Genomic DNA, 71791 nt, shown 5'->3' with positions numbered 1-71791 from the left:
CTCCCTGGATTTCGGCACCAGTGTAGAAGGAATAATGGAAAGGAGGCGGTGAGAACCGCCTTGAAAATATGAATAATATTTTAAGAAGAAACTTAAACAAAAAGACACACACACACAGGTGTCAGACAGCTGTCCATAAAACTCTCTCTCTGTCGCACAGCCATCTTCGGTCGGCCTTTATCCCTCTGGAGCTCTAATCAGCCTGATTAGGGGCCAGGGGTGCGGAATCACAACCTGGCCCCACCCTCTCCCCTGCCACAGTTATTTTTTACACTTTTATAGGGATTTGTTGCAGTTAATAGATGTATGCATTTAAATTTCATAACAAAATTCAATCAAATTGTATTGCATTATCTTTAAAAAAAAATTACAAATGTATTTATTAAATTATTCAGTTCAATTTGATGTAATTTTATCATGAAATTAAAATGTGTAAATCTTAAAAATAGGCAAAAATATTTTTTTTGAGTGTGTGTTAATTAAATTGAACATTGTTATAGATTTTAAATATAATATAATATTCCCCCTCAATGTCTATGTTGGTCGTGGCCCTGTTAGTAATGTTTTTTATTTATTTATTTATTCTATCGTCTTTCTCCCAATTTGGAATGCCCAATTCCCACTACTTAGTAGGTCCTCATGGTGGCGCGGATACTCATCTCAATCCAGGTGGTGGAGGACAAGATTCCGTTACCTCCGTTTCTAAAACCGTCAATCCACACATCTTATCACGTGGCTCTTTGACACCGTGGAAACTCACAGCACGTGGAGGCTCATCCTCCTGTCCGTGATCCACGCACATCTTTCCACACGCCCCATTGAGAGCGAGAACCACTAATCGTGACCATGAGGAGGTTACCCCATGTGAATGCCCTCCCTAGCAATCCTGCCAATTTGTTTGCTTAGGAGACCTGGCTGGAGTCACTCACCACACCCTGGATTCGAACTCACGATCACAGGGGTGTGTTAGTCAGCGTCAATACTCGCCGAGCTACCCAGACCCCTGGTAGTAATGTTTTTTTATTTATTTATTTATTCTATCTTCTTTTCTCCCAATTTGGAATGCCCATGTCCAACTACTTAGTAGGTCCTCATGGTGCCACGGTTACTCACCTCAATCCGGATGATGGAGGACAAGACTCAGTTAATATTACTCAGTAACATTGTGACAGCCTTGGTTAAATTCCTGTACCGGTCTTCATAAATCTTGTTGCCATGAATTAGGGATCTGATGGGGGATTTCACAATCAGTAACAAATCTCTTATGTCATGTACCATAGCATTCAAGACCTTTCAGGGATAGTTAGCCTGTCTCTTTCCACCTCAGCTTTTCGATTACATCCTATCTTGCTTACTTAGACTGACTGGGCAGATGAAGTCAGCTTTGCTAAGCTGTTCGAAGATCAGTTCATATGTGGCTCTGTCTCTTTCCCCTGGGCTGAAGTCTGCTAACTTCTTACCTCACAATCACAGAAACCTCATCGCATACACATACACAGTTACTAACCTCAGACTCTCACTGTGAGAACATAACCACAAACAGCATATTTGATACCACAATTGTGTCAAGATCTGGGCTCTTTTGTTAAATGCCTTGTTCGTACACTAAGTTCATTGGGGAAAATGTCATAGTATTTAATATATGTTTGAGTTGCCTAAATGACAAGTTGTTTTCGGAAAGAGACAAATGATCTCAGTTCCGTGTGAGATTTTTGAACAACTGTTTACTCGTGTATGTCTACATACGGAAGAGAAATATTGATGAAGACATTATTGACAAGTTGTAGTGTTATGGGAGGTAAGGGATTGTTTTATAATCGTCTGTTATATAGAGAGCTCCACATTCTGATGGTGCCCTTCTTTTCAGACTGAGAATATAATATGAGTACAATATGAAAGGAAGATCTGTCCCACTTTCTAATGATTCAATCCTGCATGAGAAGGAGAGATCTGTTCAGGTGTGGGGAGTAATTTGTTCAAGAAATGTTTTCTCAATGTAGAAAACAGTGATGCCGCCCTGCATAGCCACAGGCTTTAATGTATTGAAATATAAAATTCCTTATAAGGATTGCAAAAACACAAAGTTACACATTGTATAATTAAAGTATTGTAATAGAAATGTTTTACTCAATAATGTTACCTATTTGGATGTAGGGGTCTCTCTAGTGTCGCTTCTCTGACACAACGTCGAAGAGAGCGACAGACGGGGAACGTCTAGGTTACGAATGTAACCTCCGTTCCCTGATGGAGGGAACGAGACGTTGTGTCAACAAAAGCTAATTAAAGTCAGGAGTTGGCAAACCTGGTATCCAATGAATTGAAACGAGATTGGAGGTGTGGGTTAGAGCTACTTTGACTTCTATAAAGCCCTCAAACATTTTGGTTGTGAGAATATAACCATATATTCAGGATTGGGGGAACCAATAGTAATCATTTAAGAAACAACTGTTGAAACACTAATTTCGGCTGACTGCTAAAATGAACATTAGGAGGGGGCGAGTTGTCTGTAGTGATTATGGCCATGGATGGTGATGAATGATGAATAATGATGATGATGGTGGTTTCTACTCCATCAGGACTATGGTGAATGTTGCCTTCACGGAGATTCCTGAGGGAGCCTTTTCCCATATGCACCTTCTGCAGTTCTTGTAAGTACTACGCAAAATAATCTTCATCTTTATTACATTATGTCCTGTATATGTGTGTTTGAAGATGTGTATGCCTGAGCAGTGTGTAGTGTGATGTACTGTAGATTTACAGACTGCCTGCACTTACACAACAGTGAGCTGTCTGTCCTCCCTGTGTGTGAGAGAGAGACAGAGAGAAGTTTTCAAATGACAGCATGCCAGTTCTTTAGTCACTGAATCAATCAACAAATATACAGTATATATAGAAAACCCTCACAGCTTGTTCCGTTCCTTGCTAAAAAAAAATCATTTGCATTTTGCAGTCAGATGTCATGAAGCAGCACTGGTCTGCTCTGCTGTTTGTGTGTGTGTGTGTGTGTGTGCGTGTGTATGAGTGTGTAGTACCATTACCCTGAACTTTTCTGAGAATGTTGCTGACTGTTGCTGATATTGGAGCTCTCGGTTTTCTTCTTTTCTATCTCCTTTGTTTTAGTGAGGACTAACATTTAACTGCAGTAGCTACATTGGCCCCAACAAGTATTTGGCAATTGTCTGTGACATTCATAGATTTTTAAGTGTGGCTTTAAATGTCTGAATATCTCTTACCAGAGGTGGGACCAAGTGATTGTTTTCCAAGTCACAAGTCTCAAGTCATTGCATTAAAGTCCCGAGTCAAGTCCCAAGTCATGGCAGACAAGTCCAAGTCAATTTACAAGTCCTCAACTTTCAGCTTCAAGTCTTAAACAAGTCATTAGTGCACTTTGCCCAAATTAGTGTCAGAGCATTAATTACTATAGTACATTTATGCAAATTTTATCTAGAAGTTTCTAATTTATAATACAAAATTGTAATCGATATCTACCTGTAAAGACCAAAGAGTGTAATAAAGATGATACGTGGATCTTATCTTTGGACACACATTAAGGCAAACCAAACTTTTACTGTAAACACGCAGTGAAAGGACACTGAACTGGTGAATGAAATCTGAAATATTACCAGGCAGTGGCTAATTGCAGACATTTAAGTTGCAAATACGAGTTATATACTGTAAAGGGCTGCGAACAGAGTAAATGATCAGTTTTGTGATTTTTAGAACCATAACCAATATAATTAAATAAATATAGCTAAACGCATGACAGAGGATCAGCATGTCCGCAAAAGAATGAGTGTTTTTACATGCACGTTCTAACCAGTTATGCTCAAAAAGCACCAACATGTGTGGTCACAATAAATGGCGTTCCTTTATCGAGGTCATACAACAGCGTAATAAAACACAGTTTTTTTTGTCCATTACACCAATTGCTATAACACGTTAAATGCTACTGACCGCAGTAAAAAGTAGTTTGCGGTTCGATATGCAGACTTTGTTAGCCTGTTGGTGCCATGTGCTGCCATAGACATGTATGTTACTGAACCTTAGCTGACGTAAATTTGTTAACAACTTACCTCTGTCTGTGGATTTTCAGATGCCTCACAAAATTGGATGTTGTCGACGAGGTGTCTGTAATTTTGGAACCACAGGTTCTACATGTTGCAATCCTTTTGTTGCCTTTAACGCTGTATTTAATATATCCCAATTATATTACCTTTGATATAATTTTTGCTGTGTCCTTGTCCTTAAATGCACGCCGCGGTCTTCAAACTTGGTCCAGCTTTTGTGGAAGATGATTAGTTGAATATGGAGCGTTGAAATGCAGATTTGAAAATCAAATGAATCGTTTATTTGGGAAATTAATCGTTGATTTACTGCACATTTTTTAATTATACAACTGTTATCTTTGGTTTTAAAAAGTACAAGTATTTCCAAGTCAGATGGATGAAGTCCAAGTCAAGTTGCAAGTCATTGCTGTCAAAGTTTAATTCGAGTCGAAAGTCTTTTTTGATTCTATCGAGTCGAGTCGCGAGTCATCAAATTAGTGACTCGAGTCCGAGTCAAGTCCAAGTCACATGACTCGAGTCCACACCTCTGTCTCTTACCACTGTATGTGAATACAGCTCTGACAAAATGACTAAAATGTATATATAGAATGTATGTATACGTTATATTAATCTTTTGACATCCCTCAATCAAGCTTTTAATTCAAGTTAAACGATCCCTAATCTCTCTCTTTCCTTTCGGTACAGGCTGTTGAACTCAAACACATTCTATCTGATATCTGATGATGCATTTGCTGGTCTTGGACACCTGCAGTACCTGTAAGTATGCTTTCTCGTTGCTCTAAAATGAATGGATAGATGGAAGAATGACCACATATACACAATTGAGGGTACCAATATTAACTCCCTATATTAAATATTTTTTAATGCATATATTAATGAGAATTTAGCTGTTCTTGCATTTCCCGAATGCTGAATTCCATCACAAGCGATGCTGAATCAACAAATGTGGATGTGCCAAATTCAAATGGATTCCCCACAGATTTTGAGTACTTTCATTACATCATTTCCTATAAGAGAAACAGATGCCAAGCAGTAATTTCCTTGAAATATCATATTGCCATATTGATCATTCAGTCAAACCTTACTTTCTACTTTAGTGTTAATGAACCTTTGAACGATTCAGGGTGGAACGCTTTGAATAAATGCTTTGGTCAGTGTGACTGTGGGTGTGTGCATGCCTGCATCTCTCATCTTTATGCAGGCTATGCTGTTTTCTATGAATCCTTCTTAAGATTCAGGTGGCGTTGTCTTCCAGACCAAATCACTGCCAATGCAATGACTGCAGAAAAAGAGTGAATGGGATAAAAGAGCAAGGGGAAGGACCTGCTATTGCAGAAAGCTTTTAGCATTAATAAAAACGCCAACAACACCAGTGTCATTAAGCTAAAAGCTTTAATAAGAAAAATGCAGCATGGTTTGCAGAGGCAGGCAGGCACTAATTGTCTTCCTCAATGCTGTGACACATGAATCCATCAGGGAGCGAGCAGGGCAGAATGCTGCTACATCCATACTCTTTATTACAATAAAAAGGGAGGCCGAGAAGATGCCACTTGATCAAAACCCTAGGACTCTGTCTTAATATTGTATATATCTCTATACATCTTTTTAACGACTTTACCTGACTGTCTTATCTACAAATATTTCATTATGTGTCTGTCTGACAAATGGGTTGTTCGTTGAATTTGTTTGCAAGTCTTACATTTTTTGTTTCATTCCCACATTCTTATTCTTAAATTGTTTCTCACTCTTTCTTGCAGATTTATTGAGAACAACAACATCCAAGCCATGTCCAAACACACGTTCAGAGGACTGAAATCTCTGACACATCTGTATGTGTTGCTTCTCTCACCTGGCTTGCACGTCTAATGATGTATAACTTATACATATATATATATATATAAAATGAGCATTAAATGATAAAAGCACTTTATGAAACAGACAGCGCTGACCCTGAATTTTGATTGAATTAACTGTGTTTAAAGCTGTAGTACTTTAAGGATCAACTTTAACTTCATTTCATAGTGAAAGTGGAAACAGTAGGTTGACTTTTCTTTAGCTGAAATCGGTCTGTGCTTACTGAAATTTGAAACACTGCCCCCAGTGGCCACAGCGATAACTGTTCTTGGACATATGGATACGCTTGAGCTCCATTTTCCAGGTGAATACCATAAAATGTAATGTTAGAGGGAAAAATGCAATGTCTGAATCGTGCTAGTCACTGATAATACAAATACTTTCTCATTTTAATGCAGGATCTCAACTCGGGTAGCCCACACTATTGACACTTTGCACTTCCAGTTGCACTAAAGAGGACGATAAACATGCTGGTGCCGATGCAAAAATATCTGATAGGAGATGCTGCTTGTCAGTTAGTCAGCATAATAGTTTAAATGGCACCTTATTTCATCCTACTTTCATCCATCCTTATACCACCTCTGAAAGCAGCATTTTCCAGTTTGGACACAGCCTGTGTCATCAGGTTAAAGTTCAAGCTGGGCTCGCAAGTTGTACGTGCAGTGCTCCAGTGCAGCAGCCGAAGTGAGAGGAGAGATGAGGCAGTGACAATGCTGTTTAACCACATAGAAAACGCTGAACGCAGCAGACAACATCTTGAAAATGCACTATAAACCTATTTAACAACACAATCTTTTACAATAAAGGCTTTTATGACTCCACATTAATTACTGTACTTAAATACTCACTCATTGACTTAAAAAAGACGTCTACTGCGTGGTGCAAGTTAACCACGCAGTAACAGGCATGCAATACTTCCCTCATGTAAACTAGATTTAATGATGGTTTGGTGTACAATAAAGTTCAATTACCCTCTATCGATAAACATCAGATTATTTATATTGAAGCTAAAAGAGTTCCCTAAAACGGCTTCGAGGAACTATAGTTCCTTGGGTGTGAAAGCGACAAAAAGCACTTTCCCGGGGAAAAGTACCTAAAACTGGCTTTAGTACCGCCAGTGGGAAAGGCCCTAATGTAACCGATGGGTACTGGAACTCTCAGAAACATCATAGCGACTTCCCATGTGATCATGTGAACCTTTTGTTCTAAATAAGAACTATTATTTAGAGCATTTGTAAATCAATATGTTTTGAGTTTTTAGTCACAAATTCTTTACATTTTAAACTTGCTTACATCCATAAAATTCCATAATGAGCTATTTCTATACAAAAAGTTTTGTTGGTGTAATGTTAAATTATTATTTGTTCTACTTGAATCAAATTTAATTTTGATGTTACCATATGAAGCATATTTGTGGGTCAATTTAGTTTTTTCAGTGTAGTCCATCACTATAAATAGATGATGTTATATCGCTTTGATTGGCATTTTCTCCTCTCTTCCCTCTCCCTGTGTCAGATCTCTTTCCAACAACAATCTACAGGCTCTTCCCAGAAATCTCTTCAAACACCTGGAAATCCTCACAGACCTGTATGTACTCAACAATACCTCATAGCTCAGGGTCATTCTTTCAACAGGGAACGTATTTAGTATCTTTTCATGGCATTTTCTCTTCACTCTTTCCAGAGACCTGCGAGGGAACTCGTTCCATTGTGACTGTAAAATCAAATGGTTGGTTGACTGGATGGAGAAGATCAACACGTCAGTTCCAGCCTTATACTGCGCCAGCCCTTTTGAGTTCCAGGGCCGACGGATCCATGACCTCACCCCGCGTGACTTCAACTGCATCAGTGCCGGTGAGCTCACTCAGTCGATCTAGCATTTTATATTTAAGATCAGCTGAATCTGAAAGCTGTCTTAAACTGGTAACTTAAAAGAAATAGTGACCAGTTAAAGGAACTAAAATATAAATATTCCCTTACACATACATATACTGTATGAACAGTAGCCCCAAAAAGTATTTGGACACTTATGGCAATGGTTTTACATTATTTAAACAATCAGCTTGCCTTACAATGTAGCACAAACACTTTTTGAGCAACAGAAAATATATATATAATAATAATATGTTTGTTAGGTTTTAAATTATAAACCAAATAGATATAATGTTCAACATTAAGACAAACATATTGGGCACTTTCTGCTTGTCAAACTTATAATCCATTGTTATCCATTGTTAATTGTGATGAATTACACCTGTGGTTACTCTGCTAGGACACCACTTCATGCATCAATTAAAAATCATCTTCACAACAGTTTGCTAAAAAGGCAATTAAGCTTTGAGACTATGAAAAATGAAGATAGTTCTAATAAAAGCATAACATTGTTTACACATGCCACTTGGTGTGATCATTTTTTGGGGCACATTTTAACCTAAAATCATGACGTTGAATAAAAAAAAGTGAATGGACATATTTTGTTAACTAACCATTTCCAATACTCATCCTTAAAGGAATAGTCACCCAAAAATGAAAATTTGCTGATAATTTACTCAAACAATTGGATGAACCCAAACAATTGATTAATTTTAGAAACAATAACAATACTTATACACTTTGTTCTTATACTACAATGAGAGGGATGCGCTACAAATGCGCTCATGATAGGGATGACGTAAGCTTGTTGGTAAGGTCGCGCGTCACGTGGAGGAGAAGGCAGGAAGCTTGTCATTGTTTACAAGAGAAGCTCGTGGCACAGACCACAGACAAAGCAGCGTTCACAAACAAAAAAAACTTTACTGCAGTAAATAACCATCCTTTATCCCTCTCATGAGCGCACGCATCTCAGAGATGTACAGAAGAGAACATTTGTAGTTAAAAAGTGTATAAGTATTGTTTTGTTTCTAAAAATAATCAATCATTTGGGTTCAGAAGAACTTATTTTGATGCAATATGCATTTTGGACCGTCAAAAAATGGAGTACATCCACTTGCATTTTTAAAGGAGGAGGCCTGAAATTAAATCCTAAAAATCTTAAATTCTGTTTTGATGAAGAAAGAAACTCAGATACATCTTGGATGGCCTGAGTTTGAGTAAATTATCAGCACATTTGTATTTTTGGGTGACTATTCCTTTAAATCTTTGCATTGACTCTGATATGAAACCTTTTAAAAATCCAGATTTTTCCGTATATGAGACATACTCCTTCCAGTCTCTGTCTGTGGAGTCTTACCAGTATATCGATGACCAATACGTGGTTTTTGCTCAGCCCAACACTGGAGTCTGCACCGTGTTCGTTTGGGATCATGTGAACATGCTTTTCAAGACGCACTACAACATCACATGTAAGTCAAGAACTACAGGGCTTTAATTTGATTTCTTATTACTTGTTTTAAAGCATTTGATTAATTTTATTATTTGGTTATTTTGGTTTTAATTATGGTCCTTGAGATTTATTTGAAATGTATGATGCTTTTTAAATATTTATGATGTTTATGTATATAAATGATTATATAAATAATACATACAGATGTGTGTATATATATATATATATATATGCACACACACACATGTATGTGCTACTCTAGATGAGGTTTATTGAGGAATAAGGTTTATAATTTTTAAAAGATTTGAAGGAGACACAATTTATGTGCTGAAGTGGCATTTTTATTTGCATGTCCTCGCTTCAATTTAGAACACCAAGATGGACATTTTGGCAGAATTACCCACGCAGCCCTAACATACAGTATATATATTGTATATAAAACAAGATGAGGTTTACTGAGGAATAAGGTTTATTGTATATGTAGTCACATTTTTATTTGCATGTCCTTACTTCTATTTGAACACTTAATTATCTAATCAAACTAAAAAATATGCATTTAAGAGAGGATAAAAATATGGATGAATATTTATAATGAAGATTTAGATGCAGCAAATCCCAATGTTCCCAATGTCAGAGATTGTTTTTATTTCACTTCTAGAGGCCACAGTTTTTCTGTAGAACCATTCTAACTGTAGAATCCTCCAGCACCGCTACAGAAGAACAAACCTATCTGCAACTATCGGCATCGTTTTTTGCTAGATCAGTACCGATTCATCAGTAAAACCAGTATATTAATCTACCTCTAACCGAAATGCTCATTGAGGCATTAGTGATAAAAACAAGTTTTGGTGGCATTATGATGGTGTTTGGTTCAGTGAAATGGAAGTGATTTCACACTATAAGGTATGAGGGAAGCTACATAACTTATTTTACAGCTATAAAGCTATATGACGAATTCCTATCGAAAGTGAACATCACTATACCCTACTCATTCCGAAGGGCAGAACCCTTGAAGAGGGTACTCTGTAGGGAGCATGACATTGCATTATGAAAGTTCTCTTCATTCACGAATGTACCCAAAAATGCCATTTGGAATTTGCCCATAATATATAAGGCATATTTTCACACTATTTGGTGTAAATTTTCACAATGGAACCTGTCATTAAACTAGAGGTGTAGGTTCAATGTCAACATCACCACCAATACAAAAACAAAATCTACAACTTACACATTCTCCATAGTTGACCCTTGGCTGAATGTAAGCCAGTGTTCACTCTACCCAATAGCTCTTGGTTAAAAATACTGTCAAATTTAAATGTATGGTTTGAAAATACTGTATATACCCTATCTGACAAAGCTTTTGAAACACTTGACTAAAATGTTTCTCATGATCTTAAAAATAATTTGCTCTGAAGGTGTATGCATAAATGTTTGAAATTAGTTTTGTAGAAACTAATTACAAAGTGCTAGATAGCACTTTGTATGTTGTGTCTGATTGAAATGTTTGTAATTAAAAGTCTTCCGTGAACTGTCCACCCGGCTCCCACTTCCTCCTTGGTAGGGGAGGCAGAGATCTGCCACAAGCGGTAACTTCTGAGGATCATGAGTGATGTCCGGTTCATAAATGAATCGTTCCTTTAAACCGATTCTTGTAAAAATAATTGTTCCACCATATTAATTTATTTCATTATAAAACTAACATTTTATTAAAAAAAATATACGTTTTTGAAATTGATGACTTGGACCAAATAATAAAGAAAATCAGCCCAACATAGATGGGATCTCCTTCAGTACTCTTTAAAAAGCCTTTCTTTTAAAAAGACATTCTAGGCAAAGTGTGACTACTTTGAAGATGCTAAAATTATATATATATAAGTGTTTCAAAACTTTTGACTGGTAGTGTAAATATAAATATCTACGAGGGTTTCGAGCTAGAAAACCTACATGCAAATCCACCAATAGAGTTACTCAAAACATTATACCATAGTCAATGAGACATCACTTTGGTGACATCTTATTGATCTCCCCTACTGTTCAAAATGACTGTAATTACCACTCAAAGTGTCTCTGGATTCATTTGTATTATCTGCATTCTAGCTCGTTCGGCTGTCTATTGCAAACCTGTAATTATCAACAACAATCTCTACATGGTTGTCGCCCAGCTCTTTGGAGGATCCTATATCTACAAGTATGTATATTTACAATTCTTTTTATATTATAGCCTCTATTGGGGACACTCATATATTGTATGAATATACGCATTTAATATTGATCATTATAGTATAGCCCTACAGACATTTATTACGTAATGCAGTTTTGAGGTCACCATTCATTTATTAGTAAATGTTTTTAATACCTCAGGGAGTTGAGTTTATGTAATTTTCCCAACCTGGTCTCAAAGTAAAAATGTCACTATTACTACATATTAGTGTGCCTCATTCTATGTATTGTTGCAGTTTTCTGGTTAAATAAACACTAAATGCCCTACAAAAGCAATGAGGTTTATTCATTTTCACACAAATCACAAATAAAACAGCAGAGGCTTAACTGATAGATTGTTAAACTTTGAGCCCTGGAAGACCAGGGATCCAGACTAGCAAAGTCTGGAGTGATGGTGGTGTAGTGGTCTAAAGCACATAACTGGTAAACTGGTAATCAGAAGGTTGCTGGTTCGATCCCCACAGCCACCACCATTGTGTCCTTGAGCAAGGCACTTAACTCCAGGTTGCTCCGGGGGGATTGTCCCTGTAATAAGTGCACTGTAAGTCGCTTTGTATAAAAGTGTCTGCCAAATGCATAAATGTAAATGTAATGTAAATGTAAAGTGTGCAAGCTAACACGTTAGCCCAAAGTGTCTTAGAAGCACCACAAAATGACATGGCTGTTTCAGCTATTCAGTTTTGCATCTCACATTTGATTTTATGACATTATCAGTTAGGTTTAGGTGTTGGGTGTAGGTTAGGGATGTCTGTTTTGTTCATCTCCCATTTTAATCACATTATCAGTTAGGTTTAGATGTAGCATTCTGGGTGGGGTTGTTGGTTTTCTTAATTTCAAACTCCATAAGGCATTAACCTAAAACACTCCTTTTTGTGGGAGAACATTAAACTCACTTTTAGCGCCCCTCAGTGGACATTTCACCTTGAAACTGCAGCAATAAGTATAATGAACCATGTAAGATCAGGAATGTTTCTTTGTATGTCAATATTATCATGCAACCGATTCTGTCGTTGTTGTCAGATGGGAGGAGGGCCCATTGCGATTTGTCAAAATCCAGGACATTGACACCAACCGTGTCCGTAAACCCAACTGCATTGAGACTTTCCAGATTGAAGGAGACTGGTATTTCGCAGTAGTTGACAGCTCCAAAGCTGGTTCCACCAGCTTGTATCGCTGGAACAGTAACGGCTTCTACTCACACCAGTCTCTCCATCCCTGGCACCGAGACACTCATATTGACTTCTTAGAAGTGGGTGGCAAACCTTGCCTCATACTCTCTAGTGCCTCGCAGCCTCCGGTGGTCTATCAGTGGAACCGCAGCCAACGGCAATTTGTCTACCATTCCCAGATCACTGATTCTGGTGATGTGCAGATGGTGAAGCACTTCTGGGTACGAAAAGTGCTATATCTCTGCCTCGCACGCTTCATAGGAGACTCAAAGGTCTTGCGCTGGGATAACCAACGGTTTGTAGAGATTCAAACCCTGCCATCACGTGGGTCTATGGCTGTGTATCCATTCAAAGTTGGAGTGAGACAGTACCTTCTTCTGGGCAGTGATTATTCATTCTCTCAGATTTATCTGTGGGATGAACTCACTCAGAGGTTCCAGCCTTTCCAGGAGCTAAATATGCTAGCACCTCGAGGGTTTAGCCTGGTCTCTGTCGACAACAAGGATATTCTGTTAGCAGCCAGTTTTAAAGGAAAAACTATAGTGTACCAGCATCTAATGGTGGACCTCAGTGCCAAGTAGGCTGCTGTAGACATTTAATCTGGGGTCTAAGGGGCCGTTCTGACCGAATGCGTTCTTACGCTAAAAAACACAAGTTATGCAATTTAATACCAGAATGCAGGCATCTCAAGAAGCTCTTTAAAAAGGTCACCTTTTTTTTTTTTTTTACTTGACATGATGCTCCTGTGTGAGACTCTTAAAAACAGCTGGATTCGGCAGATTGGTCAAAGATGTCCAAAAACGTGTTCGAGGTGAATGGCCCCTAAGGCTGCAAAGGTCCTGCACATATGGAAAATTTGCTTGCACATATGAATTAATTCTGTCATTGCTTATTATCCTCACTGATACATTAATGACACATTAGTTCACATTAGAGCCATTACGTACAATAACAATGACCTAATCCATCATTCACACATTGGACCTCCCAAGGTAAACATTTACCATTTGCAATGTCTTACTTCAATAGGATGTACATTGTTCAGCAGTTTAATATAAAAAAAGTGAAATTATATATTTTTTTACAGATATAACACTCTGATCCATTTATAATATGAAAATATCAGCACATACTTGTAGAATAGTGTATCCAACAAAAACAGCATGCACATTTGCTTTGACCAATTGAGCTAGACTGTTAAAGAAATATGGCTTTATCTTTAAGGCTTTTTCTATGCACCGATTATTCCCTAAAATGTTGGATAATTGTAATTGGAACTCTGAATTACTAACTGGTACTGTAGGTATTTATAAACCCTCTGCTGTCATCAGCATGTATTGCAATAAACAATGATGGTTACCGTTTTATTTTGCACAGGAGTTTTTTTCCCCAGTTTGCACCATGCAATGATGTTTGTTTTTTTTTTTTTGTTTTTTTGAGATTATTTAATTAAATGTTGCTTTTAAAAACATTTTTGTTTTGACATCAACTCTTTTTTCCTGTTGTGTGTGAATTCTAAAACTGTCAAATGTTTTCAGTATTCATAAAACTGTAAGCAAGAAATACCCAGATGACCTACTATTGCTAGCAAGATTCTGAGATGCAGACTTTACTATCCCATAATCCCTAGGCAGCTTTGAAGACTTCACAAACAATCACTTGGGGTTGCGTTAACTGAAAATTCTGTTTACTGATTTTTAAAACATTGACAGATAATTCCAAACTCTGTCCATCATTTTGACAGATAAAAAAGAAATAATTTTATCCTAGTGCATCAGTTTTGACTTCACTCTCTCTCACACACACACTCCCACAATTAGACTAGCATTTAATATAAGCACAAACATTGCGATTAGAGCAGAACTGTCAGTTATTTTGGAGTGCCTGTATTAACTGAGCTTCAGAGATGTGTGTGCTTCTCATCTGTCACTTTGTTAAAGAGTGGTGTGATGAGGTATGTGTGGCTGGGCCGGATGGATGGATGGATGCCTGGTGCTCAGCTTCCCCAATCAGCAGGGAGAGGGAAAAGAGGAGCCCGAGAAGCCATTGAGGAAGAGAGAAGGTTGCACACAGCTCGCAAACATGTGCATTCAGTCAGCCAGAACCATCTGTGCCCTCGGTCTGTGGAACACCTTGAACTTAAAGGGCTGGAGAGCCAGATACCAACAGAGGGTGAAGGCCCGTCCCAGCAGTTAGTAGTGGATGGTTAGAACAGCCCACTTAATCGCAAGACACTCCTTCTTGATGGTACTACATTTTGTCTCCCTGAAGGAGAGCTTGCAACTAATAAATAGCACTGGCCAACCCCCCCCATCCTGCAAGAGCACCGCGCCCAGCCCCCTGTCAGATGCATCAGTCTGCAAAATAAAGGGGGGAGAGAAGTCAGGTGCATGTAAAAGCGGCTTTACCTTAAGGAAGGCCTGTTGGCACGCCTCTGTCTACTGGACCAGATCGGGAGCCCCGTTTTTAGTAAGGTCAGTCAGCGGGCTGGTGACATCAGAATACTAGGCACAAACCTTCAGTAGTAGCCAGCCAGCCCCAAAAACTGCCTTACCCCCTTTTTGGTCTTGGGCGCCGGGCAGGCTGCGATCACTGCGGTTTTGTCAACCTGTGGACTCACCTGACTGTGATCCAAGTGGAACCCTAGATACCTACTTCCACCCGCCCAATTGTACACTTCTTCGGGTTGGCAGTAAGCCCCGCCTATCTCAGTGCTCTCAGGACAGCCCTCAGGTGATACATATGCTGCCGCCAGTCATTACTGTAAATTATGATGTCGTCTAGACATGCTGTGTGCAGTCTGAGGATCTTTTCCATAAGGCGCTGAAATGTGGACGGGGCTCCAAACCAACCGAACGGAAGTGTCACAAATTGGTGTAATCCAAACGGTGTGGAAAAAGCCATCTTTACTCGGGACATTGAACTACCGTCACCAAGGCTACAGGTACCACCTCCCTCCATAGTTTGAGAAGGCTGAGGTGGTAGGTTTGACGTGCCCCTCCCCTATCTGTTCGCCTAACCTCATAATCGAGATCTCCGACTCGTTGTGTGACCTCAAAGGGTTCTTGCCACTTGGCGAGTCATTTGGAGCTCGAGGTGGGCAGTAACACAAGCACTTTATCTCCCTGTGCAAATTCCCGTGGTCGAGTCCCCCTGTCGTACAGTCGGTGTTGACGTTCTTGTGCTTGGAGCAAATTCTCCTGTGTTACCTGCCCCAAAGTGTTGAGTTTTGCTCTAAGGTCAAGAACGTATTGAATTCGATTTTTACTATTCAAAGGTCCTTCCACCCAAGCTTCCTGTATGACATCAATCACGCCGTGCGGCCGACGCCCATACAGCAGTTCAAATGGGGAAAACCCGGTGGTGGCTTATGGGACCTCTCATACTGCAAACAGCAGAGGTTCGAGCCACTTATCCCAGTTTTTAGCATCTTCGTGTACGAACTTGCGAATCATGTTTTTTTAAGGTCTTATTAAATCGTTCGACCAACCCGTCGGTTTGCGGTTGGTAAATACAGGTGTGAATCGACTTAATGCCTAATAATTAATATAGTTTGCAAAGTGTACGTGACATAAATGTTGTGCCTTGATTGGTGAGGATTTCTTTCAGAATCCCCACTCAGTTGATCATTTTGAAGAGTGCCTCTGCAACACTACGTGCTGAGATGTTGCGCAAAGGCACAGCTACCAGATATTGCATTGCATAATCCTCCAGAACTAATACAAAGCAATGCCCGCTTGCAGACTTCTCTAATGGCCTGACAAGATCCATACAGCTAGTACTGTTTGTACCGAAGAATGGCTCTTCGGTACTAACAACTGAGTTGTAGTCTCTTTGGTTTGAGTATCCTGCATCATTCAATACAACCGCTCTTTAATAATAGAAAAGTACGGGTATGTGAGTGCAACACCGGGCTGGAGCTGTTGACCATCAATTATTTTCACTTGATCAAAGGTGTGCTTGAGGGACTTGTCACGCGACTTCTCCAGAGGGAAACCCCTCGGGGAAGCCCCTGAGAATGGGAAGCCCCTGTGTGCATCATCCTGATGCGGAGCTGCCGTTGCCCTGGCACCGCCTCGCCAACCATAGTATCGCACATCACACCCCGCCCCACTACTTTACAGGAATCATCCACACACATTACCCACAATAGATTTTTAGAACCAGGCCAATTGGTTCCCAGAATTAGTGGATGAGTGAGGTGGGAATAAACCACAGCCTCGACTCTATGCTTTTTCCCCTGATTTGTATCTAAATGGTAACCACTGGATAGTTGTGAATGTCGCCATGGACACACCTCACCCTCACCAGTTTATTTTTATCCAATGTACTGCCTTGCACCAAGCATTGGTGGATCAAGGTTTGAGAACTACCTGTATCTGCCAAAGCTTGATGTGTATCCCCCTTTACTTTTACAAGTATACGATACGCCCCTGCCTGATCAGGGGCAGCCTGTGGAGCGTCAGGGTTCCGGACCATTGTCCCCACCTCCATTACTGGATACCGCTCCTGGCTGTGTCCAGTTTCCCTGCAGCTCCAAACTGGCCCAGGTCTTCTTTCCACACTCGTGGGGGCGGTCTTGCCAACCTGGGGGGGATGGAGAGATAGACAAGGGAGATGGGGGGGGGGTAGACAAGGGAAAGGGTCCTCTGGACCGGGGGCGGGGTCTGGGCGGGCCTCTCCACCTCCGAGGAGCCGGAACTGGGTGGGAGTGAGGTGAACAGGGGGGACAGGAGAGAGAGAGAGAGAGAGCGAGAGAGAGAGAGAGAGAGAGAGAGAGAGACTGCTTCTTCATCTCCTGGGAACGCTGCCACATAGTCCTCTGCCAGCTGGACAACTCCATCCAACGATGCAGGGAAGTGACAATGGACCCACTCGGACATGCCTCGGGGAAGTTGGGAGACGAACTTTTCCAGTACCACCAGATCGACCACTTCCACGATGCCACGGGTTCCCCCCACCAGCAGCCATTTCAAGCAGGCGTCACTGAGCTGCTGCACAAACGCGAACAGGCGACCATCCTTCCTGAATCTTAATGAGCGGAAGAGCTGCTGACTCAGCTGATATTCAGAAATTTTTGTTATCGGCATTGGCCGATAAATTTTCCCCTTTGGCCGATAAATTTTCCCCTTTGTCCGAATTGTTTCTTGAGGGCACTGAGAATCACCTGCTTGCATGTGATGCAACTGAGACATGTAAAAGACCAGTCACCGTTAATTTTGTTGTCATGTTCCATCGCGTTACTACAGTAATAGACCGGTGTGCAACACTATGTCATTGAAATGGTCCTCGTATCAGCGCTGCAGCAGACAAGTTTGAGCTCATAATGTCAACGTGCTCGCCTGTTTCTTTCTCATTCTCTCTCCTCAACAGTTCCCTGTAACTTTTAACTGTCTTTTCCAATGGTAAAAAGGCAAATATCAATAAAACTAATATCATATTCCATCTGCAAATATGTGCATATCTTGTTTAAACAGATGTAATAATCCAACCTCACACAGCTTCAGATCCAGCATCCTTTGGAGCACACATAAATCTTCATCTGAAGCGTATTCCAACAGTCTCTCCTCAACAGTTCGCTGTAAATTTGCTAATGATAAAAGGCAAATATCAATAAAACTTATATTATATACCATTTGCAAATATGCAGATATCTTGTGTAAACAGATGTAATTCACGAACCTCACGAAAACCCAGCGTTTTCTTCCCATCAAGTGCTCATCTAATATCTTCTTCTGAAGTACATATTCCATTAGCGAGAATAAAAAAAAGTTCCTCTGATTCACAAATCATGACTGTCACACCATGATAATCCAAGCAGGCGATCCAGGATGTTTAAACTGTCAGGAGATTGCTGCTCGCACTGGATCTGTATGTGACAGAAGCTTCCAGTGCATAAACATTACAGCAACAAGACAGAGATAATAATAAAAAAATTGAAACAAAACAAACAGAAGGCAACAGTTCAAAAAGGTAGTGGGCAGGGTGAGTGGGCTCCAGATTGACTTTTCTAGCCTTTTTCCTCACTCTGGAAGTATATAGTTCTTGAAGGGAGGGCAGGGGGCAATCAATAATCCTCTCAGCAGTTCAAACTGTCCTTTGTAGTCTTCTGATATCCGATTTCGTAGCTGAACCAAACCAGACATTTACTGAAGCTAGTCATTGGTCCACTACAGTGTTGGGGGCAGGAGTCCTGTAATTAGTAAGTTGGTTCAGGCCACTCCACACTGATGCAACAATGATGTCAGAATACCTTCTTTTAGCCACTTCCTGGCCTGATTGTACAAGACTTTATCCCCACCTCTGTAAGCATCCTCTTTTGCCTGATGAAGCTGCCTGAGCTCTAATGTAAACCACGGTTTGTCTGTGAGCTCATCCAGATTGGTGTCTGCAACGTCAAATACTTTCCAATCAGTACAGGCAAAGCAGGCATGTAGTTCCAGGTCTGCTTCATCAGTCCATTCTTTACAGTCTTTACTAAAGGTTTAGCTGATTTTAGTTTCTGCCTGTAGGTTGGAAGAAGATGAACCAGACAATGGTCAGAGAGTCCCAAAGCTGCTCTAGGGACAGAGCAATATGCATCCTTTATTGTTGGTAGCAATGATCCAGTATATTTCTGTCTCTGGTTGGACATGTAATGTGCTGTTTGTATTTGGGCAGTTCACGCGTGATGATTGCTTTGTTAAAATCCCCAAGAATAATAACAACTGAGTCCGGGTATTGTTGTTCTTTGTCTTTGATTTGATCAGCCAGCTGTTGCAGCACTGCATTCATGCATGCGTGTGGTGGAATAAAAACACTCACCAGAATAAATTAGGAAAACCCCCGCAGCCAGTAGAAAGGCTTACAGTTAATAAAAAGTGCTTCCAAATTTGGACAGCACATCTTCTTTAACACTGTACACCTTCTTTCATTGATATAAAAGCATGTTCCACCACCTCTCCTTTTCCTCGTTAAATCCGCAATGCGATCTGCTCTGAACAGCAGTATGCTCTGAACAGCAGTATGCCCAGCACATGTAACGCGCTGTCCGGAATGGCTTCACTCAGCCAGGTTTCTGTGAAGCACAATGCAGCAGAGTTTGAAAAGTCCTTCTTTGTACGGGTGAAGAGATGTAATTCGTCCATTTTGTTAGGAAGAGAGCGGAGATTCGCTAGATGAAAACTCGGCAGCACTGTTCAAAATCCGCGCTGACGAAGCCTGACCAGCATGCCAGCTCATATCCCTCACTTGCGTCTCTTAATCAACACAGCTGCACCTCACACTAAAATGTCCAGCAAAGCGTACAAGTAGTCAAAAACCAGGAAACAATTGTCTGGTATATGCTGGTATGTTCAGCTGTTCGTCACTGGTAAAACTGATTGGAATAAGATTATTATACCCAGGACAAACAAACAAAAACAACAAATCTACTAGAGAGCTCCACACCGAGGCTGCCATCTATGGCGCACCATCTTGATGGAAAAATAAAAACAACAAAACTTGCTAATGCAACTTGCTAATTAGTCGTAAAAAGTGTGCCGTGGCAGAAAAATTTTGTGAAACACTGCCTTAGAGTGTTCTGAACAGTATGCAATGGGTTTGGATGAATTGAAAGTCCTTGCATGAGGCTGTGGTGGGGTCACACAAGGTTAATACAGTGATTTTGTTGGTTAATACCTACTGTGTTTTAATGCACAGCCTGATAATCTTGTCACAGGTAATAGTCATGAGTTTTCCAATGTTCAGTGGATCAACATCCTTGCCAGTGCCCGAATTCAAGATCACGACATAATAATTCCTGGCATAGGTAGCTAGGGAGCGAGATTAGTCTCACCCTTCCTTTAATATAAAAGTTGATTTCACACATATAGCCTTTTCCAGAAAATTAACCTATACATTTTGCACTTGCTTTTTTACAGAACGAGATGTAAAATTAACTAAAAATCATTTTTGATGCTATGTGTAAACAAAGCTGTAAGATTTATGGTTTGAGAATGTACAAGGTAATAACATTTCTTAAAATTGGACAGTGACATTATTCCATTTAGTCAAAATACTTGATATTTTAAAACCTGGTCAAGAGTGCTCAGGACCTCAGACTGGGCCAATGGTTCACCTTCCAATAGGACAATGACCCTAAGCACACAGCTAAGACAACACAAGAGTGGCTTAGGGACAACTCTGTGAATGTCCTTGAGTGGCCCAGCCAGATCCCAGACTAGAACCCAATCAAACATCTCTGGAGAGTCCTGAAAATGGCTGTCCACTGACGGTCACCATCCAACCTGACAGAGCTTGAGAGGATCTGCAGAGAGGAATGACAGAAAATCCCCAAATCCAGGTTTGCAAAGCTTGTGACATCATACCCAAAAAGTTTTGTGGCTGTAATCGCTGCCAAAGGTGCTTCAACTAAGTATGGAGTTTAGGGTATGAATACTTATGTCAAGGTGATATTTAAGTTTTTTCTTTTTAATAAAGTTTTTTTTTTTTTTTTGCAAAGTTATAATAAATCTGCTTTGACATTATGGGGTATGGAGTGTAGACTGATGTGATCTTTTTTAAAAACATTTTAGCGTAAGACTGCAACATAACAAAATGTGAAAAAATGGGGTCTGAATACTTTCTGAATGCACTGTATTTGCCTGCCAATCATTACACTAGTTTGGCCCCAGCTTTCTGTGAATGTGTCACTTTAATAACCATCCCATCACTCAATATACACTGGTGGCCAAAAGTTTGGAATACTGAACAGATTTTGTTCTTATGGAAAGAAAATGGTACTTTTATTCACCAAAGTGGCATTCAACTGATCACAATGTATAGTCAGGACATTAATAATATGAAAAATTACTATTACAATTAGAAAAAATTCAGAACATCTTAAACTACTTCAAAGAGTTCTCATCAAAAATCCTCCATGTGCAGCAATGATAGCTTTGCAGATCTTTGGCATTCAAGCTGTCAGTTTGTCCAGATACTCAGGTGGCATTTCACCCCACACTTCCTGTAACACTTGCCATAGACGTGGCTGTCTTGTCAGGCACGTCTCACACACCTTAGCTGATCCCACATAAGCTCAAGGGCTTTAAGATCCATAACACTATTTTCCAATTATCTGTTGTCCAATGTCTGTGTTTCTTTGCCCAATCTAACCTTTTATTTTAGTTTTTCTGTTCTTTGCTATTCTTCCCATAAGGCTGCACCCCTGAATCTTCTCTTTACTGTTGTACATGAAACTGGTGTTGAGCGGGTAGAATTCAATGAAGCTGTCAGTTGAGGACATGTGAGTCATATATTTCTCAAACTAGAGTCTCTGATGTACTTATCCTCTTGTTTAGTATCTGGGCCTTCCACATCTCTTTCTGTGCTTGTGCAAGTTGTCCTTAGTCTTTGAAGATTGTAGTGTACACCATTGTATAAAATCTTTAGTTTTTTGGCAATTTCAAGCACTGTGTTGCCTTCCTTCCTCAAAGCAATAATTGACTGATGAGTTTCTATAGAAAGTATTTTTTTTTGCAATTTTTGACCTAATATCGACCTTAGGACATGCCAGTCTATTGCATACTGTAGCAACTCAAAGACAATTTTAAGCTTTATTTAATGAACCAAATAGCTTTCTGCTGTGTTTGATAATGGCAAGTGATTTTCTAGAACCAAATTAGCAATTTATCATGATTACTCAATGTAAAGGGATTTAGATGGGCAAGGAGGAGGCGATAACCGACTTGACACTATAAATAATAGTTTAATGAGAAACTTAAACAAAAGTTCCAATAAAATAAACAAACATGACGGACATGCCCATATCAATCTCTCTCTCCCGCACCATCTTCCGCAGTCGGCCTTTATCCCTCTCAGAGGTTTGATTAGCCTGATAAGGGACCGGGTGTGTAGAATCACCACCTGGCCCCGCCCTCCGCCCTGTCACACTCAAGGATAAGGTGTTGGAGTGATGGCTTCTGGAAATAGGGCCTGTCTAGATTTTATAAAAAATTACTTTTCAAATAGTGATGGTGCTGTTTTAACATCAGTAATGACCTGATTATACTTTGTGATCAGTTGAATGCCACTTGGGTGAATTAAAGTACCAATTTAGTTCCGAAACAGTAAAATCTGTACATTAGGGCTGTGTACTACCATCAAAAATAGTACAAAGGTGGGGCTGAGGACCAAGCGGAGCCGTAGGGATTGAGGTCTCTGGTGGAGCTGATGGACTGGAGGTACGAGGCGCAGTCAGAGGATCGGAGAGCAAAGGCAGAGCCAGGTGACGACAGACCAAGGAGGAGCTGGATGGACGAGGGACCCCGGTAAAGCCGACAGGCTGAAGGACCGCAGTGGAGCCGAGGGAACACAGAGCCGAAGCGATGCTGAGGAATCAACAGGCCAAGGCGGAGTCAAGGGCTCAGAGGGTCCAGGCCAGACTTCCACTTTCGACCCTCCATGTCCAATAGCTCAGCTGTGGCCATGACATGGTGTGAAGTAGACTCATGCGTGGATGTGCCGTGGCATGGAGCAGGCTCAGGCGTGGCTGTGACATGACATGGAGCAGGTTCAGGCGTGGCTGTGACATGGCAAGTAGCAGGCTCAGGCGTAGCTGTGACATAGCATGGAGCAGACTCAGGCATGGCTGTGACATGGCATGGAGCAGGCTCAGGCGTGGCTATGACATGGCATGGAGCAGACTCAGGCATGGCTGTGACATGGCATGAAGCAGGCTGAGGCATTGCTGTGACATGGCATGGAGCAGACACATGATCCGGAGCAAAAGATGGCACTAGCTCAGCGACCATGACTAGGAACTCTGGCTCATCGACCGTGATGTGGGACTCCGGCTCGTCAACCATGACGTGGGACTTCAGCTCATCGACCATGATGTGGGACTCCGGCTCGACATCCGCTTCCCCCACAGTGAACAAGTTAGAACCCATGTGCAGTTTATTTACATAAGTGAAATCCAACAACCGTAAATCCAAACGTGAAACAAAACATAAACATGAACTTGACTTGACTTGAAAAATCCAACAATGTTACTGTGCACTTCAAACATTACAGGGAGAGAGGACAGCCTTGCCAGTTTCCCCTACCAAGATAAAACAAATCTTAAATGAATCCATTAGTTTGCACTGCCGCTAACAGTTGTTTATAAAGTAACTTAATCCACCCAATAAAAGTGTTACAAAACCAGTATATTTCCAAAAAAGATTAGACTAGCAAGACTAGCATTCCAGCCTATCAAATGCTTTCTCGGCATCAAGTGAGATCAGGGTCTGATCATTCGCTACTGACCACATAATATTTATAAAATGGCTAATATTATCAGAAGAAGAATGAGACTGATCAGAGTCTGTGTCAAGGTTGGCGGTAGTTCACCTTTCATTAATGATTCTGTGTAAACTTCTAACATAAGTGGAGCCAGATCTGAGACATAAGATCAAAAAAAATTCTGTGGCAAAACCATCTGGCCTCAGTGCCTTACCCGTTGGAAAGGCTTTAATTACCTCAACAAGCTCCTCCAAATTAATATCTAAGCCAAGAATGTCTTTTTCATCACTTGTCAATTTAGGGAGTTCTAATGGCTCTATGAAGTTGCTAATATCCTTATCAGAAGAAATATACATATAAAGAATGAAATATAATTATTTAAAGGCTTTATTAATATCTGTGGAAGAAGTACTGTAAATATATTTCCTCCAGAAGATTTCACTGAAGGAAAGGTGGAAAAAAAACTCTCTCTGTTTTATGTAACAGGTAAGATTTTTCCCTGATTTGTCCCCCAACTCAAAGTATGTCTGTCATGCCATGAATAATCAAAACTTTAACTTCTGTGACAAAATGGTATTGTACCTATACTTCAGCTGAGTCACCTCTCTAAGACCATTGGATGACATTAGGCATTTCAGCTCTGTTTCAGCACTTTTAATATTCTTTTCCAATCTATGAATTCCTGTGCTTTAATCTTTTCAATAAATGAGACTGTGGCAGGGCGGAGGGCGGGGCCGGGTCGTGATTATACTCACCCGGTCCCTTATCAGGCTAATCAAGCCTCCGAGAGGGATAAAGGCCGACTGCGGAGGATTGTGCGGGAGAGAGAGATAGTTTACGGACATGTGTGTGTTTGTCTTTTAAGTTTCTCATTAAAATATTATTTATATTGAAAAGCCGGTTCTCGCCTCCTCCTTTCCATTGACTTCTTTACACTGGTGCCGAAATCCGGGAAGGAGGAGGGATACGCCATAGTAGAGTTCTCGCCACAACCGTCCACCCCAATGTAGCAGCCGCGGTCATCTGCTGGGGGACGAGCCGCCGACCACGAGGGGAGAAGGGGCCCCTAACTGACCGCCTGAAGCGGTCATGTCCGCTGCCAGGGGCGGAGGAGTCCCCTACCAGCCGCTGAAACGCGCCGGGGTCTGAGACGCGCCGACCGCGAGCGGGGAGGGGCTCGCTGCCGACCGCCTGGAGCGGGAGAACCACTGCCAGGGGCAGGCGAGACCCCTTCTGTTCACCAAGAACGCGGCGGGTCATTCCGTCCGCCAGGGGCTGGAGTTCTGCCTCCGATCCGCCTGGAGAGGCGGCTGTGGTCAGTTATAGGGTGGAGGAGTGGCCAAGGAACAAGCTACGGTGTATCGGAGAACTGGCGAGTAAGTGTTTTTTTTTTTATCTCTCTCTCCTCTCTCTCTCTCTCACTGCCGCTCCACGTTGGCCTTTTCCCTCTCATTAAACTTTTAGTGTTTTTTTTGGGGGGGGGGGGTACTATACTGTTACAGGAAGTACCCCCCCAATTTAATTATTTCTGTTTCCCTCCCCTTGTCCTCTCCCTCGTCCGGGTAGATGGGGATGACCTGCCGGCAGACGGGGCAAAAGGCACACCCCTCCCCAGGGAAAGGGGGGGGGTGCGTCATGCCGGGGGCTCCCCAGCCTGAGAGAACGAGGGAGGAATGTGGCAGGGTGGAGGGCGGGGCCGGGTCGTGCTTATACACATTCGGTCCCTTATCAGGCTAATCAAGCCTCCGAGAGGGATAAAGGCCGACTGCGGAGGATTGTGCGGGAGAGAGAGATAGTTTACGGACATGTCCGTCATGTGTCATGTGTGTGTTTGTCTTTTAAGTTTCTCATTAAAATATTATTTATATTGAAAAGCCGGTCCTCGCCTCCTCCTTTCCATTGACTTCATTAAAGAGACATATTGTATGATCCGCCCCTAAGAACTGCATTTAGCACCAATGCAAACCAGATATAGGCAAATCTTCAGAGGCTGTGCATATTATCTCACAAACTTGAATAAACAGCATAACAATACACATTTTTTTAGAGCAAAAAAGAACACATTTTCCAGAAGGTGTGACTTTAGCCATATTTTACCTTACTGTAAATGCACCATCTGATACCAGTTACTGCTCTTGCATTAGTGTTCTTGCAAAGGTACTGTATGACATCACAAAAGCTAGCTCTTTCTGATCCTAACCCAGAAATAAAAAATAAACAAATAAAATGTTAGAGTGCAGTGAATTTTTACAAAAGCCAATTAAAATCTGGTCAGTATAAAACACACGGCCACTATCCTGAAGTCTCCATTATTTAAGCTGTGTCACTGTACACTGTAAAAACTGGGAATGGCGTCAATTAATATTTAATAATCAAACATTAGTAACATATACATAATAAAAAAGACTATTTGTAGTTTGTAATCACACTGAGCTGAATTCAACAAATTCTACTTATTTATTAATAACATTTTACTCAGTTTTGTTTGAATAAAATCAGCTGTGAATCGTTAAGTAGAATTTAATTATATTTTTTCAGGAAAGTCAACGATGCAGAAAATTGGTAAATGTTACTCATTAGGAGGTCTTTGGATTTAATCACCTTACACTTCCGCTCCAGCAATTTTCGGATCGTCAACATTTCAGAGACTGCCATTTTCCCAAAGGTAAGACTTGTATAAGTTAATAATCATTTTACAAGGAGTTGCTGTAACAGTTAGCAGTTGAACATTGTTTTGCATTGCTGCAAGTTATCCAACATTCTAACTTTATTGGTTGAAAGTAAAAATAAAGATATGTTAGCCTAACTTAATGTAACGGAACAGTGATTCTGCCTACTGTTTCGACTAAAAGCGTGGTAATTAATGACTGAAAAAGTAACCTAGTCGTTTAAATATCACAATTTGTTTTCAAAGTACAACGTTATAGATAATGGCCTTTAAGATACCAGCTAACTTAATCGACTTTTGCCAATTTTCCTGGCATCGGCCTGCACCTCCACCCCTCCCTCACCCCCACCTAGCTAACGTTAGTCTGTTTTGCGCACGCCTGAATGGTGTGCAAGTTAACAGAGGCTCCATGTTAAGTAATGTTAGCCACGCAGTTTCAAGTCGCAATTCACGGTAACATACAATGAGGCACAACGGGAGATGGCAAAAAGTTTTTCTCTGTCGGAGTATGCATTGAAGCCGGTTTCAGCACGTGCTGACAGATTACACCGGCGAGCTACGTCTGAGGTCAGTAAATTAGAGCATGATGTGGACTTGCGCTGCCAGAGAGAGGCATCGTCCGTCTGTTTGCAACAACAGATTTAACACTATTGTTAGCATTTCATGCTCAGTATATCCTCATTCTGTCATGAACGTGTCTCCACAAAACAGAGTAAATAACTAATTTAGGCGATGGACCTTCTTGTAGAATATAACACCCTTGTAGGTTTAAAAGACAAATTATTAAAACGTCACATCACTGTATATTAGGAATTTTCTTTGTCAGGTTCACTCTTCATTCTTATTTGCATAGTACATGTTTCAGTGTTCTTAAGCTTTAATAGTTACTGTTGCAAACCATTTTGGTTTTTGGTTTGACTTTATGTAAGTAAATGTCCTGTAAGTTCGTCTGTAATAGTTAGACTGTGTGTCAGAGGCTACTGGGTTATTTTAATGCAGTTCTGTACTTACTGTAAGTATAGTTAATTATATAGGTAGGTGTTATCATGGTGTGGAGGTCTGTCACGGACTAACCACTCTTTACCTGAGAAAGATCACCTGTGGTTGAAACAATTGTGGTACTATGAATGCACATAAAGTACAAGACAGTAGTATGCCAGGTTCAGCTCCTTGTGGTTACACATTTTCACTTTGCTGCTTATGTGTTTAGTATGTTCCTGACAGAAATGTGCATGATCATTTTCTAGTACCTCAGTGACTATGTTTGAATAAGAATAAAAAATAAGATTTTATTCATATGTAGATAAACTTTTGGTGTTTGTTTAGTTACTCCTTATGTATGTGTAAAATACAATTTCAAATTAAATCTAAGCTCATTTATCATTTCTTTTCAGATGCATGAAGAAACTTTGACTGAAATTTATCAACAGGTATGTATTTGACTTGTATGAAAAACACAAAAAGCTGTGATACCACATTTCACATGTTGATTATTACTATTTCTTGTATCAACATTTCCTGGTTAAAAGCAGATTTCCTGCAGGGTTTTTTTCAATTATGTCCAAAACCTGTAGTTCCAACTTAAATTTGAAATTTAAACAGCAGAAAAAATAGAAATACTGATAACATATGTCTCATAGACATACAATTAAGTTATGATAACACATTGTTTGTACATACTTTTTCACATCCTAGTTACCATTTAAGGGAATTTTATTACGTTGACACTAATTAAGCAAATTTTCTTTAAAATGGTTTATTGCAAAAATTAGATGTCAGACAAAAACTTAATATGTAACATAATATGTACCTGAAATCAAAGGTGTCCAATCTCTTACATGTCATGATCCATTATTTAATTATTAGACCTATTAGTGATGTAGGTTATTAGTTAATAAGACCTTTTTATTTCTTAATACCTTAGGTTTTGGCCGATGGGATGGCAGTGTAAGATCTGCAAGTCTTTGTCTGCCACAAAGGGGGATCTACTAAAGCATTATAGACTACAACACGCAACATTTGGTCGTGGGCAATCCCAGCCATGTCTATATGACAGTTGCCCTTGCACATTTAAAACGCAGAGTGCCCTTCGCACACATTTGTCCAGGTACCATGCAGCTGAACAAAGTCTACAGCCAGGAATAATCTCTGCTTTTAAGTGTGTAGTTTGCAACACTTATGTTTCTACAGAAAAGGACTACTTTCAACATATTGGAAATCATCTGAAGTGCCATGAAACTGTCTTTTGTGCATTTGAAGGATGCAACTTTAGGACAAATATATACAACACATATCTGAAACACAAAAGCAGAAGACACAAATCTTATTCTTTGAGTGATTTTAAGCAAGATGTGTATGAGAGTCACCGTAACCAGACTGTTGACCATTCTGATGTACCAGAGGCCAGTGACGGTGAGGGCACTGCTTTAGATTGTGATCAGGAAAATGCATCTTCCTTAGTTCTTCAAAGTATTGCCTTACTTCTGCTGAAGCTAGAAAGCATCTATAATGCCTCAGGGAAGTGCATTGATGCATTGGTTGAAGACATTCAGTTCATTTCATCTTCAGCATCTGTTGCAGCTGTTAGAAACATACTTGATTCAACATTGAAGTTTAATAACTGCATTGTTGACCAGGCCATCGTAACTGACTTGGCAGAACAATTATGTAACTTCCATCCCATTAGTATAGCACTTGGAGCAGGTGGTCCGCTTGGTTCCGCTTTTAAGAGAAGAAAGTATTTTAAGTTGCATTTTCAGTGTGTCGATCCTGTTGAATATATTCTTGATTCTCAAAAGAACAAGACGTTTCAATATGTGCCTATTCTAGAGACTCTGCAGGAACTCTTGAAGAATAAAGACATTGCTGAGGGAATCTTATCCAAACATTCAAACAGCACTGGCTATATTAAATCATTTTTTGATGGCAAATGTTTCAAGAAAAATGACTTCTATGCTGGAGAAGAAACAAGACTCTCTATAATCCTTTACGTTGATGACTTTGAGGTGTGTAACCCGCTTGGAACTTCGAGAAAAAAACACAAAATAACAGCCGTTTATTGGGTTTTGGCAAATGGGTCGTCCAAGTTGCAATCTGCATTATCATCAATTCAGCTAGCTTTACTTTGCAAAGCTGTTGATGTCAAGCGGTTTGAATACAAAGCAGTTTTGGAACCACTCTTGAAAGATCTTGCCACTCTAGAACAGAAAGGGATTTTCATTTCTAGTGTTGGACAGAATGTTAAAGGCACTGTACACTGTGTTGTAGCTGATAATCTCGGTGCACATTCAATCAGTGGACTAGTTGAAAGTTTCACAGGGCCATACATCTGTAGATTTTGTCTTGGACATTCTTCTGAGTACCAGACACATGAAGTGCGGACTGGAGTATTTCCGCCTCGGACAAAGAAGGACCATAGTTTGCATGTGCAAACTGTGAGAGAAAATCCAAATTTAACACATTGCTTTGGCGTAAAGCGGTCGTGTCCATTGACTGATAAATTGAATAATTTTCACTTTGTCTCTGGGTACCCACCAGATGTGCTACACGACCTTTTTGAAGGCATAGTCCCAAGAGAATTAGCATTGTGTTTCCAGATTTTTACCAAGAAGAAGTACTTTAATTTGACTGTACTCAACGAGTTAATCACACATTTTCCCTATAAGGGCTCGGACAAAGCCAACAGCCCTCAAGAAATCCCTCAAAACTACATTCATCGCAAAACTATAGGTGGAAATGCCCATGAGAATTGGGCCCTTATACAGTTGTTGCCACTCATTGTTGGATCACGGATACCTGAGGGTGATCCTGCCTGGCAGGTTCTTCTGACTTTAAAAGACATTGTTGAATTGGTGGTTGCCCCTGTTCACACAGTTGAAACTATTGCATACCTTGACTTTAAAATATCTGAACATCGTGACAGATTCTTAGCAGTTTTTCCTGAAGAGACACTGACACCCAAACACCATTTTTTGGAACACTATCCTGGATTGATTGAAGAATATGGGCCTCTGGTTGGTGTATGGACAATGCGCTTTGAAGCAAAACACAGCTTTTTTAAGCAGGTTGTGAGGCACACTAAAAACTTTAAAAATGTATTGTTGACCCTTTCTACAAGACATCAAATGATGATGGCATACCACTTGTATACAGACATTGGAAAACAGGCATTGTGTGTCACAAAAATATCTGTCGTGCCTTTAGATGTGCTGCATTCAGACATACAGGAAGCTTTAAGAAAAACATCACCGCGTCTGTGTACTGTGCAGTTAGCTAACACTGTCAGTTACTATGGAACAAGGTACACTGTTGGGATGGTCCTGTCCTTTGGCTCTACTGGTGGACTACCTGACTTTGCTGAGATTGTTCAGATAGCCATATTGGACAACTGTATATATTTTATTGTAAAGTTACTCGCTGCCTGGTATGAAGAGCACCTAAGATCTTTTTACCTGGAGGTCACTGGGAAAATGGCTCTTTTGGATCAGCAGAAACTTGGTGACGTCTACCCCTTGGCCGCGTACAGTGTGGGAGGAAAACGCTTGGTTACACTCAAACGTCACATCTGTTGTGCATTTTAGGTAATTGAAATAATTATGTTTACATAATTTATCTTTACATCTTACAATGTCTATACTGTAGCCCATTTATCTGGAAGTGCACCATACTAATTAATTTAGTCCAACAGTAAGAGTTCCAGGTGCTGGCTGTGGTGGTGGATTTCATTTTATTGGCATCCAACTGATATAACCCTTATTTTGAGAGTTGTCTATCTATCTATTCTGGTGGCACACACCAGGCTCTTAATTACATTATTCGTTGTTGGGTCTAGTGTGATGTTTAAGTTTCTTCTTGCTATTAAACTGTTGTCCTTTCACATTCTTGTCAATCTGGCAGAGATGGAGGCAAAACTCAGAGTAATACTTGATGACCGAGTTGAGAAGTTGGTCCTTCCATCAGGAATCCCACCCACTGTGGATGAGCTGCAAGCTGTTGTGTAGGAGACCTTTGGAATTTCTGATGAGTTCAGTCTTCAGTATTTGGACTCAGAATTTGAAGATTACTTTACTCTTCATACAAGTGACCAAATTAAACATAAAGACACCATAAAGATTGTTCACACTGCCCCAATTATCCTTAACTTGCTTCCACTTGATGAAAGTTTGGGCAGTTCCTTTGATCAACAGTCAACAGACTGTTACTCTGCATCTCATGGAGAGTCACAGTCAACAGACTGTTACTCTGCATCTCATGCAGAGTCATCTGCTGGAACGTCTTCTTCACAGGACACCATTATCCTGTCTAGGCGAAATACTACAGAACGATGTCAGCCATGGCCAAAGCAGTTCCCTATTCCAGGGTTTGCATACGAAACTGATATGTACCTTGAAAGAGCCACTGAAGACTACAAGAAGAATGGAACACTTGTGACTACCTCAAAGATCAAGACGGACATACTTGAGAAGCTGGCTGAAACTATATATACATATACAGCCTATCCATCAAGTGCACAGATAAGTGATGTTGCTGAGGCACTTGTCAAGAAGTATCCCTGTCTTAAGGAACCCGGCTCCTTCTCAGGTTACTATGGATGGCAACAAAGCATCAAATACAAGATGGCAAATTATCGCACCAAACTCCGAGGCTATGGTGTTCCTGAGGTGATATGTAATGCACTGAAACGCAAGAGCCCAGCAAACCAGAAGTCTGCAAAGAGTGTAAAAAAACCTCGAAAGGCAGAGGTAAACTACCTGCCCCCTTACCCGGCAGGAGAGGATGAAGAAAGTCAAGAACAAGAGAGGATTCAGTTGCTTACTGAAGTAAGAAAAAGGGACAACAACAAATTGATCAAAGAAAAAATGGCCAAAACATTTGCACACAGAAGAAACGAAATCATCAACCTATCACCCAGCATAGAGGACATCAAAACCAGATGGCCTGCCCTATTTGAGCCATCTCAAGTGAGTTACAAGCACATGCTAATTTGAAATATTCCTAGTCCACTGTGAAGGACTGCACTGGTGGTTTTGCATATTTAGATTGTAAATAGAAAATGTGTGTTATGTAACTGTCAACTGTTTTCAATTATATTTTCAAAGTCAAATTCCAGCATGATTTATATTTTGTTGCATTATGTAACTGTACAGTTTCTAACAGGAATCATTTTAAATAATCTTTGTAAGTGCATGCGAGAAACTACCAACACTGAAGATTGTAGTATGCTGCACAGTCAGATGATTTAACCCAGAATGTACATGAAGGTCATAATATCATCATCAGAATAAGATTGATTCTTGCTAGAGTTGTAAGAAGAGGCTTTAAAGCTGGTTTCATTATTTGTCTTTCAGATCCAGGATGAGTTTAACAGAATCACAATGGTGCATCTTGAATCAAAGTTCATGTCTAAGCTGGATGAATACACTCCGATGCTTCTGAACATCTTCCACTCCAAAGGTGGAACCATGGGGTTGAGGTTGCAGGCCATCCTACTCAAGGTACCCTTAAATGACTATTATGTTTGTATATTATTTTGTAATCAAACTGCTGGAATATAATGCACTTATTACTTAAATCTACAGGGGGTAATGTTAGCCTATGATTCTCTCTGATAAAGAAATTAAATAATAGCTAACATTTTAAAAAGTTTGTATACACTCAGTGGTCACTTTATTAGATACATAATTATTCAAGTTTATATTGTTCAGTTTTTGTTGACATTGTCAGAAATGTGTACATTCAGTTATATGTTATTGAGTCAAAGTTAAAAGCGGTGCTATAGACGCTTTCAACGGTAACAACATAAACAAACGGTACTGCGCATGTGCATTACTCTGGCCCAAACTTAACTTCCGGCGGACTTCCGCAAACAATCCATAACAAGTAAATAACATTAGTATTAGCTGGTATTTCTTGCCAGTCGAAGTAAAGAAACGTAACTTGGCCAAACTGAAATGTGATGAGGTCACACTACCAGACCCGTTGAGCAAAAATTTGAGACAAGAATGTTTTTCTACCAACATGTCTGATTTACCGCTGTGTTTCCCACAGAATGAAACTGGCGAGCGCGGCGTCGGCGGGGTTTTATAAGGTTAACATACTAGCTCTCATTAGCTAGGCTCCTTACATGCTTGCTAATAACCTTTTTTCAAGGTGGGTTGCCGAGATTGACAGCGTGTTGGATGGATATGTGCAGCGTTGTTCATGATACTAACCATTCAATACACAGACTGGTCCGGTGTGTGTGTGTGTGTGTGTGTGTGTGTGTGTGTGTGTGTGTGTGTGTGTGTGTGTGTGTGTGAGAATGAATATGCGCTGCATGCAGCTCTGCAGTCAAATACAAATTTTCCCATCTTAAATAGTAAAAAACATGGAAATCAATATGTGGCGATCAGCGCTGATAATGTGGTGGGCTGCCACTAATAAATGTATGGGAAACAATGTAACGATAGCCTACACATATTTGAATACCGCCGTCTCCCTCCTCGTTAGGAAACCTTAACATTTTTAGTTTAAAAATTGCGTTTGCTCCCGAGGTCAGGCTGCACCCCACAGCGCAACAACCTGCTCATCACCTTAACTTTCACTGCATTTGTAGTCGATGCCATATTAACCAGTAAACACTAATAAACAAACAGAGCGGAAGTTAACTTTGGGCTGGCACATCACCATGGCAACGGGTCCAATGAAAGGGTCTATACTGGACGGCATTGTGCTGAAGTGTTTGTAATTCTTTGTTTTGCATATTTACATACATGTGGGGACATACATGTTGGAATATTAGTAATACCTTCGAATAGTCCAGTAGAAAATCTTCCAAAAGTAATAAGCTCAATGCTAAAACCTATACATTAATACCGCCTCTATGACTGTGTCAACAAAAACTGAACATCATAAAAGGAGACTTTATGCCAATTGTATTGAACTTAAATTTTACAGGTGCACAAATTTAAAGTGACCACTGAGTATACACTATCACTCACAACCAGTGGCACATGTTTGAGACTTGCAAAGTAGTGTATTGGCATAACTGATTATGTTCCATGTTGTTGATTGGAAACCAAAACCCTCAACCTGCAATGGTTATGTGATTAACAGCCATTTTAAGCATATCTGTTTAGGTATATCTTTTTTAAACATGATTTATTGAAAAAGTCTGCTGCGGTCATCTACAAATAATGTGCAACATATGTGGTTTACATAACCATATAGCAACTCATTTAGCACCAGTTATCACTCAGTTCTGTGTACTTACTGCTTAAAGGAATACGTTGAGGAACGGCTAGTCTGGCTCTGTCCAAAAAATTTGCCTACCAGCACATATAAATCTCACCGATTGACATGTTATGTCTTGTTTGTTTAATCCATACAAAACCCAATGTGTAAAAATTGTGTGGTTTTATGGGAGTTCATATGCACTGTTAGTTGACACCTAAGACATTTTGTTTAGCAGTAATGTAAGCCACCTAGTGTTAAAAGTTGCAGCTTTAAGAATGTTTTATGTCATTAAATGATTTTTACACCATGAACTTGAATTATGTTTATGTTTGTCATTTCAGGCTCCAAGCAACCCTAGCATCAACATGACCAGAGATGTTGTCATTCGGTGTTTGATGGTGTATCTTGGGGAATCCACAGATCACCTCTTAAAGGAGTATGATGTAAGTTGACGAACATGTTAAAATATAAAGAAGGTGATCTGTCTCATCTCTAGGGCTGGGTGTCGACAGCCAAATTGCTTCGACAAGTATTAAAAAGTGCCTGGTCATTCTGTACCAAATTTGATAAGGAGTAAATCTCATCAGCTTGTACTACCAAGATCTACCAAGATGCTGCTCATTGGCTGGCTAAGGTTAACTTAACATCATAGATGTGCACCAGGAAAAAGACTACAGTATAATACTCCCAGAGGCTCACTAGGTGACCAGCCTGTGTCAGTGAATGTAGAATAATATGTGTGCAATAGATCACAAAGTGCACAGACAAGTGCTGGGAAGAAATTCATTTCTGTAGCAATGATTGGATTTAATTTAGCCAATTTAACTGTGACTAAATTAAGACCATCATCTCTGGTGTCATTGAATTGTTTTCATGTGGTGGTCAGCTGATTAGATCCTTTTTAACTTACCTGGCATGAAAATATGCTTATGGAAGTACATTATCTCTGAATTTTTTCTGTAACTGAAGTAAATCATGTGCAACAGCCATGATAGCCACAGGTTTTCTTGTCCAAAGAGTTGAAAACAATTCGGGAGTTGTTGAATTAGAATCTTCTCCTTTGGTGGTGCAGTCTGAAATACCCAATGTTGTTGCTTTTCCAGGACGCTGATAAAGACAGTGTGTCACAGGACCTTGCTGTACAAAGGATTAAAATCTACAACATCAAGCCTACTATGCCAGAGGGTCCTGATGACATCGGTATCGTAGTAGAGGGCGTGGAAGTTCTGACTGCTCTGGGTAACTTTCCAAGGGCTTGCTCCATGGTCATTGGCTTGGCATATGCAGTGAATCTTGCCTATCCCAAGGAGCTCAGGTACACGCTTGAAGTCTTCCAGAAACTCCTCCTTGAGCTGGATTGTTCAAAGCTGTCCCCAAAAGTGAACAAGCTAAGCTTAAGAAAAGGGACCCTCGCAGAATGAAAGGGGACAATTAAGTCACTGTCAAAACTGTCACATGGTTACCCACTCACTGTGAAGGAACTGCAAACTGTTACTGAAGGAGACCTTTGGACTTTCTGATGAGTTCAGTCGTTAGTGTTCGGACTTGGAATTTGAAGATTACGTTACTCTTCATAAAAGTGACCAAATTAAACAAAGGCACCATAAAGATTGTTCACGCTGCCCTGATTGTTCTTAACTAACTTCCACTTGATGAATGTTTGGGCATTTTCTTTTTCAACTGTTAAGTAACTGAAAAATATTGATTTTCAGTGCAACATGGGGTTGTTCAGAAATATCTAACCAACCATACTCATTTTGCATTGTGTTTTTGAATTTATATTGCCACAGGCAGCTGTTATTGTACATTGTGATTCCTCTGTGTACACCAGGGGCAAATTTTACATGTTTTGTAAAATGTTGAGAAATTTGAACAAATTCATGTGATTGTTTATGTGAGACCTATTTAAGCAAAAAGTAAAGTAAGGCTAATGGAATTACTTGACCTTATCCCAGGTTCCATGTGATATTTTAATCAATTACTATTAGCCGTTTGAATAACATAATGGCCCTGACGATTTCAATTGGCACATGTAATAAAATATTTTAAATGAAAATGTAAGAAAATTTGTAGACTAAAAACTGTCATAATAACTGTCATTGTCATAATTTAAATGCACTAACAGGACTAAACCTTAAATCACATCACAAATCACTGGAAAATTTAAGCCAATGATGTAGCAGAAATTAAACCCCATTAAATGAACAAACATTTATTAACATCCGAATCCCAAATGCCATTATATTGTCCCTATTGTACGCATACATGGTTTCTGCCTTTGTTTTCTTATAGCCTCTTTCTGTGTTTTATTGATGTATTTTGACATTTTGCACTAAACAACTTGAAAAATGTCAGATAAACATGTTTAGAAAAAATTGACAAATAAATGTTTACCTGCTGTTATGCATGATGATTTATTAACCCAATTTAAGTTACCTGTGGCACCAAGAAGGCATGATATTGAGTGTATTATACATAGAAAAATTATGGCAACAAAGTGACATCCAATATAATTGAATAGATTTAAAGCAATGTGATACCAATTAAAACTTCAATTTAAACAATTCATTTAGGTATGGATAAATATGAAACGCAGAATAAATGTGTTGAATTAGGCAAAAATGTGCTAAAATATTAGTTAATATAACTTATTTTTATCCAGATATTTAGTAAATCTAAATTCACTTCTCCTAGATATTTAGTAAATCTAAAGCAATTTCTCCTAGATATTTAGTAAATCTAAATTACTTTTGCTCAGATATTTATTAAACATAAATTACTTTTCCTTGTGAAACTGATTTGGATTTACTAATAATATTTTGGCTTAAAATTTTGCATGCTATTACTAAATTCAACACATTTTAAGTGTTGCTTTTATGAACATGTACTCATTTTTTTTGGTTTAAATTTAGTTAATTTATTCAATACTTTTTAATCAAAGATGTAGAACTTAAAATCTATTCAATTATATTACGTGTCACTTTGTTGCCATAAATTTTTTAAGTAACCATTGGTCACATTTTTTACAGTGTATGTCCTCAATTGGAGTCCATTCAACTATTATTATTAAGTTGAAACAACAGCATTTAAATAGCAAATCTGAGTTTACTCTACTTGCATCTAGTCACCTTAACTTGTATTGTTGTTACGTTCATTATATATGAGCACCAAGTTAAGTGAACTTAATTACACATGTTTTGGTGACGCCTTTACTCAATTCATTTCAGGGAACGAGTTTACTCAATCAGAGTTAACTCAACCAGTTAAAAAGTGTTTACCTAATTCATAAGTTTACCATAAAGAAAAGTGCTTAGAGTAATGTTAGTTTGGCCTGGTTGAATAAGATATTTGAAGATGTTATTGTTTTTTCATGTGAGCATCTCAACATTGATTCAAAGCTCCTTAGAACATTATAGGCCTATAAGCATATGGCTCCTTGCTAAAATGGTAGCCGCATCATATTAACTCATGGACGCACTGAAATGTTTTACAAATATGAGCATTAATTTGCTTTTCACAACATTCACAGTGTTTAAGCCAAAACATGAGAAATGAATTTAAATCCGAAAATGGTTTGTTTGTGAAACAGACATTATTTGCAGCTATGAAGATTGGCAGCTATTTTTTTATTTCTGTTATGTTGTGCATAAATGGTTTTCAAACTTTTAAATGCCAAGGACCTCCAATATAATGATAGATACCCTTGCGAGGGACCCCCTTTTCTAAACTATAAAGTCAGATTTATGCAGTATTTTCATGTATAAAGACCCAGTTGTACTGTGTGATATTTCAAAGATAACATATTAGCTAAATTAAATAATTGGCTTTTAATAATGCCGTTGTGGTAAAGCAGAAAAGAAAATAAAAGAAAAGAAAAAGATGAACCTAGGCTATTTTCTGTAAATTATTAACTCCAAACATATTTCTTTTGTATTAAGTTTACAGTTTATATTTTTCCTTGTCTTATTTAACTATTAACGTTTGTATATAAACCTGAAAATAATAACCAATTTACATAAAAAAAAAAAGTTATTGTTACGAAGCAGGGGAATATGGCCTTACAAGCCCCAGCTAAAAGTGACAGCTAAACAGGTAAAGGAGAGTGGTGGTGGCGTAGTGGGCTAAAACACATATCTGTTAATCAGAAGGTCACTGTTTCGATCCCCATGGCCACCACCATTGTGTCCTTGAGCAAGACACTTAACTCCAGGTTGCTCCAGGGGGATTGTCCTTGTAATAAGTGCACTGCAAGTCGCTTTGGATAAAATTGTCTGCCAAATGCAAAAATGTAAAAGATACATCATTTAAAGATTCAAGAAATATTTTTCATCACAAAACAATAAAAAAAATATATATTATTATTTATTATGATTAAAAATTATAATCAATAATCATGATTAATCTCAGTCTTTTGCTTTTTCTGGTTTTATTATTATTATTATTATTATTATTATTATTATTACTATTATTATTATGTTTTTTCTTTTGCATTTTACAAATTTTTATTTAATCTTTTATTATTATCTTTTTTCCCGTACCCCAGTTTGAAAACCCCAAGCATCATTTATTTTCTGGGAACAGTTCAGTTTCGGCCGCGAGGGGGCAGTGACTTGCCATTAGTAGTTTTATGACGGGAAGAGGAGGAAAAAAAAGCATTGTTGTCTTCCGGGTGGTGTGTTCTCATACAGTGAAACAAAAACAAATATCTTCGTGTGACTTTCTCCCCCTGCCTGTCATTTTAACATCATGTGGACTCCCGCCAAATACTGAGGAGTATTTAGCTGAGAAGTTCATTCAGCTGCTGGAACTTGAGGTCTGGGATTGAATCATAGACTGCAGAATCAGTCAGTTGTTGGCTGTCAAAAAACCTAGACAACATATTTGGTGCATCACAGGGGTGCAGGCTTTGAATATATCCATTCTTTTTGTTTTCTATCCAGTTCTAATTGCCTGATAAAACGTTGTCACGTTTGTGCATGGTTTTGCAGTATTAATCTTTTGAGTTCAAGGGTTTATGTGCATGTACCAGACCAGATAACACTTCAACGTGAAATACTGTGAGAATGTTATAATGCATGATTCTCCCCGCTGAGTTCCTTTAAATGTAAAGGCATGTTTACTAGTTGGCATGAAATGTCTAGCAATGTCTTGAAGAATGGCATGCTATATTACATAATTGTGTAATTCCTGTATTAGTACGCATCCTGGTTTTGGTCTCATATAAAGAGACTAAATGGTGTATTGGAATTTTTCTTTAGCACATCACAGGATTAACATCACAGAACCTGAAATATGCATGTTACCATTCCTTATTATGTACATTTTAGTCTAAAATTGATGTGTGTGTGTGTTTTTTTTTTTTTTTTTTTTTTTGGTAAACTATCAAGGTTCCCACAATAATAGAAAACTTCTAAACTGGTTAAACTAAAAAGTTAAACTGGTGAAGAAAGAAAAAACTAAATGAATGAAATCTTAAAATACATGGATATTTCTCAAACAAATCTATATTTTTTCTAGTTATGCTTTGCTCTAAAATATTTAAAGAAATATTTAATGTTCAATACAAGTTTAGCTCAATTAACATCATTTGTAATATAACATTGATTACCACAAAAATGTATTTAAAAAAAAAATTATAGTTTTTTTTTTTTTTTTTTTTAGCAAACATCTGGGTTACAGTTAGGCACTTGGAAGTGAATTGGTCCCAATTTGTAAATATTGAAATACTTTATTTTTCAAAAGTATAGCCACAAGAAAAACAATATGTGTGTTAACATGATTTTAGTGTGAAAAAAAATCATATAGCCAAGTTATAGCCAATTAACTTAGTTACCATGACGATGTAATGTCAACAAACCCTAAAATGACTGTTAAAATGATTTAAACAAGTTTACAGCTCAAATAATACCCAAATTTTAACAGAACAAGTCATGTAAGTGCTTTTAGAAAATTGTAAACTTCAAATTTCTGCCTTAAAACCATCAAAAAATTGGCCTGATACACTTTCATTTTAAGTGCCTCACATGTAATCTTGAGTTTAGATTTTTTTGTTTTTTTTTTAAGAAAAGGAGGGGTGAGTTGTAATAATTATTTGTTGTTGTTGTTACACAACAAAACTTGCTTGTATACAAATGTTTGATTTGTGTGCAAATTGTTCTTTAGAGTTGGTTCTTTCCTAGATTTGATTCACAAATTAGCCTGAATGATTCCTTAGCGAATCAGTCTGAATGTTAATTAATATTTATTTTAATAGAAAGGTAATGGAAAAGTGAATTGGTATAAAACCCCGGGAGCCCTGAATTACCCTGATTCATGGCAGTAATAAAAAAACTGTCTCTTTCAATCACAGCACAATGTCCGTTTCAGTACAGCAGAGAGATGAGTGGTTCCCCCCGGACTGGGAGGATGAAGAGCGGATGGCGTTCTTATTCTCTGCCTTTAAAGAGAACCGAGATGTAGACTGTACAGACTGGGATGGGAAGATCAACTTCTGGAGCCCTCTGATCATTGATCACTGCAGGAGATGCGGATCAGTGTGTGTGAATCTGCAGGACCTGAACGAGAGTTTCAGAAGAAAAGGGTCTGTACCTCTGGGCTTGAGTACTGTCATTCAGAGCATGATCAGGTAATTCACCGTCACCTCAAATATAGTGGGTTTCATTTACAAAAGGGGCCTCCACACTACTTGCATCAACATTGCCCAATACATTGAGCTCTATGGAGTGAATTTGACCCTTCTGCTGCTGACGTTTCTTAGCATCAGCCAATGATTTACCAGACAATTTGCATACATGCAAAGTCTGTCTTTGCAGTGACGGGTCCAAATTAACACTGTTCATTCACACATTTAGAGCACAAAGCAACAATAAATATTTTAAACTGTCTAACATTATGAAGAGACGTTGAATGTTTCATAATTTAGCTTTATTCATAAACATTTTGTTTATTAAATATTGTTACCAAGCATTCAGAGACTTCTGTTCTTTTAACAAATTTAATTTTTAAATTGACCAAAAACACCCGAAAACCTAAAGGAATTGTTCACCCAAAAATGTAAATTCTCTCATCATTTACTCACCCTCACGCCATCCCAAATGTGTATGACTTTCTTCTGCAGAACACAAATGAAGATTTTTTGAGGAATTTACTGTATAAGCTATGGAAGTCCTCACAGTGCAAGTGAATGGTGACCAAAACTTTGAAGCTCATAAAAGCATATAAAGGCAGCATAAAAGTAATCCATATGACTCCAGTTGTTGAAGCTTACGTATGTAACTTTTTCAGATTTAAAATACTTTCTTCTATCAGTCGTCTTTGGCTTGCTTACTGGGGTTCTAAATACAATAATAATTTATTATTTACTTAATTTTTTATTTTATACTCAATTTACAATCATATTTAATTAAACTACACAATGATGACTCTAAAACTTTATAGATATTACAGTTTCATTTTCTGTTAATGCATGAATTTCTGTAAAGCTGCTTTGAAACGATGTGTGTTGTGAAAAGCGCTATGCAACTAAAAATGACTTGACGACTATCCCAGCTTAATATGCAGGGACTATAAGTTAATAACTATTAGCTCTGTGTCTCTGTGGCACTATACAAATTCCTGGGTTTCTTTTGAACAACCCGCTTAGACCCGCCACAACAACCATTGGTTTAGTTGGGGGCGGGGCTATCTCATTGTTTGATCATCGGCAGACGAGGGGCGTATTCAGAAAGCTGTTTTTAAAACATTGTTCATTTTTGAAATTCTGTTCAGTGGTGCTAGTGTCACAGACATTACATACTTCAGCTTTAAATCCATGTCTTCAGAAGTGATATGATAGGTTTGGGTGAGAAACAGATCAATATTTAAGTTCTTTTTTTACTATAAATCTACAATTAAACACCCCTCCTATGCACATTCACGACAGTTCTTCTATTTCTTTTGCCGGTTCACGTTCTTTGTGCATATCACCACCTTCTGGGCAGGGAGAATTTATAGTAAAAAAGGACTTACATTTTTATCTTTTTCTCACACACACTAATCATATTGCTTCTGAAGATATGGATTTAACCACTGGAGTTTTATGGATTACTTTTATGCTGCCTTTATGTGCTTTTAGGATACTTCAGAATTCTGGTCACCATTCACTTGCATTATATATGGACCTACAGAGCTGAGATATTCTCCTAAAAATCTTTGTTTGTGTTCTGCTGAAGAAGGAAAACCACACACATCAGTTTGTTAAACCGAAAGTGTTACATATACACTTGTATACAATTATTAGTAAATGAGATCCAATGTCTCATTCAAATTTGAAAATTGGATCAAGATGATGATTGATCATATTTTTTAATGGTATAGATTTTGTTTGTCCTAGGAGTGGGAAGATGCAGAAGGAATCAGAGTTTGCTGCAAATGTAGACTCTAGCTGGTTGTTGTGGGGTGTTGGACTCTTGTTAGTTCGGCCTGTTAAATGGACTCTGTCTGCTCTGCTGGGTAGTAGGAGAGTTCCCCTAGAGGAGTCCTTTGTTGTGATAGAGCTGGTAAAAGTAAGTGTGTCTCCAGTATAATTGACAATAATTTCAAGCTAAACGGCGCTATAGAGAAACTCATTCTCCTTGGACAAGAAAAACTTTCCCTGATGTATTTGTATCTAGCTCAGTTTTAGGGAAAGCCCATCATTTAGGCAAGACATTGGACTTCCCATGATTGGCATAAAGCCTAATACCAATAAATAGCTTTTGCTTAAGAAATGTATTCATGGTTATTGCAATGGTTCTCAACTAGTTTTGTATTTGGATCTGACCCAGATTTTAGATTAGATCAAGTGGCGTCCCAACACACCCAAATTGTTAATCAAAATGTCCTCAAAATGCATAGGTCCAACAATATGCAAAATTTTTAAGCATTCAGTTTCTAAATGTCTCTTGAATTCTGAAGGTTCCACATTCTTTGAACTCAAGGAGCGTTTTTACATGCACGATTATGCTTTAAAAAAATTATCGAGACCGGTCGATTTTTGGCCATTACCCAAATTTCGTGTCACAGGTAAACCTTTTTACTGCCTTTCTTTCTGGCTTATCCGATGTGCACGTTTGTTTATGTTTTGACTTCAAAAGCAGAGAACCCGATGATTTCAAATCTCATGTAAAAACCGTTTCCTTGCCATGTTGGATTTTTCAGTAAGTTCTGGTAGTTAACAGCATATTGTTGTGCATGTAAACAAACTCAATAATTCAATGCATGGAAAACATTGCAGTCTGCACAAACCATGTTTATCCACGTTCATGATTTTTGAGGATGAGTGCATGTCATGCATCCTGTCCATGTTGGCATCTGCCTTATTTGGCCAGCTTCTACCAATTGACAGATGAAGTGACAAAATACTGCAGAGTTTAATCGGACGCACGGCCTTGACGTCAACAACAAAAGATACGGGAAGCATTTTCACCTCACATTCATAATCATACACGGTTATATAGTTAGTTGCATTTTTATTATTTGCATTTAGCTTTGTTTTTTCACAACTGCCATGCACCGGTTGAGAATCACTGCTCTAGAGGTACTTAGGATAACTAATCTCCATCTTAGCATTTACATGCACAATCTTTGAGGAGCACTCAACACCAGATGTGCAGAACATGATTAAAACAGTGTTTATGTTATTTATAGGGCCTGCAGGTAGTTATCAGTTAGAGCTGAGTGTAGGCTGTTTTCCACTTGTAGGAAAAGTCTGCAGCACTTTTGGCGACATATCGGAGTTCTCCGTTAGCAGAGCGCTCTCTTCTGTCTTTCCACGAGTTGCGTGCTCTCTCCTCTCACATCTGTCCTGATGAAAGCACACTCTTCATGGCCCTGCTACAGCTGCAGAGAGAAAAACATGTCACCGTCTCACTCCACGAGGGCGAGAAGGTGTGTTTGTGCTTAGAACCACAAAGACTTCCGGATAGAAAACGTATGTATTTTCTGAACATTATGGGATAAAAAGAAAAGGTTAACTATTCACTTGGACACTTTTGGCTTTCTAAGTGTCTGAGTAACATTGTGTTATATACAGTACAAAATATCAAACCAAGTGCCACCTGTGAGCAAGTAATACTAGAGCTTTTCTCTGAAATATCTTTTCTTAGCCATTTGTTTTTTGTTTTTTCAATTTCAATCAACTTGTGTCAAGCTGACTTTTAGTGGAGATATGAAGTCAGTTTCCCTCAAGTTCACACAGGTGTTCAAAAACTGCCCAGATTCGTATTCATCTTATTTTTTAACAATATTGTTTAAAAATATATTTATTATTTTATAATTTGCCACCTAACAAATTTCATTTTGTTAGAAGTTTACTTAAGGGCCAGACTGGTTCAAACTGACAAAGTCTAAATGAACTCAGATAACCACTCTGTACAATTGTGGTGAGAAGAATATCTTATCCATATTATAATATCCATATTCTTCTGGAGTGGTTATCTGAATTAATTTAGACTTTGTCAGTTTGAACCAGTCTGGCCATTCTCTGTTTGACCTCTCTCATGAACAAGGCATTTCCATCCACAGAACTGCCGCTCACTGGATGTTTTTTTGTTTTTGGCACCATTCATGTTGGCTCTATTTTCCCATTGCTGGAACCATTAGCTCAGCAGTGAGTCCCAACGGTCAAGTGATTTATGACCTCCCGCTGGCAGACACTAATGCCCACTCTGTCTCTCAACTACTGGCTAATGCTAATGAAGCTTACACCTGAAAATCACTGGAAAAATGGACTAGTGTGGCGCCGGCTTTAAAAAATTTGTTTATACTTTATACTGGTTTGATATTGTGTTACATAATGTAAAGAAATACATTAATAACCATAATGTAAATATATATATATATATATATAAAGAGAGAGAGAGAGAGAGAGAGATTGAGAGAGAGAATACAGAAATCTGAGGCTGCAGTTGGCACAGCCTCACCAAAACTAGACCATTAAAGTCTGGAAAAACATAGCCTGGTCTGATGAGTCTCGATTTCTGCTGAGGTATACATATGGTTGGCCCACTGCAGCCTCTGCTTTCTATTCTTGGCTGACAAAAGTGGAATCCAACTTGGTCTTCTCCTTTTGTAGCCCATCCGCCTCAAGGTTCGATGTGTTGTGCATTCTGAGATGCTATTCTGCTCACCACAATTGTACAGAGTGGTTTATTGAGTTACCGTAGACCTTCTTTCAGCTCAAACAGTCTGGCCATTCTTCGTTGACCTCTCTCATCAACAAGGCATTTCACCCACAGAACTCACTAGTTGTTTTCTGTTTTTGGCACCATTCTGAGTAAACTAGAGACTGGTGTGTGTGAAAATCCCAGGAGATCAGCAGTTACAGAAATTCTCAAATCAGCCCATCTGGCACCAACAATCATGCCCATTCTGATGGTTGATGTGAACATTAACTGAAGCTCCTGACCCATATCTGCATGATTTATGCACTGCACTGCTGCCACACGATTGGCTGATTAGATAATCACATGAATATGTAGGTATACAGGTGTTCCTAATAAAGTGGTCAGTCAGTGAGTGTGTGTGTGTGTGTGTGTTGTGTGTGTGTGTGTGTGTGTGTGTATATACACTCACCTAAAGGATTGGTGACCCCCTTTCACCTTCAGAACTGCCTTAATTCTACGTGGCATTGATTCAACAAGGTGCTGAACGCATTCTTTAGAAATGTTGGCCCATATTGATAGGATAGCATCTTGCAGTTGATGGAGATTTGTGGGATGCACTTCCAGGGCACGAAGCTCCCGTTCCACCACATCCCAAAGATGCTCTATTGGGTTGAGATCTGGTGACTGTGGGGGCCATTTTAGTACAGTGAACTCATTGTCATGTTCAAGAAACCAATTTGAAATGATTCGAGCTTTGTGACATGGTGCATTATCCTGCTGGAAGTAGCCATCAGAGGATGGGTACACGGTGGCCATAAAGGGATGGACATGATCAGAAACAATGCTCAGGTAGGCCGTGGCATTTAAATGATGCCCAATTGGCACTAAGGGGCCTAAAGTGTGCCAAGAAAACATCCCTCACACCATTACACCACCACCACCAGCCTGCACAGTGGTAACAAGGCATGATGGATCCATGTTCTCATTCTGTTTATGGCAAATTCTGACTCTACCATCTGATTGTCTCAACAGAAATCGAGACTCATCAGACCAGGCAACATTTTTCCAGTCTTCAACTGTCCAATTTTGGTGAGCTGTTGCAAATTGTAGCCTCTTTTTCCTATTTGTAGTGGAGATGAGTGGTACCCGGTGGGGTCTTCTGCTGTTGTAGCCCATCCGCCTCAAGGTTGTGCATGTTGTGGCTTCACAAATGCTTTGCTGCATACCTCGGTTGTAACGAGTGGTTATTTTAGGCAAAGTTGCTCTTCTATCAGCTTGAATCAGTTGGCCCATTCGCCTCTGACCTCTAGCATCAACAAGGCATTTTCGCCCACAGGACTGCCGCATACCTGATGTTTTTCCCTTTTCACACCATTCTTTGTAAACCCTAGAAATGGTTGTGCGTGAAAATCCCAGTAACTGAGCAGATTGTGAAATACTCAGACTGGCCCGTCTGGCACCAACAACCATGCCATGCTCAAAATTGCTTAAATCACCTAAATCACCCCTATATGCATTGAAGCAACTGCCATGTGATTGGTTGATTAGATAATTGCATTAATGAGAAATTGAACAGGTGTTCCTAATAATCCTTTAGGTGAGTATATATATATATATATATATATATATATATATATATTCATATATATATATATATATATATATATATATATATATATATATATATATATATATATATATATTTGATCATATTTAGTTATACATTACATCATATTCTGTATACATATACTACTGTATATATCATATCATTTTAAACTGACCTTTCTGACCTTTGCCGTTCTGTCCATGTGTAGCTGGTGAAATTTAGTAAGGCAGGGCTGGCCCGTGTGTCTCCTGTCAGTGAGGTGGATCTGGGCATCTATCAGCTCCAGCACAGTGAGAAACTTCTGGAGGAGAGGGTAGAGGCACTAGGACAGGAAGCAGAAAAGTGAGCCGGTTCATCCAAATTGTATTGGCGTTATTTTGGTGATATATCATTTTTGTGTCATGCTGGGCTATTATTACAATGCTGTTGCAGCTAACTTATGTATGCTGTGTGACATGTGCAGGTGCAAACAACAGGCAAAAGCTTTGCTCAAAGATGGGAAGAAATCCCAGGTATAAGCACACTAAATATCCTTTTTGTGTTGTATATCTATTTGTTTTAATAGACAAGTGAATGCCCTTTCTTGTATCAGGCCCTGAGGTGTTTACGTGGAGGCAAGCGGGTGGAGAAGAAAGCAGATCTTCTGTATGCCCAGCTGGAGACAGTGAAGGGGATCCTGGAAAGGATAGCAAACTCCCAAACAGACCGTCTGGTGAGACACACAAACATACAGATGCATTGACAGTCGGGTGTGAGTAATAACATATACTGTTGACCAACATTAGCCAATGTCAACCACACTTTGGTACACGGTTGCTTAATTTGTGATGTCACAAACCCATATGCTATAATTTTTTCAGTGGAACACAAATAAGAGACATTTTACAGAATATCCACGCAGCTCTTTCCATAAAACAGCACTTTATATTGACTACTGTTGTACAGCTACATAAAACCACTGTTTCAGAAAAGTAGTACATACGACTTATAGCTTTGTGGAAAGACCAGAACGAAATGTGAGTTGCCTACATACTGTTAATTTTTTTGGGCATCATACGTATGTTCAAATGTTCAATTCAAACCGATAGTGATCAAAACAAATGATTCAAACGTTTTTCACCAAAAATCATTTTATGGTGTCCTTTGTGCCCACAAAACAGCACCAACCTGCATCTCAGAATAGCATTCTGACATGATATTCTTCTCACCACAATTGTACAGAGTGGTTATCTGAGTTAATGTAGACTTTGTCAGTTTGAACCAGTCTGGCCATTCTCTGTTTGACCTCTCTCATGAACAAGGCATTTCCAACCACAGAACTGCCGCTCACTGGATGTTTTTTTGTTTTTGGCACCATTCTGAGTAAATTCTAGTGAAAATCCCAAGAGATCAGCAGTAACAGAAATACTCAAACCAGCCCATCTGGCACCAACAATCATCCATGCAATTGTCTGATCAGCCAATTGTGTGGCAGCAGTGTAGTACATAAAATCATAATTTGATCTCAGTGATTTGGACCGTGGCATGATTGTTGGTGCCAGATGGGCTGGTTTGAGTATTTCTGTAACTGCTGATCTCCTGGGAGTAGAGAGTTGGTTATTTCGAAGAACAATGGAGGCCTTCATTCAGTGATTTCAAGGAGTTCCATGGCGATCATAAAAAAAACAGAGTTCCCCACCAAATGGTCTGATCAGTCATGTGATGAGTTGGGGGTTAATCTGATTAACAACAAAAGACAGAGTTTCGGTGTGCTTCCCCCGCAGTTAATATTAGCCAGATGTGACAAATTCAGACTTGCTGGCACCAGTCCGAATTTCTTTGTATTTCAGGAGAATGTCATTGTATATTCTGGATTTAAGTCGTTCTGCATGGAATTGTTAAATTTCTCGTAATTTTCCTCTGCCTTGTAGTCCTACAGTATGGTGCCCATTAATATCAGTGTTTACGGAGATTCTGATAAATCTATGCCCCAAAACTCTGTCTCCTTATCGCTAACAGAGAAAGAGTAAGGCACTTCCAACAGCTGTAGTATTGAATTAAATAAACATGAGGGGATAAATTAACAGCATGTAGCAAACATTGAACAACAAATCACACAAACAAACCCTAATCTCTGGTGTAATATTTATGCTAGCAACCAGACTGCGAGTGTCGTGGTGGTTTGCGTGTGTTATGTGTGTACAATGAATACTGATACACATATATACAATGTGTTTTATATATGGAAATAGGTGATGCAGGCATACCAGGCTGGTGTTGCGGCTCTGAGAATCTCACTGAAGGGTGTAACGGTGGAGCGGGCAGAGAATCTGGTTGATCAGATACAGGAGGTGATATATTAGAAATTTGCATTGTAGCTAGCTAGGCGTGGTTTATGGTATAGCAGTTACAGTATAGTTTAACTTTTAAATAAAGTTTTCATTTTCCATTCATGCTTGTTGTATCAGTTGTGTGACACTCAGGATGAAGTTAACCAGACTCTTGCCAGTGGATCGCTGGATTCTGGTATGCCAGTTTCAACTTACATTTTTCACAATTCCTTGGCAGATGTTATGTCAAAGTGGATACATCTAAAGCTAATGAAATCTTTTAGATGTATTATATATCAGCTATGTTCTCTTAAGTTCAAATGGGTGTGGTGAGACTGGAATCCTAAGCTCTTATATAGTTCTTCTATGATTGGAATTTCTACCTTACGGGCATCCGTTGCTCATGAATTAATGAGAATGACTTTTACAACTGAATTGTATTGAGTCTTAACTATAAAGTCACCTTAAAATGTAAAGCTTCATGTGCCCTTACTGTAGGTGGGGACTCAGAGGAGTTGGAGGAAGAGCTGAAGTCATTATTGGAGAAAACCAATGTGCTACCAGAGGTCTCCACACACCCTGTTTCTCTGGGAAGGAAAACAGGAATATCAGGAATATCGGTGCCTGATGGCAGCCTAGGCATCACAGATGAAGAGTTGGAAAGAGAACTAAGTCGACTTGCAGTCTCAGACACAGGTTCCTTAGACCTTTTCTTTACTTTGACAGGTTTTCCTAAATTTGCTAACTGTTAGACTTGGCAGCAGGTGGTAGATGTTGGATACCAGATTATATTTGGCATTTGAAATAAGATCCAAACAAATTGTTACATTTGTAATATTTAATTATCAAGTTCTCTTATAATTTATAGCTGTACAACGGACCTGAGTCAGCAGATGACTGTGAGCGTGAAAGTTCCCCTTTTTGAGGGTTTTTATTAATATTCTTTGTCTCTATTCCTCAGCTGTGCAGAAAGGAAACATCTCCAGTCAGAGAAGGCTCGAGCCGGCACAGTGATGGATCAGAACCAGTAACCAATAAAATGGGTTAATCACTATCTATTGAAAATGCCATTAAATACAGTACAATAAGCCATTATTCATGTTTTTAATAGCATGTTCATTTTTGTTTTTGAATACATTTTAAAGAGTGGCCTTTTTGAGTTGTAAAGTCTGTCAAATGTATTATTCTAATAAAAACTACAAATTATATGCCAAATAAAGTAATATTCTTACTAGTGCATATTGTTTTGAGTGAGTTGCACTTTTTTGTATTTCCATGTCCATTTATTAATGTATTGTATTATTTTTTATTTATGGCTGCATTTATTATTATTTTTATTATTATTATTTATTTATTTATTTATTTTATTATTTTTTCTTAAGGAACAGTTCACCCTAAAAATGAAAATTCTCTCATCATTTACTCACCATCTTGCTTTGATTACGGTGTGCATTCATCGTGCTATTGTTTCGACAACCTTATGCAACGTCGCCACTTTTATTTCCATCCAGAGTTGCATTAATGTTAGGTCGAGATCTTGTGTTGACGACGAGAGAGTTGAACCAATCCGCAGTGTCTTCTTCAGCACATCCCAAAGACTTTCTATGGGGTTAAAGTCAGGACTCTGTGGTGGCCAATGCATGTGTGAAAATGATTTGAGCCTGATGAATCTTGGCAATAACATAGTTTCCATACACTTTTCGCGCTTTTTGTATGCTTCTCGTTTCTTAAAGAACCTTAAAAGAATTTGCCCCTGCTGTATTTCAGAAGGGTCAAATTATTGGCCTGCATAAAGCAAAGAAAACAACTAAGGAGATTACTAAGATCACTGGAATTGGGTTAAGAACTGTCCAATGCATTATTAAAACCTGGAAGGATAGTGGTGAACCATCAGCTTCGCAGAGGAAATGTGGTAAGGAAAAAATCTGGAATGATCGTGATCGGAGATCACTAAAACACTTTGTGAAGTCACATAGTGAAAAATCAACAGTAGAGCTCACAGTTATGTTTAATAGTGAAAGTAAGACCATTTCCACACACACAATGTGACGAGAACTTACAGGACTGAGACTAAACAGCTGTGTGGCCACAAACTTGTTAGTGAGGCTAATCTGAAAAAAATTCAATTTGCTAGGGAGCATAAAGATTGGACTGGAGCAATGGAAAAAGCTCATGTGGTCTAATGAGTCCAGATTTACCCTATTCCAAAGTGATGGCCGCATCAGGCTAAGAAGGGAAGCACATGAAGAGATGCACCCATGATGCATAGTGCCCACTGTACAAGCCTCTGGAGGCAGTTTTATAATCTTGCTTTAATCTGTCAGGTCAAAGCTCAGCAACATTTTGCGGCAATAAAATAAAGTCAGCTGACTACCTGAATGTACTGAATGACCAGGTTATCCCATCAATTAATTTTTTTCTTGCTTGAATGCCTGTTTCCATTCAAATGGCTTATTATCAATAAAAAAATGGTGTGTGTGATGACGTAATGCTTAAATAAACACTTTGTCAAGTTTTGGTTTATTGCTAAATAAATCTGCCCTTAAGCCGTTTCCATACAGAAATGTGTGTATATCTCTAATTGTGACATCTTGCGCCTCCCAGATGTCTCTAATTTCCCCCACCTAGAGGTCTTTGTAAAATGGGGAAAGTTTTGAGACAATTCATTGAATTTAGCCAGCTTACTGTCATTTTAATTTCACAAATAAATGCAATCAGAACTTTTTGATGCACTTTTGTCACAAAAAAACCCTAGTATTTATTTTTTTATTTAAAACATCTATGTGCACAGAAATGATGTTTTTTGTAGTGTGGGCTAATTCCATGACTGCCGTCTATTTGTCTAATTATTGCGGTAAATTCTGTCATGTGACACTATTTTTTGCGTTAATGCCAATTGTCTCATAAAAAGTGTTACCAAACCAGTTTTGATAGTTTGAAATGTCAGCAGTTTTGAAATGTCAGTAGTGACATTAGACGTATCGACATAGAGTTAATGCGCTAGAGTTAAACGTAATTTATATGAAATACCGAAGGGACAAAATGTTTAAGGCTGTTTAATAAATGAGAAGCTACACACTGCATCAGTTAGGGTTAAAAGAATTGTTGCTAGCTGAAGCTCCAAAAAGCACATAATGGCAGCATAAAATGAATCCATAAAACTTCAGTGGAAAATCCATGTCTTCAGAAATGATATGATTGGTGTGGGTGAGAAACAGATCAATATTTAAGTATCTTTTTACTATAAATCTCCACTTTTGACCAGCCCTCCTATGCACATTCACAAGAGGACCAAGTTCTTCTGTTTTATGGAGATTCGCATTCTTCATGCATATCGCCACCATCGTACTATGCACAAAGAATGTGAATCGGCAAAAAACAGAAGAAGAACGCTGTCCTCTCAGGAACATGCATAGGAGGGCAAATTGAGTCATAGTAAAAAAGGACTTAAATATTGAACGTTTTCTTGCTGACATCTATCACATTGCTTTTGGAGATTTTGATATATCCACTGGAGTCGTATGGATTACTTCAATGCGGCCTTTAAGTGCTTTTATGAGCTTCAAATGTCTAGCCACCATTCACTTGCATTGGTTGTACCAACAGAGCTGAGATATTCTTCTAAAAATGTTTATTTGTGTTCTGCATAAGAAAGAAAGTCATGCACATCTGGGATGGCATGAGCGTAAATAAATCATGAGAGAATTTCATTTTTGGGTGAACTATCCCAATATCCCTTTTCACAAGATGTAATTTAAACGTTGGTGTCCCCAGGATGTGTCTATGAAGTTTCAGCTAAAAATACCCTACAGATCATTTATTATACCATGTTGAAAATGCCAATTTTTGGGTGGGAATAAAAACGTGCTGTTTGTGTGTGTGCGTGTGTGTGTGTCTTTAAATGCAAATGAGCTGCTGCTGCCCGCCCTATATACAGAATAGGGCGGAGTTTTGACACAACTGCTTCAGAAAACTAGACATCATGACTGACAGTAAAAATAGTGGTGTTCAGCCCTATATGTTTGAACCGGAGTCAGACACTGATGAGGGAGAGGCTCCATCAGAAGTAACAACTTTGAGAATGAACCAGGAAGTTTCCGAATGGTTATTTGATAAATTTGTTTATTTGTATAAGTTTTTCAGCAGTTTTGCAACAATGGATGAGCAACACACACACACACACAAATACTGTTACAACGTTCGCTATGCGCTATAACGAAACAACACACACAAACAAACGTCCATCAGCAGTGCCCATCAACAGTCAATTATCATTATAGGGTGGTTGTGTTCACACACTGCCAACAAACATTTATGTTCAAACACCATGTAAAAGTGAATTTTGCATAAAAGGTCCCCTTTAATTATAGGCCTAAGTTTATGTGTACTATTTAAAACAAATTTTTTTGGAAAAATGTATGTATCTTATGTATATGTTTTAAAAATGTAAACTTTCTCAACAACGACAAATTATAGTTTTCGGCAGGCACTGAACGTGACAGACTGGAAACGCGAATGACGTCAGTGTATACGCAGACTCAGGCGCATGCGCCCTTACTGGCACTAATGAACTGTTGGTTGGTATCTACCGAGAGTCAGCGGCTTTCCTCGGCCGAACGTGTACTGCGTTTCCTACCTAAAGAGTCAAACTGCCATAACTATGTGTTCACCGACAGGATTTGAATCCGTGGAATCTTGAATTTACAAATCAACAGAGAATGACTCGGTTACGTACGCACCCTCTCCAGATTTAGCCGAACGGTGAGAACATATGTCAGTTTACATACCGGTACTTATCCAGTCAGACAAACACGAAATCCATAGGACAGCTTTTATTCTGTATTATTATCTCGCTCTGTCGGTCCACAACACCACACGTTAGCTATTAGTTGTCAAACAGAGATTTGTTCTGTTTAAAGATTGAGCGTACTGTTTCTGTTTTCGGCCTGGGAAGCACAGCTGATGAAACAGATGTTTATTACTGCTCCGTTTTGAAACCTAGTGGGGCAGCATTGTTGGGCATCACATCACACACGTTCAAACGATCGAATCGTTATCTGGGCAACTCACTAGGTTGTAAGACCGTAATTAAGACTGATACAAGTGTACATCTCTTTCCTCACTTCTTCAAGTCAGGGTATGCCACGTCTGCTCAACACACCTGCGCACGTGTTAAAGCCCCTGATGGTGGATGACTTGAAATATGACGTAATGTTGGACCGCACCTGCGCAGAGAAGAGGCTGCCCGTGAAGACTTGAGTTCATCCACCTCACCAGTTCATCCACTCCAGCAATGGGAAGGCAAGTACACTCAGAATAGTGATTGCTGAATATAATTGTGACGGCCCTATACACACGCTTTTTAATGCGGCAAATACATTTATGTGTGGTGTGTGGAGTTGCTGTCAATGTAGAGCATTCCTAATGAGGTTCCATGTTGATTTGAATGCTGGCATAGGGCTGGTGTGAGTAGGTAGTGTGGCAGCTCAGTAGGCTTTTTAAAACCTGGTTTTATGTTCTTGTTTCCCAAAGTTTTCTTTTTGTCTTTAACATCATCTGTATTTTGTTTTTTTTTTTATCTCTGTAGGATTAGTATTTCCTGCCTGTTTCCAGCTTCCTGGCACTTCACCCTGTCTCCTGTGGTGGTGCCCCGGTTCCTGTTGCCTTCCTTCAGGCAGTTGCTGCTTCTGGGTCTGCTGGCTTGTGTGATGGGGCTGCTGTACCTGCTGCTGGTCACGGGGAAGGGCCAGTACAGCTGGTTAAGAGAAGACCGGCACTACCACACGTAAAACACCCTTTCTGAGTTACATACAGTTTCTGCATGCTAAGTAGGGCTGTGTAGGTAATATCAAATATCGAAATACCATGTTATTTTCTCATGGTATTGTATCGATACTTAAATCCATGTATCGTGATATTTTTAGTGCAGTCAGAGATGCTTCTATGAGGCACGAAATAGACTTCCTGATCCTGCAAGATTCATGGTCACGCTGGACCACTCTCACGCGTTTGGATCTAGGGCCGGGCATAACTTAAATAATGTCTCTTTTAATATCCTTTCTGTCCATTCCAGTCAGTTATTTATCAAAAACAACAAAAGAAACATTTAATTCTAACCACACATTGCATGGCTGCTGTAAAGCCATTCGACTTAACAAATACACTAAATGTCCCTGCCACAGGTCTTAAAGAGACAGGACCGTTTTAGCACAGATCTAAGTAAATATGTGTAAATAGTACAAAGTAGACAAGTTATTAACAAACATGTAACAATATACTGTATATATGCAAAATAATATATGCAATTCTAATACATCCTATTTAATAATGTAATACATGGACTATATAAATAAAAAGCTAAAATTTGACCAAAATGGTGAAAAACTAATGATAAAATTAAATTTGTAGAATTGCTACTGTACATCTGTAATTTAACTAGTTAGAAGGTCCCCTGTATAATGAATAATAGCATTAGCAGAAAGATCATTTCTGCACTCTAAGTCCTCATGGTGGCGTAGTGACTCCCCTCAATCCGGGTGGTGGAGGACGAAGCTCAGTTGCAGTACTGTCAGTTTACGCATCTTACCATGTGGCTTGTTGAGCGCGTTACTGTGAAGATCTAGCGTGTGGAGGCTCACGCTATTCTCCACGGCATCCGCACACAACTCGCCACGCGCCCCACCGAGATAACCACACGTTATAGCAACCACGAGGAGGTTAACCCAATGTGACTCTACCCGCCCTAGTAACCGGGCCAATCGGTTGCTTTGGAGTCATTCAGCATGCTCTGGATTCAAACTCGCGACTCGAGGTGTGTTAGTCAGCGTCTTTTACTTGCTGAGCTACCCAGGCCCCGCAAAAATTATTTTCTTGTTTATTGTGAAAATACGGTGAGCTCACAGAGCTCACTGCCAAACCAAGCAACTTCCTATTGGTCAACGATGCAAATTCATGTTGAAGATCACCAAACTTCAACTCCTGTTGAGCTGGGTTTCCCAAACAGGGGTTCGTCAGAGAGTGTAGAGTTTGCATTCGAAAATATTTCCACCATTTACAGATGTTTTAAAACATTGACGGCTTATGTTGTTGTCTATTATTTGACAATCAAAAAAACAAAACAAGGATGAACAGAACTGGAACCCAGCACGTCAATTTTCCTTTTAACCAATCTTCTGTATTATGGCTTCAGTAACATTTTCTCACCGTCAATTGTATGAGAGCGCACACTCTCTCGCCTCCCTGCATGTGTGTGCGTGAACAAACGTTGACGGAGGCTTCTGATGGTCTTAAAGATTTTCAATGAAACCACATTTTTAGTTATTGAAGATGTTAATATTGGCTATATCATATCAAGACATCTGATGTAAATACACAAATGTAATGACAGGCAAAATTTTCTAGAAAATTAAAAAAGAAATGACTGATAAATAAATACATAAATTGACAAAATGTTGTTTTAGATATTTTACTACTGTGATTATAATGCAATATCTGATTGGAATAGAAATACCTATGCTAAATAAAATAAAATATAAATATTATTAGAAAATAACAATAGAGGTTATAAAGGTTCATTAAAATATAATGATAATAAGAAAAATAAAGTGCAAAGATGTCAAATGAATTTTATTTTGAAAGGTAAATAATACTTTAAATATTTAGATAAAATAATTACTCCTGCTGTAATTTAGAAATTTATTGTGCGGACTGATTTACCCACTATATTTCACACTGCAAAGTTAAATGTGACTGAGCCTTTACATTTTTATGAATCATATGGGTGCTGTCAAACCAGTGAACCAGTCAAGAACATATCCGGGTCATATTTCAAGTCGAAAGAAATGAGAAATCATATTAGCTTAAAATAAAATGAAGCCTATTTTTAGGACCACAATGAGTTTTTTGTATTGTGACAATATTTATTATTTTAAGACCCCCAATTCGCATTACCTGAATTTTGAAAATGGCACTTTTGTTAGTATTTGTTTTAGAGGTTGACCGATATATCAGTTTTACTGATTAATCTGTGCCGATAGTTGCTTTTTGGAACTATTTGTTATTGGCAAAAATGTATCAAGTTTATTTTATTTGTATTATTATTTGCGATTAACAATCGCATGAGGATTTGCTGTTTCTAAATCTTTCATTATTGACAATATTCATTCCTATTTTTATCCTCACTTTAATGAATATTTTGTTTTTTATTAGATTATCAAAATGTTTTATATTGAAGTGAGGTCGTGCAAAGAAAAATGTGATGTTCAGTAAATGAAAACTTGCCCTGTCAGCACATACATCATGTCTCCCAAATAATAAAGCAAAGCAAAATATGAGCCTCTTGTGTTTTGGGCTTGTTTATAGTTAAAAGTCCCACATAATGCACCAAATCTGCATTTTATTTTTTTTCCTTCTGATTATTATCTGGACTTTGGTTGAATTAACTGTATCTGGGATTTTGTTAATTGTGGACTCTCTTAGCCTCCATGTCTGCGCACGTCATAGTAAAATTTTATAAGTCAATTTTAAAATCTATAGGCCGATTATTGGACACTTCCACCACCTTAGTTATCGGTATGGGCAAAATCCACTATCGGTTAACCTTAGATTTGTTGTACTGCCTAGTTTTAAGCTGGTTTTATTTAATGTAATACAGTGAAACTTATATTACAGTAATGAGAAAAATCTTTGACAATAATGAGAATTACAAAACTGCCTGGATGCACTCTGGTAATAGAAATGAATATGTGCTTGATTTGTGCAATTGATGTCAATGCAAAAAATATGAATGGACCTAAAATTTGGCTTTTATTTTTTGAGAGGAGAAATTGAACCTGGGCATGTTTATGACATGTTTTGTGAGATTTGCTTCTAGTGTTTTTATTGGGCAATTTTAAAATTAATAGACTGGTATTGCTGAATGTAATTCTCATGTTCTGAAATTCAGAGCAAGCGTAGTGTTCTTCCAGTGCTTCGCTGTCTGAGTCTAATGCTAATTTTCTCATTTTCTTTTCTTTTTCCAGTTGTGCATGTCTCTAAATCTAATCATGGCCTTGTGATGTTTTGTCTCCATTAGACGTTTGGGTCGCGTGCCGGATATGGAGGCCACGGACACCAATAACCCCAACCTGAACTACGGCCTGGTGGTGGACTGTGGCAGTAGTGGCTCCCGTGTGTTCGTGTACACCTGGCCACGGCATAACGGCAACCTGCACGAATTGCTGGATATTAAACAGATGAGAGACAAGCACAGGAAGCCTGTAGTGATGAAGATCAAGCCAGGTTAGTGTAGGAATGAATGAACATTGTCGTTTTTATGGAATTCTGAATGATGGTTAGGAAATAATTGAAAGAATTTAACGATTCTTGTTCTGAATCCACTTAACGATTCAATAATAATTTGGTTTTGGTATTTATCTTTATTATTATTATAACTTACCACGTGCCCCAATGAGAGCGAGAACCATTAATCGTGACCACGAGGAGGTTACCCCATGTGACTTTACCCTCCCTAGCAACCGGGCCAATTTGGTTGCTTAGGAGTCCTGGCTGGAGTCACTCAGCACGCCCTGGACTCCATTGGTGGTAGTCAGCGTCAATACTGGCTGAGCTACCAAGACCCCCAATCTTATGAATATTTGTAATCGATTAACATGACTAGTGTTATAAAATGTTATTTTCATGTTTTGTATAAATATCCACCTGCTTGATGAAAATGGGCTTTTCTACTGTATGTATGAACCATTGTTTTGTTCCTAAACTTGTTCATGTGTGTGCAGGTATCTCCGAGTATGCATCCACACCAGACAAAGCCAGTGACTACATCAGCCCTCTCCTGAGTTTTGCTGCTCAGCACATCCCAAAAAACAAGCACCAGGAGACCCCTCTGTACATCTTGTGCACTGCAGGGATGAGAGTCCTGCCTGAAAGGTGTTCGATCTGTCCATCGCACTCTCGTGCAAATACAAATTCAAACCGTGGAAGCGCAAAGTGCAAAAGCCTCCACATGTGCTCAGATTGTGTTTGTTTGCAGCCAGCAGGAGGCCCTGTTGGAGGACTTGCGGACAGACATTCCTGTGAATTTTAACTTCCTGTTCTCTGACTCCCATGTGGAGGTCATCTCAGGCAAACAGGAAGGTAAGAACCAACCGTTCTTAAAAGCTGGAGTTAATATGAAGGGTGCACACATAGAAGACTCATTAGTGGTATTTGCCAAGGCAAGCGTCACTATCACTATTGTGAATATTTTGGGGTAGGAGCAGGGATGCCACAGTGTTTTTTTTTTTTTACCCATTACCATCTGAGGAAAAATTGCTTATAAGTTAACGATTATTTGCTAATTATCTTGTTATATAACAGCACTGAGGTCTGTGGTATGGCTTGAAGGTGTGAGTGGACACGTTACATAGGGATGTATGAATGTTAATATACCTACATTAGGAAAACTGATTAAAACACAACAAATAAATATGATGTGTAAAATAAGAGACGCATCAATATAGGGCACATCACTGCTTATGCGCATCCTTTGCGCAGAATGTTGTGATTGTATTGCAATCAGAGCTCTCGTTTCATATTCAAAAGTGCATAACTGTAAGATAATTTTTCTGTGAATATGAGTACTGCAAAGAAAATTTGTCATTTTCGAGTTTGTGTAGCCCTAATTTCACGTGTAATGAAAGTCCATGTTCAGTACAATACCTGGTAAAACACCATGCGGACACCGTCCGTAACCATAGTATCAGCTGCACTTACACACCATGCACAAACACAAGAGATTTTCACGTTTAGGTTTTCACAGAAAAACTTGCAACCTTAAGTATTAAACTTCAGCGCATAACTCGCGCAAGTTTTGTACTATGGACATGCAGTATGTAGGGAACAGTATATTACAGAGACTCGGGGGTGGGCTGTTTTCCTACACACTTCCTACGAAATCAAAAACGAATGAATGGGACACCATTTAGAACCATTTTAAGGTTTTTTTCGTTTGTTTCTGTTGTTCAAACATTTCGCCAGGGCAAGCTTTCAGGAAAACATCTTACCGGCTCTTAAACTCCTTACTGCCATTGGTCCACATCATTGGCAGGTGTGTTAAGATCAGTCAACACGAACACACCATCACGTGAGTTATTTGCCAACTTGTGCAAATTTACTTACATCTGCACAATCGTTCAATTAGAGACTTTTTCCAAGAACATGTCAAGCATTTTTTTGTTAAGTCTACAAAAGGAATCAAATCTACTCAAATACTAGTTAAGTGCCCATTCACTCTATTGGTTGATATGTTGCTTCACTCATCTGCATCCGAAAGCCATTCACACATCTGCCCAATGATATGCTAGTCATCATTCTTTTTTCTGTATTCTACCCATTAACACTCCTTTGCACACCCATCTTTACAGTAGTATCAGTGTCATCATAAATCACAATAACCGTGTAATCAGCGCATATTATGAATGCCTATAGTGTATTAGTGCATTAGTGTTATGAATGCAAAAGGTAAACATTACAAATTACACATTATCTACTGCATATATATCACTTTAAATCATCATCGTGTAGTTAAAACAAGCTTCTTTTACTAATTCTACACCGAGAATGAGGCATGAAGTCATTGATAACACATTTAAATGTCATATTAGTTGATGTTTCACATGTAGTCTTGAGCACCCTCATATTTAAATGCTCCTCTAAATACCTCCCCCATTGGTGTTGCCGGTGTCTGAATGTTCCCAAACATTTTGTTCGTTGCTCAGCTGTTCCGAACATCTTTTTGGCTCTGAGCAAAGAACTACTTCTCCGTGCGTGTGAGTGTGCTGGGGCCTTTAGGCTAGTAAACATCCACCCAGAACACCTTATAAACCGCATACTGTTGCAACAAACTGAACAGGGTTCCCACGTTCAAGGAAAACATGAAAATAGTAGAAGATTTTATAATGTGATTTCCAGGCCTGGAAAAGTAATGGGAATTAATCAAATCTTGAACAGTCCTAGAAATTGTTATAGCAACAAAACATTTCTGGTTCTTTCATATATGAAATCTTTTATCGGCTAGAAATAGTTTGTTTTCAGTGCAGTCTGTAGAAAATAAATGAACAAGTAACACTTTAGAATAATGGTCCGTAGTTAACAAGTAGCTATGCAGGAAGTAATAGGTAGTACTGCATTAACACCGAACTTAATACTATTAACTAATATGGAAGCAATATTAACTAAGCAGTAAGTAATAGGTAATTTAGTACAAAGGTAGTTCCTTGGTAGGTATTTGATTATTACTAAAGAAATATATCCTCATTGAGAACTACTTGTGAACTAAGAAATAATAACCAATTAATTACTAATCACAAAAGTAACATGTCTAAAAGTGAACAATTGTGGGGGTATGGTCATCATGGTCATAACATTTCAGAAGCATGTGCCTCAATTGGGTTCTTTGTGGAAACCAGTTTATGAATATTATCTCCCCAAATACATTAGCTACAGGTTGAGATTGTGACTACTACTCTTGCCAAAGGATGGACCTATGTTCTCTGTTTATTTCAAACTTAAACATAGAATAATACTAATAATGATATATTTTTTTAAATCTTAAATAATTAGGAAGTGATGTTGACACTCTCATGATTGGATTAGTTCACTATCATGAGCTCTATTGAGTGTCAGTTCAATATATCTCAGACTCCAAAGACCTACCTTTATGTTACAGTAGCTGCCTGAGGAGGACTTCTCTTTAGGATATGAATATAAACATTGATGTTCTCTTGTCAAAAACAATTTGCATCTTTAATGAAGAAATTGGCTGCATTTATGTTGCGATAAGCTAAAACCACATCTTCCAGATTACAGTGTTTGTTATAGTGCCTCACAGAACCTGTACAGTATGAGTCAAATATAAAATTAAATAACTTGGGTAACACTTTAGAATAATGGTCCGTAGTTAACAAGTAGCTATGCAGGAAGTAATAGGTAGTACTGCATTATTCACAAGTAGTTCTCAATGAGGATATATTTCTTTAGTAATAATCAAATACCTACCAAGGAACTACCTTTGTACTAAATTACCTATTACTTACTGCTTAGTTAATATTGCTTCCATATTAGTTAATAGTATTAAGTTCGGTGTTAATGCAGTACTACCTATTACTTCCTGCATAGCTACTTGTTAACTACGGACCATTATTCTAAAGTGTTACCGATATTTTTAATTATCCTTATTCAGCCATTGTAGTTTTTAATGTATAATTGGAGCTATTTAAACAATGTAGCAATTATGTAGCTAATGTATTTGTGTTAGTGACTTATTGGGGGATTTTCTCAGCAAATATTGATAAGCAATTAAGTTGATTTATTAATGTTAATAATGTAATTTGATTGACATCCTTAGTTCAATAGTCACAAGGTGTAGGAACCAAATTTACTTAATTTACAAATGTAATTAATTATTCATTAAAAATTTACTAGCAACCCTTTTACAGTGTCCGTGTTACACATATTACATGTTATGACTATTAATAACTGTGTAAATTCAGATAGCTAAGCAAAATAATTACACTGTATTTACATGTAGTTCAACTCAGTAATTACCTATTTAAATACACAGTAACATGAACACCTTAATGTGCTTATTTCTACTTATTTAATTTTTTTTGACAGGAGTATATGCATGGATAGGAATAAACTTTGTTCTGGGGCGTTTCAATCACGTCGCAGATGGTAAGTGTTTTGTCCCATAAGTAATGAATAATGATTTACAACCTGCAGAATGATTTTGCAGCATAATTTCTCGCATTTCTACTTTTTTATTTTTTCAGAAAACGAGGCCGTGGTGGAAGTGCAGATTCCTGGCAGTGACCAGCAGGAGACACTGGTGCGCAGACGTACAGCTGGCGTGTTGGACATGGGTGGCGTCTCCACTCAGATCGCATACGAAGTGCCCAAAACTGTAAGCTTTGCTTCTCCACAGCAGGTTATTATCTATAATATTTTCCAGTATTTTTGAAGCTAAAAGTTTGGCTTTGTAATTCACATTCTCTCCTTGTTCTCCTGGTACTCTGCTGTCCATGCCCCAGTGCAGTATAAAGTCACGGTGAATTTGTTGAACTGATGCCTTGGACAGAGATACGCCTGCTGCATGCACATAAAGCAGCATGGTGATTAACCTTTGAGGTTTATACTAACTGCTCTTCAACACAGAATTATGTAATAGAGGGGCCATATCAGACACTTTTGTAGCACTGTATATTTTCCCTAAAGTCCACTTACAATGTTAGTCAAGGTTTATTGCACCAAAAATATACTTTTTGTTTATGTGGCCATTACTGTACTGTTAAATGGTATGGGTGGACTGGAGAGGGAGCTTTGTATTTCTACATATTACCTTAAAATCAGTTCTAGATCAATGATCTAAAATCATGTTTTTCCATGAAATGGCCACTTTAAACAATATGTTATTTAATTCATTCGGGTAGAGTGTAAAGTGCCAGTAATTTGCGGAGAGATTTTAAGTCTAATCTCTGTATTTTGAATTGTGGTGCACTTTTGAATTGTTGTTCTTCTGCTGATTTTGGTGTTTGTCTTAATATGTAATGCCTAATCGTTTTATAGGAAAGCCACAGATGGCCCCCTAATCTGACATAACAGGATGCTGTTGGAATCAAATACGATCACAGTCAATACGAATGAAGTGTTCAGTGTTTTTATGTTCTTCAGAACATTTCTGTGTCTGTATTAGACCCTGTGAGCAATTAAAGAAATGTTCCTGGTTCAATTCAAGTTGAGCTCCATAGACCACATCTGTGACATACTGTCAAAAATAATCATGTTTAAAATAAAGCACTTACAATGGAAGTCTACAGGGCAAGACATTGCACCACAATAACAAATCTTAAAAGTATAGCCATAAGACATAAACATGATGAGATTAGTGGGATAAAAATCACTTCTGTTTTATAAAATACAGTATTTTGATACAAGTTAAGCTCAATCAACAGTAGTTGTGGCAGAATGTTTGTTACCACAAAAAGTAACTTTGTCTCGACTCTCCTTTTAAAAAAGCAAGAATCGAGGTTGCAGTGAGGCACTAACAATGGAAGTGAATATATAAGTTTCAAAAGTATAGCCACAAGACATAAAAAATATGAGTGTTAATATGATTTAAGTGTGATATAATCTCTTACCAACCATTTCTGTTTAAAGTTGTATCCAATTTTACCATGTTGCCATGACAACATAACGCTTTAAACCCTTAGACAACAAAGAAAAACCCTGCCAATTTTAACTTTATATCTCAAATGATATGCAAGTTTTAAAAGACGAATTAATGTGAGCTTTTATAAAATTATAAGCTTCACATTTTTGCTTTTAAACCCTCAAATTTTACCACATTGATTTCCATTGTAAGTGACCCACCGTATCCTCGATTTTTAAAGTAAAAAGGCGGGCCGAGTCAAAATGAATTTGTGGTAATCAACATTATGCCACAAATGCTTTCGATTTATATTAACATGTATTGAACCCCAAATATTTCTTCAACATTGTTTACACAAAGTTATAGCCAGTCTTTCAACTCCTGTCATGACCATGTAAAGCCGAGAAATCCCGTACTTTCGCATACAAAGGGACTGTTTACAAGTTATTAGTCCCACCTCTAAACGGATGATTTTTACAGCTTCGCAGCTCAAATAGCACCCTTTTCTGTGCAAAAGAATGTCATGCAAGTGCTTTAAAAAATGACTAGCCTCACATTTTAGCTTTAAACCCTTCTGAATGGTTTCCCCACCTCGGCTTCCATTGTAAGTGCATACTATTAACTTATTTAGTTTTTTTGGGACTAGTTGGAATCATTTTGTTGTAATTGACAGCACGCCACCTACGCTGGCTAAGGAGATTAATTTGAAACCTGTAACACTCCTTTAAATAACATGTTATAAATATGATGCTGCTTCTCACTTCCATTGCCTTGCTGTCTGTTTAAAAAGTGAATGCAGTTGAGTCATTTTTCACAGTAGTAGTTTTAGTATTTTAGATGATGATCCCCAAAATTATATTTCATAAAAGGAACCCCTTTCTGTCTGTGTTTTGCTGTGTGGCATCAGGAGGAGATAGCCAAGAATTTACTGGCGGAGTTTAACCTGGGTTGCGACGCACACCGGACAGAACATGTGTATCGTGTTTACGTCTCGACGTTTTTGGGTTTCGGGGGAAATGCAGCCCGGCATAGATATGAGGAAAGCCTCATCAGCAACACGCAAATCCAAAACAAGTAAGGTCAAACATATCTAGGAAATTCTTGGGATGTTAAGATGGGTAGTTGATGTGAAATTTTTTGGAAACTTGTTTATTGTTGTTGTATAATTTCTAGCTTAAAACCCCTTTTTGCTGACTGAATACTTCTCATTTAATGAGAAATATAAATATGAAACATTCTGGAATGTCATTAAAATAAAAAAAAAAAAAGAAAAGAAAGAAAAAAGTGACTAATTACAAGAAATAAGAATCAAGAGAAACTATATCTTTGAGATTTTCATCTAAAATCTTAATTTTGTTCAAAAAATGTCAATGGACACATTATGCATCAACTACCCAGAGTCTCTTCCCCATGTCTCCAGGCTGCTGGGTCAACATCAAGGAGAGAGCGCAGACTCTCCCGTCCTGGACCCCTGTCTGCCACCTACCCTCCAGGACGAGGTGGGACCTCCGGAACAGAAGGTGCACCTGCGAGGCACTGGAGACTTCGAACGCTGCCGATTGATGCTCCAGCCGTTCCTCAACCACACCAATGACACAAACACATCGCTTAATGGAGTCTACCAGCCGCCTATTGACTTTCCCAACAGCCAGTTCTATGGCTTCTCTGAGTTTTACTACTGTACAGAAGATGTACTGCGCATGGGAGGAGACTACAACTCCTCCAAATATGCCAAAGCTGCTCAGGTACACATTCAGATAGGATAGTGGCACATCATTGGGCTTTGTGGATTATGTATGTTGATTATATAAATCAGGGAGATTAACATTTTATTACATTTATTAGACCTATTTGGCCATAATTATATATTTTTTTTATATAAAATATTTATTAATATGTATAGTACAAATGTACATCAAATTTAAAACCCTACGTGTCCTGCTGAATATTTTTTCACCCGGAAATATGACAGATTACAGAAGTGAAATGCATTGTGAAATGTGGTTTCTTTGTTATATGAAGTTATTGATGACCTGATCCATCTCATTTCACAGAATTACTGTGCCACCCAGTGGAAAACTCTGAAAGAGCGTTTTGATCGTGGTCTGTACGCCTCACATGCTGATGTACACAGACTGAAGTGAGTTTAAAATTTAAAACTTCTATCAAGGCAGTACTTTTTTAATTTATATATATATATATATATATATATTAAAGTGTATGTTAGGAAATTACTGTCAGTCGGTTAAAATTTGTGTCAAATTAATTAAATTAAATTGTCATAATATACTGTATTGTGGGAACAGACAAGTAAAGCATTTAGGCAGTACAAAAAGTAGCTTTTATAGTCAGTCTAGTTTGTAGTTTTATTTCAATATAACCTACATAACCCTATTATTTGGAATGCATAGACTAACAATTGCCAACAAAAGCCTTCATCAGCCAATTAATGGTAAATGGTAAATGCACTTATATAGCGCCTTTTTAACCTTAACGGTATTGACACATTCACCCATTCATACACCCATTCATACACCAATGGCGCCAGAGCTGCCATGCAAGGTGCTAGCCTGCCATTGGGAGCAACTTGGGGTTCAGTGTCTTGCCCAAGGACACTTCGGCATGTGGAGTCATGTGGGCCAGGATTCGAACCACCAATCCTGCGATTAGTGGCCGACCCACTCTACCAACTGAGCCACAGCCTCCCCAATTAACAAGGACAATTTCATCTTCAAAGACATTGGTCATTAATCTTACAGTTCAAACAAAATCGATGTTTAAACACTGACCCTTAACACTTACTTAGTTTAATCATTTTAAACCATGACTTTAACTATACGTAAGTAATATTGCCATTATATTCATGATGTTAGCCAGAGGGGAACTGGCCCCCACAGTGAGTCTGGTTTCTCCCAAGGTTATTTTTCTCCATTAATCAACATCTTATGGAGTTTTGTGTTCCTTGCCACAGTCGCCTTCAGCTTGCTCACTGGGGTTATTAGTACAATTATTATTTAATTACTTATTTTTAAACCCGATTAACAATCGTATTTTATCTAATTACACAATGATGATTCATCGACATTATAGACGTTACAGTTTTATCGTCTGTTAATGTCTGATCTTCTGTAAAGCTGCTTTGAAACGATGTGTGTTGTGAAAGGCGCTATACAAATAACTTGACTTGACTATTATTGGCCAACATCCACCAGCTCTATTTGTAATTGTTAGTCTATGTACTTGCGTGTCCGGTTGTGTCGCTCTCACTAGTTTTCATCATCTCTAGTCATGAGCACTGTTTTTTTTTTTTTTGGGATGATGTTTCATGTTAAATATTGTTTAAAACTTTGAAAAACACGTTTCGGGATCCCTGCATTCTGTTGTGTTTAGTCCAGCTCTCTTTGAGTCTTTTTAAGTCAGAGTTGCCTGTTGCTGTTGTTGATTTGACAAGGCATGTTGCATGAACAGCTGGAGCACTGACTGCCCCCTACTGCATCAAGGTGGTACATCAAGCTTGAATTGCTCCAATGGTAGGAGCATTCTTTATTACGGAATATGCGTATAGGTCGAGGGCATGATTAATTAGGCGTTATTTTTTTAGCATGTTATTTTTCACATAGTTTTGCAATTAACGCATTAAATCGACAGTCTTTATATACTTTGTTCTCAATTAAATGAAAAAAAAAAACAGACAGCTGCTCCCCTCTTGCAGGTATCAGTGCTTCAAGTCTGCGTGGATGTATGAGGTGCTCCACTCAGGTTTTGCGTTCCCACCGGCGTATGAGAATCTCAGGACGGCCCTGCTGGTCTATGATAAAGAGGTGCAGTGGACACTTGGAGCCATTTTGTACCGCACACGTTTTCTACCTCTAAGGTACAATATTGTCTTTTATTTTTATATAAGTTAACATTTTAACCTATTCACCTGTAGTACCTTCCCAGAATGTACTAAGAGACTTGTGTTGATGAGAGATCTGCGCATGATTTGATTGATTGTATTTTTTCTCAGGGACATCCAGCAGGAGAGTCTGAAGGGCACTCACTCTCACTGGCATCACAGCTTCTCTTTCATGAATAACCACTATCTCTTCCTGGCCTGTTTTCTGGTGGTGGTTTTGTCCATCCTATTGTACCTGCTCCGTCTGAGGCGCATTCACAACCGCTCGACACTCCACCGCGGTGCCTCTGCTTCTGTCCAATGGCTGGAGGAAGGCCTGGGTTCACCAGACCTCCCAATTACCCTATAGGGCCTGGACCCTGTCAGTCACAACAACTGACCAATCACCGGAAGAGAGCCTTCACTCACTATGGTTTTTGTAACTTTTTGTCACCGAACATGGTTCTGGACCCCAGCTATTTCTTTTCCTTCAATCTTCATTTCGGCCCCTCACTGGCCAAATATGTCAATGTGAAGACTAAACTTATTGCAGATTCACACAATTACATTTTCAGGCAAGGCCGGTGAACATTTACTATGATGTTCATGCATTAAGATTGCAGCTCCACTCGTTGCCCGGAAAAGACCGAATGCAATGATCTGGTTGCCTTTGCTCCGCTTTGATATTATTTGTTTATTTATTAATTGTATTTAGAATTCTGGGGCTTTTTTTATTTTATTTTATTTTTTTCATTTTCAGTGTCACTATCAATGTCAAAAATGTTGATAACATAGAGTAGGTTTATATCTGTGTTCTCAATTTGATTTACTGTATGCGACCCATAGTTTAGACTCATATTTGCCTCAAACTCAAGATCACGTAATTAAAAATGTTAGAAGATGTGGTGGTGCCAAAGAGAAATGAAGTGAGTTTAATTGAATATTCAATGTTTGTAGCACCAAACATACCACAGTGGGAAGAGTTTTAATTTTCTATATACATTAAGAACTTTTGCTCTTGGATTTTAGACACTCATGATAGAAAGCAAAACTGTTTTGAATATCCTTTAAAACTAAAATTCCAGGCACATTTTGAAAGTTTTGGTAAATTTTTAATACAGTTTAAAAGTTTTGGCTATTTTTCCATTTGACGATTTTACCATGAATTTGAAGGAATGTAAAGGGTGAAAGAGAAAATGTAAATGAATACTTCGTGTTATAGGGATAATTCACACAAAATTGAAAATTCTCTCATTTACTCAACCTCGTGCCGTCCCAGATGTGTATACCTTTCTTCAGCAGAATATTTCAGCTCTGTTGGTCCATACAATGCAAGTAAATGGTGACCAGAACTCTGAAGCTCAAAAAACACATAAAGGTAGCATGAAAGTAAATCAAATGACTCCAGTAGTTAAATATGTCTTAAGAAGCAATATGCTAGTTGTGGTGATGAACATCAATATTACAGGCCTTTATTACTATAAATGTTCCTCCTTGTCCAGAAGGTGGTGAAAAATGTGAAAATCCAAAAACAAAAGAATGTAGAAGTGGATATTTATAGTAATAAAATGACTTAAATATGTATCTGTTTCTCACCCACACCTGTCATATTGCTTCTGAAGACATGGATTTAACCACTGGAGACTTATGGAATACTTTTATGATGCCTGAAGTGATTTTTATAGATTAAAATTTCTGATCACCATTCACATGCATTGTATGGACAAACAGTGCTGAGATAGTTTTCTAAAAATCTTCTGAGTTCAGCAGAAGAAAAAGTCATGCACATCAGGAATGGCATGAGGGTGAGTACATGATGAGAGAACTTTCATTTTTGTGCGAGGATGTACAATTAGGTTTTATTTTAGATACTACAGTGTTAAAGTTTCAAAATCATACTACAGTTGTTGCTTGTCTGAGTTTATGTGGGATTATGAGCATGTATTTGTGGTTGAAGTATACGCACTTTGAATTTTAGTTAATTTTTTTAGTTTATTGCCATGGGGGGCTACTCTAAATTGGGTAATCTGATAAGGATCAGTGCAATATTCTTCATGTTTTCATGTCTTGGGTTCAGCTTCTGCGTCCTGGAATGCTTACGATTTAAAAGACAATTTCTGTTCATAGTTTTGCCAAGGTCTAATGAAATTGTGACAGATTCCAATGATAAATGATAAAACATGCACCTATAAGCCATTTTTAATGAGGAAGACTGATCTGCACATGTACGTCCATGTGTTTCAGTGCTAATTCGCAACTTTTCTCATACTTTCTCTGTCAATTGTTTTTCATTGCTCACTGTGAACTGTTGGTATTTATGAAAGGTATCATATTCATAAAAACTGTTAAAAAGACATATTTGCACGCAGAAAACATCAATCATGTCAATGTTGATAAAGACAAAGAGAAATTGAAAATGTTTTAAGTGGGCTTATTTCCTTATTTATGGTGCTTGCTAAGGAGAAAGTGTTGGGTAAATTACTCTAAAATGTTATTAATTTCTATCTACTAATTACATAATCTACAGTGTAATTAGATTACTGTACTAATTACTCTGTCTGAAAAGTAATTGCATTACTAATCACTTTCTAAAATCCTTCTCAAACTGGACCAGATGAAAAATACAAGGATAAACATATTTTAATTCTTTCAAATAAATAATATAAAATCAAACAAATGAACTGTACAAATAATTTAAGGGGGCTTCATTAAATTAGAAAACATATATTTTAACATTAGATGTTAAATTTCGATATTATATTCATTATTGTTTTATATAGAATTGTTCTATAGTCTATAAAGTATTTAACAAAATTACATCAGAAGTAACTAATTGAATTACTGAAAATTTTAGGGTAATCCCTTTACTTTTTTCAATGAAAAAGTAATTTAATACTTAGTATTGCGTTATTATACCCAACACTGGAAAACA

At 38.5% G+C, this 71791-nt stretch overlaps 3 protein-coding genes across 9 annotated transcripts in view; all 3 read left to right on the top strand.

Annotated features, from left to right (window-relative positions):
• Positions 1 to 14011, top strand: part of LOC127631011 (leucine-rich repeat LGI family member 3-like) — a 15917-nt gene extending 1906 nt beyond the window's left edge. Inside the window, exons 2-9 of the mRNA XM_052108947.1 lie at positions 2577 to 2648; positions 4752 to 4823; positions 5825 to 5896; positions 7437 to 7508; positions 7605 to 7774; positions 9097 to 9261; positions 11340 to 11430; positions 12483 to 14011. Coding sequence (XP_051964907.1) covers positions 2577 to 2648; positions 4752 to 4823; positions 5825 to 5896; positions 7437 to 7508; positions 7605 to 7774; positions 9097 to 9261; positions 11340 to 11430; positions 12483 to 13212 — 1444 coding nt within the window. The 3' untranslated portion in view covers positions 13213 to 14011. The remainder of the gene's footprint in view (positions 1 to 2576; positions 2649 to 4751; positions 4824 to 5824; positions 5897 to 7436; positions 7509 to 7604; positions 7775 to 9096; positions 9262 to 11339; positions 11431 to 12482) is intronic.
• A 25401-nt stretch (positions 14012 to 39412) lies between these two features.
• On the top strand, positions 39413 to 51028 carry LOC127631139 (charged multivesicular body protein 7-like). 4 transcript variants are annotated; one of them, XR_007968921.1, is made up of 11 exons: positions 39413 to 39570; positions 41107 to 41382; positions 43129 to 43300; positions 44478 to 44663; positions 47695 to 47828; positions 47950 to 47998; positions 48079 to 48198; positions 49718 to 49816; positions 49934 to 49993; positions 50330 to 50491; positions 50757 to 51028. XR_007968921.1 is itself a non-coding variant. In XM_052109141.1 (11 exons), the coding sequence occupies exons 2-11, from the start codon at positions 41111 to 41113 to the stop codon at positions 50807 to 50809; spliced, it is 1341 nt and encodes a 446-aa protein (XP_051965101.1). In that variant the 5' UTR covers positions 39413 to 39570; positions 41107 to 41110; the 3' UTR covers positions 50810 to 51028. The 4 variants fall into 4 exon arrangements, 3 of the variants coding, with proteins under 3 accessions (XP_051965101.1, XP_051965103.1, XP_051965102.1); XM_052109141.1 differs by having other exon boundaries at positions 49934 to 49991; positions 50294 to 50491; XM_052109142.1 differs by having other exon boundaries at positions 39415 to 39654; positions 49934 to 49991; positions 50294 to 50491.
• Positions 51029 to 54374: 3346 nt separating this feature from the next.
• Positions 54375 to 71467, top strand: LOC127631138 (ectonucleoside triphosphate diphosphohydrolase 4-like). Of its 4 annotated transcripts, none has more exons than XR_007968920.1 (13): positions 54375 to 54556; positions 54928 to 55096; positions 55383 to 55580; positions 58869 to 59074; positions 59572 to 59722; positions 59826 to 59929; positions 63449 to 63508; positions 63607 to 63761; positions 65890 to 66056; positions 66403 to 66727; positions 67037 to 67122; positions 68434 to 68512; positions 68695 to 68841. XR_007968920.1 is itself a non-coding variant. In XM_052109139.1 (13 exons), exons 2-13 carry the CDS (start codon positions 55089 to 55091, stop codon positions 69227 to 69229), a joined length of 1860 nt encoding a protein of 619 aa, XP_051965099.1. In that variant the 5' UTR covers positions 54375 to 54556; positions 54932 to 55088; the 3' UTR covers positions 69230 to 71467. The 4 variants fall into 4 exon arrangements, 3 of the variants coding, with proteins under 3 accessions (XP_051965099.1, XP_051965100.1, XP_051965098.1); XM_052109139.1 differs by lacking the exon at positions 68434 to 68512 and adding an exon at positions 68992 to 71467 and having other exon boundaries at positions 54932 to 55096; positions 68695 to 68856; XM_052109140.1 differs by lacking the exon at positions 68434 to 68512 and adding an exon at positions 68992 to 71467 and having other exon boundaries at positions 63607 to 63737; positions 68695 to 68856.
• The last annotated feature ends 324 nt before the right edge of the window (positions 71468 to 71791 follow it).

This window comes from Xyrauchen texanus, chromosome 37 (genome assembly GCF_025860055.1).
Source record: "Xyrauchen texanus isolate HMW12.3.18 chromosome 37, RBS_HiC_50CHRs, whole genome shotgun sequence".
Lineage (NCBI taxonomy): Eukaryota > Metazoa > Chordata > Actinopteri > Cypriniformes > Catostomidae > Xyrauchen > Xyrauchen texanus.
The sequence above is the reverse complement of the archived record's forward strand: the minus strand, read 5'-3'. Positions and strand labels throughout refer to the sequence as shown.

Coding starts and splice junctions, on each gene's coding strand:
- LOC127631139 (XM_052109141.1), top strand. CDS start 41,111: ATGTCCGTTTCAGTACAGCAGAGAGATGAGTGGTTCCCCCCGGACTGG. Junction 49,817..49,933: donor TGGTTGATCAGATACAGGAG/GTGATATATTAG, acceptor TTGTTGTATCAG/TTGTGTGACACTCAGGATGA. Junction 50,492..50,756: donor ACTTGCAGTCTCAGACACAG/GTTCCTTAGACC, acceptor TCTATTCCTCAG/CTGTGCAGAAAGGAAACATC.
- LOC127631138 (XM_052109139.1), top strand. Junction 59,723..59,825: donor ATGAGAGTCCTGCCTGAAAG/GTGTTCGATCTG, acceptor GTTTGTTTGCAG/CCAGCAGGAGGCCCTGTTGG. Junction 63,509..63,606: donor TTTCAATCACGTCGCAGATG/GTAAGTGTTTTG, acceptor TTATTTTTTCAG/AAAACGAGGCCGTGGTGGAA.